This window comes from Monodon monoceros, unplaced genomic scaffold (genome assembly GCF_005190385.1).
Source record: "Monodon monoceros isolate NGI ecotype Baffin Bay Population unplaced genomic scaffold, NGI_Narwhal_1 Super_Scaffold_22, whole genome shotgun sequence".
Lineage (NCBI taxonomy): Eukaryota > Metazoa > Chordata > Mammalia > Artiodactyla > Monodontidae > Monodon > Monodon monoceros.
The window spans coordinates 115359132-115431220 of NW_021703779.1; positions in this window are offsets into that span (position 1 = coordinate 115359132).

Sequence of the window (72089 nt, forward strand, 5' to 3'; positions counted from 1 at the left end):
TTCACCTTGTCTCCTTCTTCTCCTCAGCAGAAAGCATGAGGAGGGTGAGACTGGAGACCTCGGTTCTAGCTCTAGCTCTGGCATTACATCATTGTGATCATGGTAATCTGGCATTACATCATTCACACAAGCCTTCCTCTCTGGACCTCAGTTACCTCATTTGTAAAATAGTGGTTTTGCCGAGATGGCCCTCAAGAACTCTTCCGATTCAACATTCTGGGCCTTCTTCTTTCAGAATAGGGTCCAGGCAGTGCTTGGGCTGCAGCTTTTTAAGAACCTAGATTTCTGGACCCCGCCATCGACATGCTAAATCAGAACTGATGAAGGTGGGGCACTGGGATCTATATTCACCTCCCCCCACAGTGATTCTGAAGTACAGTAAGTTTGAGAACCATGCTGCTGTGGCCCTGAATGGGAGGTGGGAATGATCTCTTTATACTCTGTAAGTGCTAGCCGATCAAGTACAGCTCTGCCATTTAAAACACTAGAAGCCTGGTTCTCAAACTTACCGTGGGCTCCCTGCCAGACTGCTGAGGCCTGTGGGCAGGGGTGGGGGGGAGTCAGCTCAGGGACTGGGGCTGGTGGAGGCAAAAGGTCTCAGAGGGTGCAGTCTGACTTTTTAAGACTGTAGGGCTTACTTCTCTGACACCTGAGAGGAGACAGCCTGCGCCTGTTACAGCTGCCCACCTGGCACCTGCCTTCTCAAGCAGCTACCCTGACGAGGCTGCAAGCTCAGGCTGCATGCTCCGATGGCTGCTAACTGCAGAACTTCTTTATTTGGTCTAAGTAGGGCCTCTGCAGCCTGTCTCCTTCATCCCAGCACCGGGGGTGGAGCCTGCAGTGAGCATGTTGTGTACAACACACCCAGAGTGAATTGATGGCTTCTTCCTGTTGGCTCGTAGAATGCTTTGCCCTTCCATCCACCAGTCCAAACTTGAAGCCCTTCATCAGTGCTCAAAGCCAAAAGGCTAAGACATAGAGTTCACCTTTGGCTAGTTTGGTGGAAAAAAGGTTGGTTCTTTGAGCTTGGAAATAACGTGTCAAACAGACTGCTTTTATTCATCATGCAAAAGATGCGAGAGTTGTGTCCCAAGGAAGCTTTGAAGATTTATTGCCTGGCATTCTCGATGACCTTCAGGCTGACAGGCCATCGGTAATCACCCTACTAAATAATGCAAAACATGTTGGCCACAGTTTCCTCAGGGAGTCTCAGGGATTTCGAGGCCTCTCAAGAGAATGGAGGAAGGGAAGAAGTTAATAGCCAAACATAAGCTAGGATGTACCCTCTCTCCTATAGATAGCAATCTCTCTCAGTTTATTTTGCCTAAAGTCATAAAATATAAGATGGGAGGTTATGAGTGAAAGTTAAAATAGCAAAATTCCAGCATACTTTTCGTATGTATTTCTTAGAAACAAACTGTGTTTTCCCCTCTACTGCCCCCCACCCCCAGAGGGGAAAAAAATCACCATTAAAGTAGTGTTTACAGTTCCTAAGCACCAGTTTCTGCTCAGAGAAAAGGCCAAAGAATGCGTATGTCCATCATTCAATGGTTGGATGTAAAGATTTCATTACAGATAATTAATTTATTGAGAGTAAAAAATAAGTCAAAACAAAGGCCAAAATACGATGCACTGTCAGTGAGGTAGGGCCCACTTTACACCTGTTGGAAAGCTTGCTAGTTATTAATCCGCCCTGACAGGAAGAAAGCATTTTTGTACCTGACAGCGTTGATAAATGTGGCGAACACTGGCCCTACATTTTAAAATCAATATGGAATGTTTTTCAGAGCAAACCTGGCTCAAGCCAGCATACCAAGCATAAATGGCTAACAACCAGCATGGAGACTAATTGTTTAAATGAGTTCCAGGGGACACACAAAAATCACAAGAGGGAAAGACAGAAGACAAGGCTGATAAAAGGAAAATGGGCTCAGCTTGGTTCAAGGAAACTTTTCTCTAATAAAAAGGATCTTTGGAATGTGAAAGGGACTTGTTATGGCAGAAAGCAATAAAATGCAGGCAAGAAATGAGCAGGCATTCGTACAATACTTTACAGCTAGTATGCAATTTGGGGCTGAAGGTCTGAACTATGAATCAGAATCATACAAAGCTATAGTGCAGAAGCCCTAACATAACCTCAGAATCTTCCAGGTTAGAAATATCCAACTGTAGCTTATAATTTGCCTGGATTCATTTATTTCTTCAACAAGCATTTATAAAGAATTCTGGAGAGTCGTTAGTGAACAGAACAGTGCCCCTGCCCTCAAGAGGTTCACAGGAGAGTAAGATAGAGATATAGAAGAAGATTTCCAGCACCATGCAATAGTGCTGTGATTGAAAGAGGCATGGGGGCCTGTGAGAGCACGGAGCAGGGGAACCGAGTCCAATGTGGCAGGAGGAGAATCCAGGCAAACCTTACTAGAGGGAGGCTATGGGGTCAGACAGGCCCGAGTTCTTACCCAGGTTCTACTGCCTTGTAGTTGTGTGTGGCTTTGAGCATTTACAGATGAAGAATAGGAGTCTCAGAGAGTCTGACCAACTTGTCATGATGGTTAATTTTATGTGTCAGCTTGACTGGGCCACGAAGTGGCCAGATATTTGGTCAAACTTTTGTCTGGATGTGTCTGTGAAGGTGTTTCTGGGTGAGATTAACATTTGAATCAGCAGACGGAGTAGAGCAGATTGCCCTCCCTAATGTGGCTGGGCCTCATCCAATCCACTGAAGGCCTGAAGAGGACAAGATGACTGAGGGGCCGCCTCCTACCAGACTGCCTTCTAGTGGAGATATAGGGTTTTTTTCCTGCCTTCAGATTCAAACTGAAACATTGGCTTTTGCTTATTGGCTTTTAAACTGGAGTAACACCATCAGCTTTCCTGGCTCTCAGGCTTTCCTACTCAGACTGGAGCTACACGTGTACCCGGGCTGTCCAGGGTCTCCACCTTGCTGACTGTAGGTCTTGGGGCTTGTCAACTTCCATAATCGCATGAACCAATTCCTTATAATAAAACACACTCATTCCCCCTGTTGATTCTGCTTCTCTGGAGAACCCTGACTAATATACTTGCTCAAGTTTACATTGCTGGAAAATGGCAGAGCTGAAATTTCGGATAGGGTCACTCTTACTGCAAAGCCCATGCTCGTGACCACTGCACTGCTAGGAGAGTGCATGCTACCTGGGAGCTACCATCCCACACCACCACCCCTTGGTAGGGCATTTCTGTATAGAGTGCTCAGGGAAAACTTGCTTTCTAGACCCTTTTCTTCTCTGACAAGGAAAGGAAGCACTTGTGCCTGCTTCTGATTCCCCTTACCCATACCTCATTCTAGGGCTAATGTGTTTTTTACACCCAAGACAAATTTAGGATTCTTTCTGTTCTAGATATTTGAAATCATCTTTTTTGCATGAAGATCTCAATTGCCTACAGATCAAACAAGAAACACAGGAATCATATGTGTATGTATTCAAGTTGATCAAAATGATATTGGGAGATTGAGTTATACATACTTTGCCTAAATTATTTTCTCATTAAATAGATAAGCCTTCTAGTTGCTTTAACCGCTGTGGACTATATCACTACTGTTTAAAGGCAAAGAAAAGTAAAACTGTCATTTGTTGAACATCTATTATATGCCTGGCTCTGTCACTGTAATGGTTAATTTTATGTGTCAATCTGACGGGGCCACAGGGTACCCACATAATTGATCGAACATTATTCTGGGTGTTTTTGTGATGGTGTTTTCAGATGAAATTAACATTGCAATGTGTGGACTCTAAGTAAGGCAGGTTGCCCTCCACTATATGGGTGGGCCTTATCCTTAGCTGAAGGCCTGAACAGAGCAAAAAGATTGACCCTCCCCCGAGTGGAAGGGAATTCTCTAGCTGACAGCTTTGGACTTTGCACCATCAGCGTTCCCGGGTCTCCAGCCGGCCAGCCCACAATGCAGATTTGGACTTGCCAGTCTCCGTAATTACACAAGCCAGTGCCTTATAATAAATCTCTTTAGCTAAATATACGCATCCTATTGGTTCTCTTTCTCTGGAGAATCCTGACTAATATAGTCGCATATTTTATTTTATCCTTTAAAAAGTTCTGTGAGATTTAAACATTATTATGCACAGTTAACAGACAAAACAGTGAGGCACAGAGAGACTAAGTACGTGCCTAAGACTACAGAGTTAACCCATGCTTTTCCCCTTCCCCAGGCTGATTCAAGACCCCTGTTTAAACTTCCCATTTGCACAGAGCAAAATGTTACCAGTGGCTTAGAAACGTTACCAGTGATACCAGTGTCACTAGTGGTTCCAGACTACAGTGCATCCAGCCCAAACCGTAATACCCATTGAAGGACATGGCACAGCACACACAGACACACAAATCTATTTGCTCTATGCCAATAGAGCTATCAAGGTGGGAGTGTACTTCAGTATTCACAAAAGCTACTTCCTTATCCAGTATGCATTTCTCCAATCTGAGAGCCTGCTCTGCACAGCAAAGACAGACCTCCAGCAAATCTAATTTTTCTCCAATGCTGAAAAACTCCAAGTTTGGAAAACTCTTTCTCATTTCTTGTCAAGGTGCTGGATGTCCTGGGTTAAGTCCAGCCCCTTATGAAACTACTAAAGGAAAAGGGCATTACAGGACACTGGACAGCAAAGCAGAGTCAGGAAGAACTGGGGAGAGGATCAGGTGGTAGACAGGGATAGATTTAGTTGAGGAGTGGGCTGGCCTCAGGTTTTCTGGTGAAAGGTTGTTTCATCCAACATTTATTAAGAACCTGTGCTGTGCCAGGCATGGGAAATCCAGACACAAGTAAGACACTGGCTCTGCCTTCGAGTCCATAACCTAGCATATCTCACAAGGTGACAGGGAATTCATTCATCTGTAGAACAAATAGAACAATTGCCAACTACGTGCCAAGCCAATGTGCCAAGTGCTGGGCATAGAGTGGTGAGTAAATCATGTATTATATACAGCAGAAAGTAACACAATATTATAAATCAACTATACTCCAATAAAAAATTTTTAAAAATAAAATAAAAAGGTATAGATGCATACAAAAAATCATGTATTATAGACTCCTAGCCATGATTAGGCTCACAGTCTACTGGGCCATTACACCTGGCTTCAGAATCCCCAGAGTGGGGAGAGGACCCTGTAGCTCCTCTCAGATCTCCTTTAGTTGGTCTCTTTTGAAACAATGTGCTGTGTCTCTCTTTGTAGATTCTGAATTCACTCCCTACCTCAGGAACATTACCCTATGACTGGGGAGAGATTATTGTATTTTCAATCATGCAAAGCCTAATGCTTTGGGGAAAAAATAAGACCGACAGACACAATATTCAGACATTCAATCTCCTCAGCCAGGAAGCAAGGCAGCCAGGGGGAGCAGTGACGGCCATCAGTCTTCCCTAGCCGAACCCAAGAACATACAATCTTCTCTGAATATTAAAGGCCCGGGAACAATTTAGAGAAAAAGTCTGCACTTGCTTTCTCTCCCCTACCATATTCAACGAAATGCAATTCTGATGTTCAGAGAGGCTCCAACTAAGTAGATAATACAGCCACATTTTTCAAAGGGCCTGTCATGGCTTTTTATCCTCCACAGCATCTAATACCTGTCAAACATTTTAGATTAAAATGAGCATGACAAGCACAGCCTCACTCAGCACTTCCTTTGCTCTTTAGACAAGGGACTGGGATGAAAATCAGCCTTGGGGTTTAAAGTCCATACTGGGATGCCCCCCACCCTGTGTATTAGGCATCGACTATGTTCAGAAACAGTATATTAGAGATAGCATTGGCTTTGGAGTTGGGCATGCCGCTGACCTGAGGCTGACTTTGGGAAGTCACTTCAGCTCTGTGAATTTCAATTTCCTCACTTTGAGACCAGGAATAATAATCCTTATTCCCCTGACCATAGGATTATAATGAGAATCAAATGAGATCACATATATCAGAGCTCTGACACATTGTAGGCACTCAACTGATAGCCACCCATCTCCTTCATGTCCCTCATCTTGCCCTAAGATTAGCTGGAGAGCAGTCTCCTTCTCAGGGATTATACCCCTGTTTTTGCCTGGGCTTCCTTTCTACTTCTTTATTCCCTTCAAGTAACCAGGAAATACCAGAATTTCTCCTGACTTTCCTTCAGGTTTTTACTGCTTCATTCTGGTCTCCCTTTTGCTGCTAATTAGGAGGTAAAGTCATCCACTCAGTATTTGTACAACCCAATCAAATGAGAACGTTCTGTCATCACTGAGAATCTCTGTCATTTAGCTGATGCAAATCCTCCGATAATGAGAAAGTTTCATATTCTGTATGAAAACAAATCTCCGGTAATTAGCATCCTCTTGTCATCAGTGTGTTCCGGCAGGTTGGCTGAATGGCCTGGGCCAAGGGATTGGCAGCTCTCCAAAGCCTCAGTCTGTTGGGAGTCCAGGCCTCTCAATAGTCTGAAAGGAAATAACTTAAGAAAGAGGGAGAACGCTCAGCACTTTTCATTTCACACCATAGGAGCGGCCTAACACTCAGCACCCTCTGTGCAGAAAGCCCCCAAACACTCTCCTGTCATTGTCGCTTTCCCATTCAACCTTCTCTGGTCTACTGCGAATTCAGTGTTTGACTTGGGAAAGTCTCCTTCCTTCTCTTTGTCTCAACCTTTTCTGTTAATTGAGTAATCTAGGGGAGGGCCAGGAGGAACTCTGGATCTACTGGATTTGTATTCTTTGACTGTCTTCACCCCCACCCCTACCACCAACACCGAAAAACTCCCCAGGTAACTAAAAGGGGTTCTACACTGAATTCCAGTGTGATGAGGGGAGGTTCCCCACACCAATGAGCATTTCTCAGACACCAGCTGGGCATTCTGCAATTCATCTCAATTCTGAAACTATCTACCCGGAGACAGCATCAGATTCCACAGGTTAAGGGTTCAGTCCTACAAGGCTGCCCCACCCCCTTCAGACGGCAGTCACAAGCCCAGGTTGTCACTTGTGCTTCTGACCGACCAGCTATGTATTAGAGGTTCCAATGGCTTCCTCCTTGGGTTTGATTAATGTGCTAGAGTGGCTCACAGAACTCAGAGAAACATTTTATTCACTAGATCACCAGTTTATTATAAGCGAATATAACTCAGGAACAGCCAGATGGAAGAGAAGCATAGGGCAAGGTATGTGGGAAGGGGGGCCACCCTCCCAGCACCTCCAAGTGCTCACCAACCTGGAAGCTCTCTAAACCCAGTCCTTTTGGATTTTTATGGAGGACTCATTACATGGGTATAATTGGCCACAGATGATTGATTCAACCTCCGGCCCCTCTCTTATCCCCAGAAATCAGGGGGAGTTCCAACTCTCTATTCATGGTTGGTTCCCCTGACAAGTCCCCCATCCCCAGCTGCTTTCCAAAAGTCACCTCATTAACATAAACCTAGTTATGGTGCAAAGGGGCTTGTTATAAATAAGAAGACTCATTTCACCTTCGTGGCTCTGAAGTGATTTCAGGAGCTGAGGACAAGAGACCAAATTCATGACAAAAGATGCTCGCATTGCTCTTATTGTTCATGAAATTCCAAGGGTTTGGGGAGCTATGATCCAGGAACTGTGGACAAATATTGCAGTAACTGAGACAACAGCGAAAAAGGGCTTTATTGGCAGGATATTGGGAAGCTTGCAGATGCAATGGGAGGCTGGAGACAAGGCTAGGAGACAGAAAGGAACCAGGACAGAAACAATTTGAGCTTAGACTGCTGCTTGCATGGATGACTTTCAATCATGTGTATTTTGTGCTTACATCACTCTGCTCAAGATTGAAAGTGCTGGGATTTAGAATCTAGTTGTCTCTATTTAGGTCACCTGCTGGCCTCTTGGATTTGGAACAAGGGTAGGGCAGAAGGAGCCTCCAGGAACCCTTTTGACTTCCATTATGGGAAGGCAAGCTTCCTGATCGCCTCTGCAAATTCAAATAGCATGATCAAACTATTCCGTTTATTGACCCGAACAACAAACAATATCTTAGCTTCCTACTTTTGTAGCCTGAGAAGCTGGAGTCACATCCTTCCCTTTTCATCTCCTCACTACCTTCCTCCAGCTTTTATCTGCTTGTTCCTTTATTTTTCCTATTGCCAAGGTTGATAAGATGTATGCTTTATTTTGCAACCACGCTTAAGTTTTCCATGCTTTTTCTATAGATTAATTTTTTAAATAAAGTTTAACATTTATTATTTTTATTTATTAACTATTTTGTTTACACGTCAGTCCAGTTGATGTCTCTCTAGTTATTTTGGCTGTCTAAAGCTCATTTTCTAGTAGATTCCTCAGGAAGGACTCATGGGAATAATATCCCCTGATTTCTTACATGTTGACAACAATTTGTGGGCCTTTATTCTTGAAAGTCAGTTTTGCTGGATAAAGAGTCCTTGGCGCCCACTTTTCTTTCCTAGATGTCTTAAATTTATTATTCCATTTTCTTCTGGCATAAGGTCTGATGATAATCTAATTTTCTTTCCTTTATAAGTAAAATGCTCTTTTTTTTTCTATATGTCCAAGGGATTTTTCTCTTTCTTTAAAGTCCATTGGTTTTACTAGAATGTGCCTTGGTGTTGTTGGTTTGGGGTCAGTATTCCAACACATGCAGTGTATACTTTCAATATGTAATTTCAAAAAAATTTTTCTAACCAAGAAAGGTTTTTAAATTGTATTTATGGCATTCTGTTCCTTTGGCCTTTTTCAGCAATTTTTATTATGTATATATTCACTATCCTTTGCCTATAATCAATATTTATCATTTTTGTCTCTCAAACTCATTTTATCTCCATTTCTAAGTTATTAAAAATATAGTTTTACCTTTTATTTTAAAAGGCTCTATTGTGTTTTTTCACTCTATTCCTTCTAGTTAGTCTTTGTTTTTCAAATGATTCTTCTTTGTTTATAATTCTTTCCTGAGTTCTGTCACCTACTTTCTGAGCGTTTTAACTTCTGACATATATTGTTCTTTCACATACTGTATCATTTTCATAATATCTTGTGAGCAGATCTTTCTGGCATACTTTCATCATCTGTGGGATGTTATGCTTCTTTCTTTTTTTCTTATAATAACTTTGTGGGAGATTTGGCCTTGATAAACTTCGGTTGTCCATTTTTAAGAGAAATTAATTTTATGTTCTTTGGTGTAGTGTTCACAAACATCACGTCTGGCTTTCTGAGATTCCCTGGCTTTCTCTTCTCCCCTAATTTATTCTGGACCTTCTCTCTGCTTCGTCTCTGTTGTCCCTCTCCTGATCAATTCTGATTCCATTACCATTAATTTCTCCTCACTCTGGGGCTCAAAGGAAGCCATGGGCCAATCAGTTTTTAGTTTTGACAGTTCATCGGGGCTGGAATGCTTCAGTCCCTTTAGCAGTTTTTTCCATTTTCAGTCGTATGATTTCATCTATGGAGGCCTGAGTTTGTTTGTTTGTGTGTTTGTCTGTGGGGCCTCTCGAGAACACGCCATGTACCCACTCTAATTCGAACTTCAAACTGGTCATGTTTCACAGCCTACAGTGATATCTTAAGAATTTCCTTCAATACTCTTCTAGGGTAGATCCAATAACTTCTTTTTTTAATGATTTATTCTTATTTTGCTGGATTACATCTGTAGGGAATGCTTTAAGAAAAGGAGTTAGGAAGATGAACTTTCTGAGCCCTTACATGTCTAAAAATGTCTTTATTCTACTATGAGGTTTCACTAATAGTTTCAGTGAAGTAAAATTGTAGTTTTCCTTATAACTTTGTGTATACTTCCTGATTGTATTCTAGTTTCCAGTGTTGTTTATGGGAAGTCTGATAGCAGTCTGATTCTTATTCCTTTAGAGGTGACCAATTTTGAACCTCTGGAAATCTTTAGGACTTTCTTTCTCTTTGTTGTTCTGAAATTTCTCAGTAATGTATGTGTGTGAGAGAGAGAAAACAAGTCATTCTTCATTATTCTTTTTTGAGGACTAGATGGGCCCTTTTCATCTGAAGACTTATGTCCTTCCACTCTGGAAGAAATCGTCTTCTACTGTTTTCAGGGACAATTTCCTTCCTTCCATTTTGTCTGTTCTTTTATTCCAGAATTCTTATCAGTTAGCTGTTGGACTTCTCTGTGTTAGTTTTTAAAAATCAATCTTATTGAACTATTGTTCAGTTACGACAATAAGCACTTAGTTTGAGTATGCATTTACCCATGTGACCACCACCACAATCAAGATATAGCATAGATTCATCATCACAAACAGTTTTTTCATGCTTTCTTGCATTTTTCCCCCCACCTCCAGCTGCAGTCAACTGCTCTGCTTTCTGTCTCTATAGGTTACTTTGGCCTGTTCTGCAACACCATATAAATAGGATGATATCAATACAATGTGTATCTGGCTTGTTTGTACCTGGCTTCTTTTGCTCAGCCTGATGGTTTTTTTTTTTTTGAAATTTATCCATGTTGTTGTACTTATCATCGTTGTTTCTAAGTAGTATTCCACTGTATGAATATACCAAATTTATTTACCTGGGTTGATATTTTATATCAGAGTTTAGCAGTTCAGAGTACATGCTCTGTAGTTCATGATCTTTGCCCTCTGGTGTCACACTTGTGGTTATGTTCTGTTACTTGGCAAAAGGGACTTTGAAGTATTACTAAACTGATCTTAAGATAAAAAGGCTATTCTGTATTATTTGGTGGGCCCAATGTAATCACATGAGCCCTTAAAATCATCAGAGGGGCTAAGAGTGATGTAGCAGTGGGGAAGTCAGAGAGATGTGAAGCAAGGGAAGGACTACATGTGCCCTTGCTGGCTTTGGAGATGAAGGGGACCATGGGCTAAGGAATGTAGGCAGCCTCTGGAAGGTGAAAATGATCTCAGGCTGACAGTTAACAAGAAAATGGGAACTTCAGTCCTACTACAACCTCAAGAAACTGGATTCTGTCAATAACTGAATGATCTTGGAAATAAATTATTCCTAGAGCGTCCCAGTAATAGCCCAGCTGACCAACAACTTGATTTCAGCCTTCTGAGACCCTAAGCAGTGGACCCAGTTATAAGCATGCCTGGACTTCTGACCTACAGAACTGTGAGATAATGCATGAGCACTGTGTAAAGCCACTGTCTGTGGTAATTCGTTACGGCATCAATAGAAGGGTAGCATAGAGCCAGACTGTCCGGATTCGAATCCTGGCTCCACTGCCTTGTAACTGTGTGACCTCGCTCATGAACTTCAGTTCAACACTTCGGATTACTGAGTATGGATGTCTTGCCAGCCCTCGAATTCAGTCAGCCTCAAAGTACACTTGCCTGTGCTTTTCAAGTCTGTCTTTTCCCTTGACTTTTTCTTTTTGTGAAATATTCATCTTCCAAGTGCCACTGAGAGAAATTCTGGCATTGGTTTTGCCTCATCCTTTTCTCAGTTCCCATATCTAATCATACACCAGACCCTGTTAAGTCTCCCTGCACAGTGATTTTTGAAAATAACCCATTCTTTTATTTTCACCCCTACTGCCTCTGCCTTAGTACAGCCTCTCACATTCTCTCACCTGAATCGTTGCTGCCTCTGCCTCTAATCTCAGCCTCTTTAATTCAACACTCCAGACAGCCATGAGTGCCTTCTTGTCTAAATACCAGTCTCATCATGCTACTGCCTTATTTCAAACCAACAAACCAACTAACCAACTAACCAACCAGACAACCAAACAACCAAGCTAAAAGCACCTTCTTTGGTTCCCAAAAGCTTCAGTACAAGTAAAAGTCAACTACTTATCCTGCCAGTCAAAGTCTTCCACAATCTTGTCCCTGTCTTCTTTTCAAACTTTGTATTGTGTTTCTCCCCAAAGGAACCCTTTCATTCCAGCCATATGGTCCATTTGACATCCCGATACTCATGCTGCTTATATGACCTGCAATGCAATTCTTTCACTTATTCTTACCTAGTATTCTTTCCATCCATTAAAGCCCAACTTGACTCTCACTTGCTCCATCCACCCTTCTTCCACCCAGGAAGGATGCTGGGAATACAATACTAAAATCAATAAGCCTTTTCATTCACCTTTACCGAAAATTATCTATCTCATCTTATAGAACCTTCTAATGCCAACACTGAAAATTCTCACTGTTCAGGAAAGTGAGGTCCAATGAGGAGAAGTGTCCTGCAATGGTGACACAGTGAGTGGATGACTCAGAGGTGAGTCTAGAATCTAGATCTCTGACATCTCAAGTCAAAGCATTGGCCACTGCCCCTGCTCATTGCATTATAATTTATCCTATGGTTCTTATACACTGCTGTCTTAGAATATAGATTTTTCAGTTGGTTCCCACATCCCTCATTAGTACTGAGTTCCAGAAGGGCAGGTGATATTTCTCCTACTTCTCTGAATTCCCCACAGCACGTAATCCATTGTTTTGGGCAGAACAGGCATTAAGCAAATATGTATTGATTGAACAAGATACGATACATCACGACCTGACATAAAGAATCAATTTTCATTGTCTCATTACCATATTCTATCAATTAAAATTAGTAGTGGCCTTGGGTCCCTGAGCAGTTACAATGACAAAGCATGATATTCCAAAATAGTCAGGTAAACTAGAGGCCCTAATGTATATTTCATAAAGTCTTTGAAGGGCAGAGCTGGAATTGCCCAGAAGGTCATTTGACATAGCAGTCTCCTTTATTCCCCCCATTTTATTGATGGGAAAATTGAGATTCACAGAAGAACAAACAGGGCTTGCCCAAATGTGCACAGTAAATGAATGGCATAGTCAGGACCAGAAACTAAATCTCCAAATTCCTGAGCCAAAATTTTCCATAACCCAAGAGAACAGGTTACATACTACAATGGTTGAACTGTTAAGTCCCTAGAGTTTGGAGTCTGACTGACCTGGCTCAGCCACTTGAGCAAGTCATCTCATCCCAGTGAACCTCAGTTTCTTCATTTTCAGTCATAAGCCAGCCGAGGAGACAGTACTCTCTATAGGTTGTGACACTTCCTGCACTGGATGGAAAAGACCCAACCATCAGCTGAGGTCCAAGGCCATGCAGGCCCCTAAAGACACTAAGGGGAAGCCATGGATGGCCCAGTACATGCACAGATGTGCCCCAGATGTTGTCCATAAGCCTGAGATCAAGCAGTGTGGTCCCGTGCCTGCCTGGCGTGGAGACAAACGTGAGGAGCATTGGGGAGATTAACTGATTACATACTGTGAGGAACCAGGGAGTAGGCACTGAAGTAATAGGACAGCACCCTCAGGAGCTGTCATTCCTCCATGAAGGGCCCATCGTGAAACTGTCAGCAATGGCAGTTGAAAGTCAATGAGTGGAGGAGGACATCTTGTCTCCAAGGCACTCAGTTGGAACTGCTTAGTGCTAGGACAGCCAGAGGAACTTTGAGGTCTCACCAAAGGTTACCAACCAAAGAACCAGAAAATGTAGAGAATAGTATTTCAAGGGTAAGTAGCACCAGCCCCTTGAGAAATTGTGACTACAGGGACAAAGATACTAGGGGAATGCTCTGACCTCCAGGTAGAGTTCAGACAGGACAAGGCTGGGTGTACGGACACCAGGGGCACTTAAGAATTAAGTCATGGGAGATGAGGTCTGATCCGAAGCATGGGAGACAAGAGGAAGAAACCCATGACATGGAGTCCAGATTTAATAAGTGTAAAGTGCTCAGATATCAAAATAAGTGGTAGAAGGAAACTGGTTTATTGAACAGTTACTGTACATACTAAATTACCACAGACTTAGTGACTTAAAAACAATATCCATTTATTAGCTCACAGTTCTGTGAACTGAGTATAGAATGGCTTAACTGGAACCTTTGCTCAAGGTCTCACAGACTACTGTCAGAGTGTCACCAGGACTGCGGTCTCATCTGAGGCTTGGAGTCCTCTTCCAAGCGTATAGGTAGTTGTTGGCAGAATTCATTACCTTGCAACTTGCTTCTTCAAGGCCAGCAGGGGAGAGACTTTTATATCTGATCTCCACTGTCTTCTATAAAAGGCTCACCTGAATATCTCAGACCCACCTAGAATAATCTTTCTCTTGATTAAGTCAAACTAAATAGGGATCTCATTACATCCGTTAAGTTCCTTCATCTTTACCATACAACATAATCTAATACAGATGTGACATCAGTCACATTCACAGATTCTGCTCACATTCAAGGGAAAGGATTATACACCAGGAGACAGGAATATTGAAGACTGTTTTAGAATTTTGCCAACCACTGTCTGTCCTCTAGCCTCCAATGACGCGCATCCCTTCTAAGTGCAAAATACATTCACAATGTTCCCAAGAGTCTCATCTCATTATAGCATCAGCTCAAAATCCAAAATCTCATTTAAATCTCATCAGCTAAAAGATCCAAATCTCATCATCTAAATTATCTCTATCAGGTACAGATGAGGCTTTCTCTCCATCTTTTAAGCTCTTTACATGTATTGTACTATTATACTTAATTCTGAGGACAGTCCTGTGCATAAATTTTCATCATCCCCATTTTAAAACTAAGGAAACTGAGGCATTTAGAAGTTAATTAACTTGCCTAGGGTCATTTAGAGATTAAGTTTCACAGTTAAAACTTGAGCCCAGTTATGTGGAAATGTGTTAACTGTACTCAGTGTCTCTAGAGAAGCATGTTCTGAAGCCCTCTTGGCAAGGAGGGGATCTTAAATAGTCATCCACATCACCAGTAGCCACGCTTTGGGGACTGTTAAGACTCTCAGACTGGAGAGTTAAATGTCAGATAGCATCACTAGCATCTTAGTATGGATGAAATTCCCTGCTTATGTTTCCATGGTGGAGGTGAGAATTGGGTTGAGAGAAGAGTATGAATTAATGAGAAGAATAAAACAAATGTTAGTAGCTCCAATTACATGATCTAAGAACCAAAAAAAGGAGGGGGAAATATGTGAGTACTAGCTCCCATCCTGCCATAACTTGATATATGACTTTGGGCAGATAGCTTCTTTCCTCTTTGAGCCTCAGTTTCTTTCTTTGTAAAATGAACATGTTGAATGCCAGATGGTCTCTCTAGGCCATTTTCAAAGGCCTGCAATGTTAACAAGAGGAGCAACCAACAATGCAGACAAATGTCATGATTTGGCATTTGGTAGAGCAAAGAGACCTGGTTATTTAAATTCCATGACATTGTTCTTAAACAGAAAATGCTTAAGCATATGGACATAGCCTTGACCTCAGAACATGTGATGGAGCCTTACACAATATTGCCAGGGAAGAGCCCAGGACCTTTGAGAAACAAAGGTGATATTTATGCCATTGATGACCATTATTTTTATAGTCTATAAAAATATAGACTGCTATATTTTTAAAAAGCAGGGTCCTGAGGAGCGTCAAAGTGAACAAAGCCACATTAGAAGTAGATATATCTTGAATGCCCTGGTTGGGGAGGGCCAGAGGACTTGACTGCCTGGATAGAGGAAACGGAGCTGTGGGCATGGGGGTGCAAAGTTAAACGGGGAGTAAACACCTCCCTCTCAGGACTCCACTGATTGAACCCAAGTAACCATACACATCCTGCGGTTCCCTTCCCTCCATTCATGAAGCCCTACCAGTTGGTTTCACTCATTCCACAAATGCTGATTGTACAACTCCTATGTGCCAGACACTGTGGGGGACTATGTCAATGATAAATGATATATAGTCTAGAACCATCCTACTCACCCTTTTTTATTCATGATGTCTATCCCTTGATCTTCCACAGAGCATCTGAGACAATTATTCATCCTTCAAGTCTCAGGTCCATGTCTGCTTGTTGCATGAAATTTTCTCCGGTGAATATGCTCTTCTCTTTTCTTTTCTCTTCTCTTTTCTCTTCCCTTCCCTCCCATTCTCAGCTCCTTCTGTGACCTCCTCACATAATACTTGCTACTCCCAGTCTTATGCTTCAGATGCACACGCATAGCTGTCATCTCCCCTGGTAGTCTGTGTGAGGAACTTGAGAACAGGGAATGCTTTGTTTACCATGCAGTAGGTATTCAGTGCTGCAAATTCCTCCTGGGGCTGCCCTTAGTGGCGTGTTCCAGAATCATAATCACTATTATCACTGTTCTAGGGGCTGTACTGAGCACTTCATATACACCATCTAATTTAATCCTCATTACTCCACAGAGTCAATTGGCTATTAAAGTAGTACGGTTCCTACAAGAACCCAGGTCTGCCTGATCCTCAAACCTGTTAAAATACTATGCTAATCCACCTCCCAGAGGAGCCAGTAATGCACTGTCATCCTTTTATGGCTCCTATAAAGGTAGTTTTAGTTAAAAGCTAGCTCTTCTCAGCTTTGTTTAGGTCCAGTCAATCCTGAAGTGAATTTGCACTTGCCAAGCCCACCCAACTGCAGGTTTGGGTATGGAAGAAGGGGAGTGGAGGAAAGTGGGATGAAAGCAACCCCAAAGCTCACTGAGCCAGGGGAGATGATCCTCCAGGATCCCCAGTGTTAGCGGATATGATGAAAAAGAATCTTGAGATAAGAGAAAGAGAGAAACCAGCCAGAGACAAAATGATGACAGGTGGCATAGCTAGGTTTGCCAAGTGGTTACTTGGAGGTTGTTTTCAGGGAAGAGCAGAAGAGGGAAAACCCCTACCCGGTATATTCAGTTCCTTTGACCACAGAAGGGAACATCGGAGGTGCTCATCTCCTTGAAGCCACCCCACACATCCTGCTTACTTTTAGTAGGAGCCAGTGAAGGCCAGCATTGGCTGCTTCAGTGTCACCTTCGTGCCCTCGGCAGTGATAGACTCCACTTGACACTAGAGGCTTTTACCAGGTCTGTGACACATAGATGCATTTTTGGCTGAAAATGTAGAAAATACTAGAAAATAAACTGGCCATTGTTTGTTAACAAAAAGCAAAGAGCAGCTTTTTGAGCAAGCATCACAGTGACCCTTCCATCTGAGCACTCCTTTTTACCTTTCTACACCAGAGGATGAATACTTCTTTATATATTTACAGTCAGTTGCAATAAACTCCGGGCTTTACAAAATTCATTTACAAATTGAGTTTTTAATGCTGCATATCAGATACAAATTAGGTCCTCTCCCACTTCACTTAATAGTTTATATTCCAATCACCTTTCTTTGCTCATATTTTTGATTAACAATTTAAAATTTGTCTCTCGGGTGATTTTTAATAAATCATTTGGTGGTGCTCAGCCTGCATATTTCAGCATTCTCTGCACACACACACTCAGCTGCCCAAGACAGTTGTTCACACCTCAGCACTTGGAAGACTCCAAGAGGCTCCTTCTTCAAATATATTTTATCAGCTGCAGATAGATAAGTCGCCATGTAACGCATTGTTAATATTGAAAATGTACTTGCACACACCTGTGCAAGAATATATTTATATCTATGTATTTATATATATTTGTTTCCATTTGTCAGAGATGCTGAAAGATTGCAGGTGCTGATGGAGTTTTGCCTTTACCAAGGGCTTTAGAAGTTCACATTCTCCAGGGTACAAACTAGAGCCCTAATACGAGGATGAGGTACTGTCCCTTCCAAATGGGGCTGCTGGCTCCCCAGAAGTAAGAGCAAATGGCACTCCTGGAAGGGCAGGAGGAGATGGCATGACAGGAATGAGGATGTCCAGCTGCTACACACTCAAACTTCACTGTTCTGGAAGAAGGCAAGCTGCCTGGAGAAGTAGTCAGACTCACCCCCACTCCAAAGGGCGGCCAGGTACCCAGAAACCAGATACAGCCACTTCTTTGAAGCTGGAGCGAAACAGCCAGAGCACATCAAACAGGTTTAGAGTTCAGGGCAGTGCAAGCAGAGGGAAAACGCCCATCGTGGAAGGGCAGGATGAGGCGGAGATCCAGGGAGGCAGTAAGGTGGAGGTGTTTGTCAGCAGGTTCCAGGTCTCGTCTGAAGCTGGCTTCTGGAATGGGAGACGTTAAGTGATTAAAAGCACAAAGTCTTTGGAGTCCTACAGACCTAGGTTTACATCCTGGCCTTGGGACTTAAGAGTGCGACTTTGTGCAAGTTACTTATTACAGCTCTGATTCTCAGTTACATCATCTGTTGAACAGGTGTAATTGCAGCAGTCACCTCCTAGGGTTATGGGGATGACTGGATTTGTTGGTACAAGTTGCTCAGAAAAGTGCATAGCCCAGAGTGAGTGCTCAAAACTAGTACTCGTTATTAAAATTAGACTAAAATAAAATAAGCCATTTAGACTTTAGAGGAAGGGTAGGTGAGGATGGACCCTTACCCTTACCTGGAGAACCTGGGTGACCAGATCCCAGGTGGGCAAGTGTTTGATCATAAAGCTTTAGTTTAATGTGTGTCGGGGGGCAAAGCCACAGGAAAAAATAAGCTCAGTTGCTAGAATTTCATCATTGCGTTAGAGAAGGATTTTATGATGAGGTCCCTGAAATGTTTAACCAAGACTTCCTAAGTCCCCCTTATTGGTTAGGCATGATTCTCTGGTTCTGCAAGGGGTGGGGGGACGGTCGGCCGGTCCAGCTATAGAGAAAGAAAGGCTGAAGGGACAGAGCACTAGATGCTTCCCCATCTTGCGGCCATAGCCAAGATGTTGACAGGGACACTCAAAGCCAACTCGTGCTCCTCTGGTTCTCAAAGCACCTTAATCCAAGGCATCACCAGCTTTGGCCTAGATTATTATAACAGCTTCCTAACTGCTGTTGCTGCTTCCACCCTTGTTCCCTCTGCCCAAAATCTGTTCTCAAAATGCAGACATAGTAATCCTGCTAAACAGTGATTCTCAGCCCATAATGCACATTAGAATCATCTGAGGAACTTTGGAAAATACCCTATTCCAAAAAGTTAAATCAGAACCTCTGATGTAACATTTTATTTCTTGCTCAAACCTTTTAGTGTCTTCTTTTCTCTCTCAGAGAAAAGACAGCTTCCTACCATAGCTTATATGATTAGTTCATATGCCTGTTTTTCTGACTTGATCTCCTACCATTTTCCTCCTTGCTCACTATGTTCCAGACACACTGTTCTCTTTGCTCTTTTTTGAATGTGCCAGGCAAGCTTCTCCCTCACATACTTTTCACTTACTGTTACCTCTGCCCAGAGCACTCTCACCCTGACACATACATGACTCACTCGCTCACTTTCTTTAGGTCTCTGCTTAAATGTCATTTCATCGGAAAGGCCTTCCATGCTGAGTCTATCTGCAGTACCACTCCAGTCACACTCTGTCCCTCTGTCCTGCTTTCTTTTTTTCACACACTATCACTACCTGACTTTATATTTCAGATCAATTTATTTCTGTTTTCCCCACTAGAATGTAACATCTATGAAGACAGGGATTTTTTTCTATCTTGTTCATATCTATATGCCCAGCTCTTAGAGCTGTGTCTGGCACATAACAAATATTTTGTGGTTCGTTGGTTGAATGAATGAACGAGTGAGTGAGTGAGTGAATCTCTGTTCCATCTTGCTAGGCTCTGAGTGTATGGGAAGAGCCAGAGGAAGCTCCCTGGCTGTAACAGTGCATATTCAGCACATGGGTAGGTAGAACTGGTGTGCAAAGTCTTAGCTCAAGACTACATTAATTAATTGACAATCTATTAATAATCAGTATGTCCAGATGGCTTTTGTTTCAACGATCATAGGATGGATTTCTAGCCATCCTAAAAGCTTGTTGGTACATAACTTGATAGGTATCACAAAGCCTTGTTTAGAGTCTTGGAGTGGAAAGATTTCTGAGCTTAGCTCTAAAAATGTAGCAGATGGCTATGCAAATGTGGTAACTGATAGTAATACCACATTTGCATAAATACTGTATTTTCAAAGCAATTTATTGCTTTACAAAAAGCTGGACCAGAAATGGTACATTATTTGTTTCCCATTAGCCCTTGAATGTGATTCCAGTTCATATAATAGGCTGGGTGGCTCTGCAGTGCTCAGATTTACCCTGTAAAACCTTGTGAAGCCACCATGTGGATCCAAGCAGATCTCGAAATAGCATGAACCTTCCCCAAAATGGTTATGCCCTATTTTTCGTCATTGAGGAGTGACAGAATTGGCCCTCATTGCTGCCTTTTTGCTTTATTTCCACTTTACCCAGCCCAGCCCAGCTGAACAGTTCACTGTCACAGGAACAGTCCTGCCTTGAGCATTGCCACTTCTACAGCTGTGCTTCTGGAATCTTCCTTGCCTAGAAAACCCTCTGTCTTTTTAGCCTGTTTGAATTCTAGCCCCCCCTCCAGGGACACATCAAGTACCCTCTGCCCAGTAAAGTCTTCTCTGACCATCCCAGATCAAACTGATGACCCCTCTGAACTCCGGGGGAAACCACTGCTCATGCCATCGACTGGGCCCTTCAGTAGCTTCATCTCTGGACGTCACACTGTAGTAGCAGAACTAAAATAGTCCTAGACTTAAAACTATTCTAGACCCCACTTAACAAAGTTTTTTTAGAAAGCCATAAAATGATCAAGTTGATCCACAAGTAAAAGAACTGCCTGCCAAAACAAGTTCTTCATTAAAGGAAGACAATAAAATGTAGACACTCAATAAAGTAATTTTTACAATACCCATCAACCAATCAAAAATTAATAGGCCTCGGGGCTTCCCTGGTGGCTCAGTGGTTGAGAGTCTGCCCGCCGATGCAGGGAGCACAGGTTCGTGCCCTGGTCGGGGAGGATCCCACATACTGCGGAGCGGCTGGGCCCGTGAGCCATGGCCGCTGAGCCTGCGCGTCCGGAGCCTGTGCTCCACAACGGGAGAGGCTACAACAGTGAGAGGCCCGCGTACCGCGAAAAAAAAAAAAAAAAAAAATTAATAGGCCTACAAAGAATCAGGAAAATGTGATGTATAACCAGGGGAAATGTTAATTTAAAAAATAGACCCAGGGCTTCCCTGGTGGCGCAGTGGTTAAGAATCCACCTGCCAAGGCAGGGGACATGGGTTTGAGCCCTGGTCCGGGAAGATCCCACATGCCACAGAGCAACTAAGCCCATGTGCCACAACTACTGAGCCCGCGTGCCACAACTACCGAAGCCTATGCACCTAGAGCCCGTGCACCGCAACAAAGAGTAGTCCCCTCTCACTGCAACCAGAGAAAGCCCACATGCAGCAACAAAGACCCAGCGCAGCCAAAAATAAATAAAATAAAAATTTATAATAAACAATAAAAAAATAGACCCAGAAATAACATAAATGGAGTTAGCATACAAATATTTTAAAACAGCTATTATAAATATGTTAAATAATGTAAAGAAAAACATACATATAATGAGAAGAGATCAAATCTCTAAAAATGAACTAAATAGAACTTCAAGAGCTGAAAAATACAATACCTGTAATGAAATGTTCACTGGATAGTTGTAGGAGCATATTAAACACTGCAGAAGAAAATATCATTGAACTTGAAGATGTTGTAGAAACTATATAAACCAAAGCACAGAATAGAATGATTGAAAAGAGCAGAACAGCAGTGGTCTGTGGGAAAATATCAACAGATAAAGCAAATGTGTAGTCACATTGCCAGGAGGAGAAGAGAGTGCAGAAAATTATTTTAAGTAATGATGGCCAGGGACTTCCCTGGTGGCGCAGTGGTTAAGAATCTGCCTGCCGATGCAGGGGACACAGGTTCGAGCCCTGGTCCAGGAAGATTCCACATGCCACGGAGCAACTAAGCCCGTGCGCCACAACTACTGAGCCTGTGCTCTAGAGCCCACTAGCCACAGCTACTGACCCCATGTGCCACAACTACTGAAGCCTACGCGCCTAGAGCCTGTTCTCCACAACAAGAGAAGCCACCGCAATGAGAAGCCCACGCACCACGACAAGGAGTAGCCCCCGCTCGCAGCAACCAGAGAAAGCTCGCAGCACAGCGACGAAGACCCAGTGCAGCCAAAAATTAAAAAATAATAATAATAAATAAGTAAATTAGAGTGGATTCAAAAAAAAAGAGTAGAGAATATGTATGCCAGTATTATCACTGATTCTAATTGGAAGAAAAGGCCTTTAGAAATTCATTATTTGGATCATCATTTGTGAAAATTATTAAAAGCTTTCATGAACCATTCTAAAGTAAAACGGGTTTTAAATATTGAGGTATAATTTACACAGAACCCCCAGATATTAAGTGTACAGCTTGATGAGTTTTGACAATTGTATACAACCAAGTAACTACTAGCCAATCAAAATATAGAAAATTTCCTCGTACCCCTTCCAAGTCAATTCCCACCACCCAGAAGTAACCAGTTTCTGATATCTATCACAACAGATTAGTTGTGTTTGTTATATAATTTCACATACATGGAAATCTGCAGTGTTTACTCTTTTGTGTATAACTTCGTCCACTTTTCATACTGGTTTTGAGGGCCGTCCACATTGTTGCATATATTAGTAGTTCATTCCTTTTTATTGCTGAGTAGTGTGTTATTGGATGAACATAACACAAATTGTTTTTCAACCTCCTGCTAATGAATTTTTGAGTTGCTGTTGTTTTTTCATATTATGGACAAGGCTCTTGCCCAAGTCTCTTTGTAGACATGTTTTTCATCTCTTGGATAAACACCTAAGAGTGGAATCTCTGGGTCATAGGGAAAATATAGGTCTAACTTTAAAAGAAATTGCCAGTTTTTCAAAGTAGTTGTCAGTTTTTACACCTCTACCGTTAATGTATGAACATTCCAGTTGCTCCACATCCTTGCCTCTACCACGTGTGAGATGGTATCTCTTTCTGGTTTTGTCTCTTGATTATTGATGTTGAGCACCTTTTCGAGTGCTTATTGGCCATTCATGTATCTTCTTTCATCAAGTGTCTGTTCAAGTCTTTTGCCCATTTTTTATTGTGTTATTTGTTTTCTTATTACTGAGTTATAGGAGTTCTTTACACCTTCTTGGTACAAGTCCTTTATGAGATATATGTATTGCAAATACTTTCTCCATTTTGAGTCTTGTCATTTTCTTAACAGTATCTTTTGATGGGTAAAAATCTTAATTTTAATTAAGTCTACATTGTGAACTTTTTTTCTCTTAAAATGTCCACGTTTTGCATTCAACACTAACATACCATAGCATCCTCCCCCAGCAAAGGCGGTTCCCTCAACCACCTAACAGCCTGGCTGGCTTACTCCTATGAAGGCATATTGACCCTTGTTACTCAGCATAACATGAGAACGTACTAAAAATGTGTAATTTCGGGCTACACCCCAAATTGGCTGGATCAAAATCTACTCTTTAACAAGAACCCAGGTGGCTGGTAAGCACATTAAAGTTTGAGGAGCACTAATCTGTGTAAAAGTCCAACATTCTCACCATTAGCCTAAAACCCCATTGTGAGTTTCCTCCATCAATGCCGTAAAGAGATTCCACTAAATACACAGTGCTCAAATAACTTTTTAACCTCTAACCTTTTTAACATTAGGGTAAAATAATGTATCAGCATGTGGACGGGTGGATTTTCATGTTCATTTGTTTTCAGTCATCAATATTTAGTTCAACTCCAGATACTCTACTGCAGCCAGGGAGTCTAAGTAGAACAGCTGGATTTGTTTATATATTTTAGAAAACCTGTTTCTTGCCTCTCCTGAGAGACCATTGAGTCAAGCAATGCCTTTTTCCCACCATCCGGTTAGCTCCTGTGCTAATTCATTTTGTAGCTGCTCTGAAAAAAGCTTCATTTGAAGCTCATAATCTGGTTGAGCAATTGCTTTCTTTCCCTCTGTGTTCTTGGTTATTCTCAGAGGGACTTACTGAAAAATACACTTTTTTGCCCATGAATTTGCCCAACCATCTTTAAGACACGTCAGTGTAGGTGAACAACTAATTTATGCAACACCACGTTCTGCGTAGAAAAGGACTCTAATTGCGCGGTATTAAACCACACTGACATCTGCACTTGAAGACATTCAAATGGATATAGTGCTATGTGAGGCAGTTATTCTACTAGAGCATTTGTTGATCACTGCATGAAACCCACACTTGCATTCATTTATTCCATTGTGCTTCCCAAATGAAGGTTGATAGAGCTTGAATAACCCTTCAAATCTTGAACAAGGTTGCCATATTTTTTGTGGGCAGTGAAGTCAATAACTATAAAGAATGTGCATAGTTGGTCAGGGAAACCTGGGCTGCAAGCCAAGTTCTTTTGCTCACTAACTGTGTGAACTTGGGCAAATTACTTAGACTCTCTGAGTCTCAATTTCCCTCATACATGAAATGGTGATAAATGAAATGTGAGGCTCAAATTCAATAATGTTAAGAAAACATTTTGACAGTTTTCCTGGCCCATAGTATGCATTCGATAAATGCATGCTCTAATCATTATTTCATAGAGCACAGCTAGCCTGGTCTGATGCTTAGAATCCTTACCTTTTTCCAGCCTGGGAGTGAAGGTTGCCTTTTATGTACTCTGTACGTGTGCATGTATGTATGTAAGCGTGCATGTGTGCACACATACGTGTGTGTACGTGTTTGAATTGGGGCTACCAAAGAGAGACTTGAAAAGCTATGGATGACTGGTGCGGGTTAGAATAGGCAAATCAAAAGTTTTCAAACTTTTGTCAATCGTTTCTAAAATAATCTTCACAAGTTATCTATTGTGTCATGCTTTGTTAGAACCTCATCGCATAGAGCGATAGCGGCCATATACACTAAAAAACACAGAATTAAATAGCTTATATAGGAATTATTATTTTGTAGCCTTACTTACTCATCACACATTCAATTTTTAAGTATTTGAACACAAACTGTGGGCACAAGCGCTCTGGGATAGGACAGTTGCTTCAAATGCCCCTGCTCATTAGGCCAGCTGAGAGACTAAGGACGGATTCAGAATTCGCCATCTCTGCCTACTAAAAGAAAATGTCACATCATTTTTGAATTTGCTGTATCAGAAATCCTGGGAGATTTCTTGACATAGGCTAGAAAGGTGATAATTAAGCATGTGAAGAATTTTCTCCTTGCTAGGAAAAGATTTTTAAAAAATGAGAGTGACTGTTGGGTTAGATAGTATTCCACATGAAGAATTGATTGGTAAAAGCGCAGAAAGAGTTTTCATTTTCTGATACCAGCTCTCTGAGCCGGGCTTATTTGTAAGGTTCCTTAAGTTCGGCTGACTCTTGGTAGGGACTGAAGGGCCTGTTGCAGACTGCTTCGTTTGGAATCGTGGGCAAGCACGTAAACGCAGAAACACAGAAAGGCAATGGACTTTTTACTGCTGTTTATTAGGACAGTGAAAAGTCAGAGACTGAAGCTCTTCATGGTGGGCTTCCTGAGTTAAGAAGGCCGCAGAGCCTCCCTACCTATATCCTCCTCCCTCACCCCTCAGCCGGGTTAGGGTGTGTTGAATGAGGTACCTGCCTATTGGGATTTTATGTGAGCATAAATTAGTGAGCTTCCACTGCCAAGGTAACAGCTTGATAGGCAATCAGCTTAATAGCTAAAGGTTACTCTTAAATATTACATTGCACATTTATTTTTATGTCCACCTTGCAAAAGTGCTTACCAAGGAGGTGTACGCCAGAAAGCACTATTGATTCGAGAGCCCTTTGCTGCACTGTGGTATGTACTCTCATTAGGCCAGCATCTGCGATGTGAAGGACTCTTCCTGCACCAGGAACTGTGTGAAAACGGCCAGGAAACTGGTGTGTTGATGACATCACGCTCTCACTCCTGCTTTTCCACTGTTGAGTGCAAACACTCTTGGCCTTTGCTTGTGTTGTTCTTGGGAACTCTGAGGCCACTGGGCAGTGCAGGGATGCTTATCAGCCTGAATTCTCTCAGCATTCCGCAGCTACCTTGCCTTCCTCATGCCATGCTCTCCTACTGTCCACAATTGCCTCTTGCTCTCTTACTGGTCACTGGGACTCTGGATGGAGGTGCGCATGCTTCAGCGCATTTAAAGCCAGCTGATACAGTGAAAGAAACTGTAGAGGGAGACAGACTTGGGTTCCACTCTGGACTCCGACCCTCACTAGATGTGTGCCCTTGGGCTAGTGACTTCATGTCTCAGCCTCACTCTTCTGATCTACGAAATCAAGATAACAAGAGCTCATTTATAGAGATGACAAGAGAATTAAATGAAAGAATGTGTCTTAACAATTGGCACAATGCCTGGTACATAGTAGCCACTTGGCAAATATTACTCTATACCTTTTTCTTAGCATGAAGCAATCCCCATGGCCCTCCAGGATCCCCCAGAGACCCCAGGTTCTCTCTGCTCCCCTGACCCATTCACAGACTAAAATGTGTACATGCCATCTGTCTTCTTCCCCTGACTCTGCTCAGGGCCTTCCTGCTAAGATCTTCCCTCTCAGTCATGACCCCCTATTCCTCTTCTATCAGTATTCCAAGGGTTTACAGAAATTAAGAGCATCCCCTGTTCTCACAATGGTTGAGGACCCTTGGCCTGGCCTGTAGCATCCAGAGATTAATCTTTTCCTTTACCTGGAGCCCCCTTTAATGGGACCGATGCCTTTGGTATCTTGACGACTGGTTTAAGCCTGGCTTTAACCAGCAGATCCTTGATTCTAGCTGAGCTGGTAATGGAAAGGGGAGAGACACTAACTTACAGCTTCCACCAAACTCTGACCAAATGCCTCAAGGACTGGCCATAGCCAAGACCCAGCTTTAAGGCAGGCAGAGGCACTGGGCTTTATTTTACTCACTCCACAACTCTATGAGCTTGAACTTGGCAAAGGCATGGCTAGTGACAATGTCAGCCTCATGAGACTTCATGGAGGGAAGAGCAGAACTTTTAGTAGCAGTTGTCAGTTTTCTGATGCCTGAGCTCATGGAGCCCTGATGTTTACACTGCAGTCTGGGCTGCTTGTGCCTGAAAAACCTGAATGTCTCCAAGCTTCACAGAGCTTCACAGAGCTAGGAGGCAGCAAAAGCATCCTTTGACTTTGCTGAATTCCTTGGCTGTGTCTACATAAACATAAAGCAAGTGATAGAAAGAAGAACCAGTCTAGTCAAATTAGCTCTTTGGAAGACAATCCAGCTGGTTTAGGTCAGAACTAGAGGGACTTCCTCAGAGGTAGCTTTTTCGAAGCAACAGGCTAAAATATCATATATTCTTACAAAGCAGACTGGTACATTGGAAGACAGATGGGTGTGGAACTACCTACCCGATCATGCAATGTGGTGATGAGTTGCCAAACCCCAAGTCACTTTGTTCTCCTATGTAGTATACTTACAGAATACTTTCCTGTAATAATTATCTGATCTCTTTGGCCTTTCTAACTACAATCTGTGTTACCAATTTCAGGAGATAAGGAAAGAAGCTGCTTTACCCTTCTTATCCTCAGTGACGTATTTTTGATATTCTGATTTCAGCAGAGAATGAGCAAACAAGGCAGGGTACTAGCTCTGTGCCCTCCAGCAAGTCTTTCCACCTCGCAGGCTCGGCTTCCTCATCACAGAACGTATGCAATCATATATGTTGACTAAATGGATGAATAAATGAATATAAATGGGGATAATAATAACACTCAGCTTATAGCAGTTTTGTGGAGAGTAAATGAGAAGCGCCATGCATTTATGTTCCTGGCACATAGCAGCAAGAGGTACAGTAGGTGTCAGCTCCTTCTCTCTCCCCTGCACACACATAGCCCCACCACCTTGCAGGCAGCCCTGTTCAGATTGCTGTAGCAAATATTTCGTTTCAGGCTGTCTTCCTTCAGCACCTCTCGAGACTGCCTTCCATGCAGCTGCTGTGCGCATGCTGACGGCAGGTGACTCAGGGACAGTGTTGTTAACAGGGTGATGGAAACCGCCACAAAAGAAGAGGGTAGTCTGAAGGCAGAAATAACTACTGTGAGCGCAAGTGCCCATTGATCATTGTTCTCAGCAAGCTGAAAAGGTGCACTTTGGGGCTTCCCTGGTGGCGCAGTGGTTGAGAGTCCGCCTGCCGATGCAGGGGACGCGGGTTCGTGCCCCGGTCCGGGAAGATCCCACATGCCGCGGAGCGGCTGGGCCCGTGAGCCATGGCCGCTGAGCCTGCGCGTCCAGAGCCTGTGCTCCCCAACGGGAGAGGCCACAGCAGTGAGAGGCCCGCGTACCGCAAAAAAAAAAAAAGGTGCACTTTGGCTCATTGGAAGTTTTGCTGAAACTAAATTTCTTAGACTATTTCAAGATTCTTAGTCATTTAGATACTTTGCCAAAGCAGAGAAATCCCAGCAGGAAACAAACCTGATAGTTTACACGCAGTACCGGAGGGCATGAACTAGGCTTCAGATTTCTTTGAGAGCTGATGCGTGCTCAGTGGTGTGCGAAGGAAATGGGGGATATGGGGTTAGCTGCTGTCGCCACTGAAGACCCTCGTGGCCCACCCCATGTCAGTGAAATGTTGCTCTCTTTGTGGTCTCATCCTCCTGGCCTTAGCAGCTTTTTCTCGACATGCTTCTTTTTGACCCTTTCTGTGTCATATCTGATATTTTTATCCTCTTCTTCCCTTTCCCTCTTGTGAACTCACTTCTTACAGGTTGTTGATTTTCCCCCTCTATCACATTGTCCATTCTCCTGTGCTGGACGTGGCCTTCAGTTTGATCTGCCAGATTATCCCAGATATCTCATCAAATTTCAAGTTTGCAGCTAGAAAGGATATCATTCAAGAAAATAAAACTGCCCAAGAATTAGAGTTGCATTAAAACAAATGGGCTTCCTAGATAGGTTGTGAGATCCCCTTCACAGGAGGTATGCAAGCAGTGGCTCACTGGCCCACTGATGTAGACGTTAGAGGGAAGGTTTTAATATCTGATGGGTCTCAAGAATTCTGAGATTCTATAAACCTTAGCAAGACCAACCTTCTCATTTTACAAATGAAAAAATTAAAGTTAGAGGTTTAAGGAGACGCATTCAGTACATAAACAGGGATAAGAGCCCAGATTTCCTGACCTGTAGTCCAGGGCTTTTCTCGCTATAACATACTGGTGTCCTAATCCCACATTTGGTCTCACTTTCCCTGAAAAGTTCTCCTGGATTAGATGCATTTTGGCCTAAGTTGCACTCTACCTCAAGTATAACACCTTATCTTCCAAAAACATTTCACCACCACCATGACCCCCACTCACACACCCATAACGTGAGGGAGAGGCATTAAAATTTTTATTAAGAAATGTCTTTGCTCCAAGCTATTGGATGTACCATTGCCAATAAAAATAATCAAATTTGGAAGAGGTATCTAGGAAGTTAGGTTAATACCCTTCCCTTTCAGGTGCTGTCCATGCCTTCCTTCTTGGTTACTTATGGCTACTTAGGCACAAAGACATAACTGAACCTTTAGGTTGACCCTGCTAAGTTCAGCATTACACAGGATGAAGAAAACTAGAGTCTTGCCTTTGGGGAGCTGAGATTCTTGTTGGGAAGATAGCACACATGTGAGAAAAATACTTGAGGACAATTACAAGTAACACGGTAGCAAGTATGCGATCATATGCTTCTAACTGAAACTGTAGGTAAGAGCTTAGGGTACACGAAGGGGAAAGATTAGGGCTATTTTTCCATCGATTTTTTTCACAATAATTGCTCTACCATCATCATCATCAACAAACAACATTGATGTGTGCCTGCTCTGCTGGAAGGGGAAAAGAGGAGGCATTCAGGTCAGGATGGAGGTCCAGGCCACGCACGTATCGGGCAGCAAGTGCTTCAAGGCCAAGAATGTTCAGGTACGTAGGTGGGCAGAGGAGGTGGTGAAAGCAGAGATCCCCAAGGGCCTGAAGAGAAAGGGAGGACTTTCCTGCAGAATGCTGGTCTCAAGCTGCTTCTTAAGGAATAGCTAGGAAACAGAGAAGTACAATGTATGTCAGGTGAGAGAAACTATAGAGAAAGGTTTAGTTTACTATGAGGTTGCAGAAGATAACGTTGAAGAAGGAGGCGCCCAACTGTGAAAAACCACAAAGGGCACATTAAATAAGGAGTTTGTGCTTTATCCTATAGCCACTAGAATACAACTGAGGATTTTGAAAGGAAGAGGAGAGGGGTAAACTTTACAAAAAGTCTTTTAGAAGGATTCATTTGACTTCCAGGTGTGGGCTGTTAGTTGTAGTGATAGTGGGGGAACGATCACTTAGATGTGCATATGGAGTCAAAGCCTAGAGCTATGGATTTCACGAAGAAATGGGTAAAACCAGAGCCCTTCTTTTGGTGTGAATATGTATGGAAAACAATACACTACATTTGAAAAACAAAGATCAAAGGAAGTTGTTTACTTAAAATCAATAGGTAAGTCTTTAGTGATTTGAGGTATTTCACCTCTTCTTCCAGTTTCATGTTTTGAAGGGAATATAAGAACAAGGTGAATATTGATTTCTTCTTTTAATTATGCATGAGTAAAAGTATCTTATATTACTGTGAATATCTTTTCTTTTTTAAACCTAAATATACCTAAAATACTGCTTATTGCTAAATTAACAATTCAACAACATTAAAGTGAATATTTAAAAATAAGCTCTTGTTCCTGATAGTACAACCCTTTCTCTTTCCCATATTCCCTTCCAGACTTAATCCTTATATACAGTTTATTTCACATGATTGTCATTACAGTTATTTATGTAACTGTCATTAAAACCTACATATTAAATGGATGTGTTTTAATTGAAAACTCACAAGAATAAACCAAAATGTTACAGAGTTTAAAATAAAATGCTGTGTTGACACAATTTTGTTATGATTCCCCAACTTCTCTCTAAACTACACCTAAAGTCATGCAAGATGTTAAAAGGCCCACACATGTTTAAAAACCTGAGACTTGGCATCCCAAGAACATACAGTGTTGATATTTTTAGGATCATTATACTTTTCATAAAGATATAAAATGGGCTTTAAGATCTGGAGCTAATAGTGGCAATACTTATTTAATTTTTCCAATAATAACAGCAGTTGCATCTTTTGTATGTCTATCAATTGCCAGGCACAGGTGCTAAGCAATTTACATACTTTAATGATCTCACTAATTCCTTACAGCATCCTAATGGGGTAGGTATTATCCTCATTTTACATGAAAGGGAACTGATGCTAGAAAGATTAGTGACTTAGACAAGATCACAAAGTTCAAAATAGCAAAGGGGGATTTCAGATTTAAGTTGGCCTCATTCCTGTGTCTGAACTCTTAACTGGCTCTCAAGATAATATTTTCAATTTTAACAGGAAAGGAGCAATTTTTGTTCCTCTTATTTAGTGCCTCAGTCCCAGCTCCCATGTAACTTTTTGTTTCAGCGGTAGCAACGCTACGGAATCCTTGATCAGAGCCATAAGCGGAGTGTGACCAACCCTGTGGCTGACGCTAAAGGCATGAATCCCAGGGGAAGTGGGCACATTGAGAAACTGCCCTGACCAAGCCTTTGGAGGATTCTACCTAGTAGGAAATTGCTTCTTACTCCAATGATATGGAGCCCAGGTTCTGAGCCGCTGGGAATCACTTACATAATCCATGTGTTCTCATATTTCCATATTATAATACCTGGATGAGTTAGGAGATGGGGTAGGTATGTGACTAAGCACAAATCCATCCCATTAGTCTTTTGACAAATATTCTTTGAGTACCTACTCTATGTCTGCCATCATATTTGATCAACTCTTGTCACTCTCATTTGTGTTTGCACAAATGTCTTCTGTTTCTTTTATTGGAGCTTCAGTTAATCCTTTCATCTTACTTTTTGCTTATTTTTCTCTACTGTATATTTGAGGAAACAGAAACTTCCGTGGTAGTTTCTTGTAGGCAGTCCGGGCTAGCCATGCCAGGCACCCTGGTCACTTTCCTGATGGAGTACTGCCTGAGGAAAAGTCTTCTGAACACTCACTATTAGTGCTTTGGGCAGGGCAGGGCCCAGATCCAGCCTCCTGGGCATGCAACCCATGTAGTCAGAGGGCTGTGCTTAGAAGGGCCCCAGACTTGGTTGAATGCTCTGCTGTTGCTGTCTTGAAATGCTTAGTGATTTTTGAACAAGGAGCCCTGCATTTTCATTTTGCACTTGGCCTCACAAATTATGCAGCTGGTTCTGGATGGGGCCGTGGCGCACTGAAGCCAAAGGGAGCTGTGCTCACATACACAATCCTTCCCAGCCTCGCATAGATCCCCTTATTGGATTGCAGGTGGATGTGAAGATGCGTGGCCAATTCACCTCACTAAATGGTAGTCTGCTCTCCAGTAACCAGGGTTAAACATCTTTCAGTTATATTTTGAAAACTGCTCTGCAGTCAGACATCCTCTAGGTATAGAATGGTAGAGCCAGAAAAGTGGCTTACACTTAGCTCTACCACTTGCAAGATGATCTTTGTCACTTAATGTCTTGGGGCCTCAATTTTCTATCTGTAAAATGGAAATAACAGGGTCTGCCTTACAGACAGGGTGTTTGTGAGACAAATAAGATAATGTATTTGAATATAATTGAGTGCTATTCAAGCTTTGAGATCAGTATAATCGTTTATTCTTTCCAAGGTATATGTACAATAGCTTAGAAGTTTTTCTACTTAACAGAATAAACAGAAGTGATTATTTTAAGAAATAACTGTAGGAGTTAGGAAATCCACAAAGAAATAGATCAAAGGAAACATAAAACTTTGCAGAGAATACATGACATTTCTGGTGTTAGAAACTACCAAAGTGATTAAATAACCACCATGATATTTTTAAGTTCTTGTTGCAGTTCTCATTATTTTAAATAACAATTAAGATCTCAGGAGCATCATTTCTCAGCTACAAATCTATTGTCTTTCTGCACATTAGCCTAACACTTCAAAAAGTAGAACTGGAAATATTTGGGAAGAATTTGCGACTATGTGTCTAACTTCCAAATCCCCGTACTCATCTTTCTCCTGTCCTTCTATCTGTTGACAGCTGATATTAAATTCTTGTTGTGGTTGTTTTTAAAAAAGAAAGAAAAATGTTTAAAATAGTATTTCTCTTGGTAGTGTATATATGTCCATGCCACTCTCTCACTTTGTTCCTTCCCCCTCCCCGTGTCCTCAAATCCATTCTCTACGTCTGCGTCTTTATTCCTGTCCTGCCCCTAGGTTCTTCAGAACCTTGTTTTTTTTTTCTCTTAGATTCCATATATATGTGTTAGCATACGGTATTTTTTTTTCTCTTCCTGACTTACTTCACTCTGTATGACAGACTCTAGGTCCATCCACCTCACTACAAACAACTCAATTTCATTTCTTTTTATGGCTGAGTAACATTCCGTTGTATATATGTGCCACATCTTCTTTATCCATTCATCTGTCGATGGACACTTAGGTTGCTTCCATGTCCTGGCTATTGTAAATACAGCTGCAATGAACACTGTGGTACATGACACTTTTGAATTATGGTTTTCTCAGGGTATATGCCCAGTAGTGGGATTGCTGGGTCGTGTGGTAGTTCTATTTGTAGTTTTCTAAGGAAGCTCCATACTGTTCTCCATAGTGGCTGTATCAATTTACATTCCCACCAACAGTGCAAGAGGGTGCCCTTTTCTCCACACCTTCTCCAGCATTTATTGTTTGTAGATTTTTTGATGATGGCCATTCTGACCGGTGTGAGGTGATACCTCATTGTAGTTTTGATTTGCATTTCTCTAATGATTAGTGATGTTGAACATCCTTTCATGTGTTTGTTGGCAATCTGTATGTCTTCTTCTGAGAAATGTCTATTTAGGCTTTCATACACTACCAAATGTAAAATAGATAGCTAGTAGGAAGCAGCCACATAGCACAGAGAGATCAGCTTGGTGCTTTGTGACCACCTAGAGGGGTGGGATAGGGAGGGTGGGAGAGAGACGCAAGAGGGAGGAGGTATGGGGATATATGTATATGTATAGCTGATTCACTTTGTTATAAAGCAGAAACTATCACACCATTGTAAAGCAATTATACTCCAATAAAGACGTTAAAAATAAAATAAAATAAAATAGTATTTCTCCTGTGTGTCAGAAGATGCTGTTAATTTATTACCTCCCCTCCATTTCCACCCAGCTATAGGCAGTTACCCTGGTATAACTTTTATTAAAAGTGTTTTTTTAAACCAGGGTAAACTATACCCACCAGAACTGCCAGTCTCCTGTCTTGTTAGCTAGTATGAGGTGAAGAGCCTAGCCATTTTTGAAGGTTGTGCTCTTTTTTTTTAATTTAGTTTTTCTAAAGTTTAGTTGTTTTATTGACACAATGTTGTGTTAGTTTCTGTTGTACAGCAAAGTGATTCAGTTTTTTATATATATATATATGTGTGTGTGTTTATGTACATATACATATATATATATATGTGTATATGTTTTCTTTTTCATATTCTTTTCCATTATGGTTTATCACAGGATATTGAATCTAGTTCCCTGTATTATGCAGTAGGACCTTGTTGTTTATCCATTCCATATATAATAGCTTCCATCTGCTAACCCCAACTTCCCACTCCGTCCCTCCCCCACCTCCCTCCCCCTTGGCAACCACAAGTCTGTTCTCTATGTCTGTGAGTTTCTTTCTGTTTCATAGTTAGGTTCGTTTGTGTCAATATTTTAGATTCCACATGTAAGTGATATCATATGGCATTTGTCTTTCTGTTTCTGACTTAGTGTGATAATCTCTAGGTCCATCCATGTTGCTGCAAACGGCATTTCATTCTTTTTATGTCTGAGTAGTATTCCATTGTGTGTGTGTGTGTGTGTGTGTGTGTGTGTATACCACGTTTGAAGGACGTGCTCGTAAATAAGCTTTCTCGTATCCTCCATGGCTGTTCTGACAGTTTTCTGGAAAGTTGGCTCATCCACTGATTTATCTAGTGAGTTCATTTGCTACATTTCCAGAGTAAAATGCATAATGTGCATTTCTGATTTACAAGCTGTGCTTTGTATCTATTTCTTCCAATCTAGAATTTGCTTCTTGGTTAAAAACATCATATTTCCAAGTTAGCAGAGAAATAGATGGAGCGTATGCTGCTCCAAAAATTTAGGGAGGGGCTATCTCACAACCACTGCTAGGGCTGTTTCATCCCCAGTCAGCTCATTCTAGAGGTGGTCAGCCTTGCCTAATTTGTGCATAAATGATCCCAACACCCAAGCAGTACATACCATTTGACCAGTAAGATGGTCAAAAGCATCGATCAACCATTTGTGGTTCTGTTTTGCTTATCATATACACATGGCTTCACAGCGTAAAATGTAAAGTTAAAAAGTAATTTTACAGTTCCTTATATTTCATTTCATTTTGTCATATCACCAAGAGCCATTCATAAAAGAATCTTCATATTCCTATGGCTTAGCCCCTGGTCTTACACAGATCCTGCCTTAGCACTTCGGCTATTTAAAAAAAAAATAGGCAATAACCCTCCTGGATTAGTGTCCTCTGAGGTGTTTCACTAGATTTGTCAAACTCACCTTCCCCGTAATACTGCGAGACTGATAGGTTGGAGGACTTTGGAAGGTGCATATGTGCACAGCCTTAAGCAAAATATACCCTCACTCACAATATTAATGACAAAAGGGAAACAAAATGGAATGATTCCATTTGCCTTCAAGCCAGCAAAGGGACTTTGTTTCTGACCGGCTGTGCTCAAGCCCTTGAAATCAAGGCTGCTAATGACAGCGGGACCAGAATTGTGTAAGGTGCTCACAGAGAAGATGCCGCCCACCCAGCCCAGGAGGCTGGCTGCCCAACGTCAGGGACAGAGCAGGTTATGGCTGAAGTACGGGCTCTACCAGTGGCCACTTGGGCCCAAAGGCAAGCTGCTTCTCCTCTCCAGGCTCCTTTTTCTGCAGCTGTAAAAGGAGAGTGTTGGGGTCCTCAGAATAAGTGGGTTTTGATAGGGAGATGACAGATAAGAGACTGTAGAGCATGCTGACAAAGAGCATGGGCTATGTAGCCAGGCTGCCTGGCTCTGCCGTTTAGGAGTTGAGTGGCCTGAGGGAAGTTGCTTAAACACTCTGTACCTTCAGTTTCTTCCTCCAGAGTAAACAGGAAGTTATAGTGCCTACTGCACGGCACTGTTAGAAGAGTGAAATGAACTCATACAGGGAAAGACCTTAGCACACAGGACCTGGCACACGGCAAATGCTCAGTAAATTGTAGCTATTATTACTGGTGGTGGTCTGCAAGCTAAGAAAGATCCAGAATTTCTGATTAAGATAATGTCTGGTTCCAGAGTCCCAGAAAGCCCAAAATATCAGGCACCGCCCCTCCCAGTGCCCCCCAGCCACCCCGCTACTGAATACTAAGTCGCTCTCCTCTTCACCTAGCTGAGCCATTGGTGACCGGAAGGTCCCCCCTCCCTGCCCCCATCAGCACACACACCACGCACACCCTAATGCCGCCATCCCTTCACAGTGCTTCACCCAAACCGAAAGGACATCCACAGGCACCCGGCACACGCAGGTCCGCCATATCACACTTCCACACGCACACATCATTCAGAGCATGCTCTCACATACACACACATACACAAAGGCTCTCCCTCTTGCTTGTTCCAGGACCGTTAAATGCAATCATGACATTTACAACATGTAGGCTTAGGACAGTGGCCCAAGCCTACGGTGTGTCCCAGGAGGCTGCCTCCCTCACAGCACTCTGCACCTCGCCTCTGTTAACAGAAGCGGTGCGCTCCGGCTGGGCTTGCGCTGCCCCTGTGCAGCTAGCTGCCGAGCACACGACCGCGCCTCGCATTCACTGACCGACTGAGACCGTCGTTACCTGAAGTTCAAAGCCCTTCTCTTTCCAACTCTGTATGGGCCCCAAATAACAGAAGGAGTCCCTTCCTGCATCACAATCACTGCCATAATTGCCGATTCAGAGGTCAGAGCAAAATTACAGCAAGAAACACCAGTGATCTATTCTCTTTCCTGAGCCTCTCCGCTGCTTCTGTGACCTGTGTAAACTGTAAGTTGTTCTAACAAACAAATCATGTTCTTCCATAGTTTAAGGTCCAGGTACTAAATATTGGGCCTGAAGAACATAGCACGTTTGGAGCTCTAACTTATTTGGTTAGCTTGAATTCTCCGCAACACTGGTTCAGGGGTCAAGTCAGTCACTGAGAACAGTGGGAAGCAGGGAAAGCTGCTAGTGATGGAAATTATTTTAAGCAAATGAGTTCCCCCTATTCCAGCTGCCACCTTACACAGTGACCATCCCTTCAAGGTTATCGAACCTCTATGGAGCACCCTCTAGCCTCAAATTTTCTTTCACTCTGTTAAAACGCTTTCTCTCCACTGCCCTGTCAGTTGATGCACTAGAGCAGCAATGCGGGTGTCAACGTGCTACAGGAAGAGCACCAGGCTCCAGTACACCACAGTCCTGCTGGGAGACCTTGTGCCAGACATGTCTCCACTTCTCCCTGGGTAGCAGTTCCTCCATTGGCTACGTAAAGGTTATAGGCCATGTTCTTGAACTTCCTCTTTGGTGAACTGTCTGAGATTATCATTTGAGCTGTGCTCACTTCTTTCTAAGACCATACAAGGTCATGTCCTAGATTTGAAAAGTACCCCGGACCTAGGAGCTGCCCCTGTACCTGTAGTCATTCCCTGAACTCCACAGGGTTCACTGATCAGGGCACTGAGTGAGGGAGTGTGGCTTAAAAGCCTTTACCACTTATAATTGTAAAGCCACTCTGAAGAAATCAGATCTCAACTTCCACAACTAAAGACACCTGAAGGCAGAAGCCAGGACTAAAAAGCCCAAGAGCCAGCACGGTGGGGAGGAAGGGGGTTGTTCTTGCGGTCGGAGGACCCAGCTTCTGGTCCTGCTTTGCCACCCATCTGCTGGGTGACCCATTTATGTCTCCTCTCAGGACCCTTATTTTTCCTTTTTAAAGAGAGTTGGACTAAATGGTCTCTAAGGTCTCTTCCAATTTTGAGATCTGTTTTTTTCTCCTAACGCTTTTACATAGAATGTAACCCATTCTAGAGTTACACACTCTGTCCCCAGTCCTGGGCCAGTGTTTGGTTGCTAGGGGAAACAGGCAAGGAGACGTGTATGACAATCCTTCCTGCCCTCACCAGTCACCAAGGGCACATCCGTCCTCCTGACAGTGTCAGCAGGGTCACCTTTGTGTCTGGACAACAGCATATTCACATTATTTCTTGATTGAATAAGAGCGCCATTGACTACCTGACAGACAAAAAGGCAGTGGGTCCTGCATGACTGCAGTATGCGCTCCCACTGTCAAGGAAACCATTTGATCATGTGAGCTGATAGATGTGGAGGGGCTGTGTAAAATACAAAGTATGGTGGAAACGGGAGCTGTTATGAAAGTAGTAAAACACTTATCCAGTGTTCCACTGTGGCTAGTTCTTGCCATTTTTGTTGAAATAGGTAATTGATCTCAGCATCTACGTAACCACAGGAAGATTACCCAGCATGTTGTTTTTATAAGCTCCTTCTTACCTAAGTGAAAGAAAAAAAAAATTATCTAGCCTTTTTATTCCTGGGGCACTGAATTCAATCTTAGTCAAGGTTTTAGACCTTCCTTAATAAGAAAATGCCAGCTTTTCTAGCCTGTAATCTGGTTATCTAATATCTTGCTAAAGTGATTAAAACTGATTAAAATGAGGAGGGAACGCTCTTTTAAAAAAAGAAAGGAAAAAGAAAATGATTGGATTTCTATGCCTTAGGTTACACTTAAGGAAAGATTGAATTAACTTGATCTTGATTGAATAAAGGACACTCTAAACAATTCTAAATTTATTCCAGGCCTGAACATTGTTTTCTGGAATGCTTCAGCACAAAATGTCACTGTCACTTTTCTTTCATAAGCACAGATATCTTTTAATACATAGATAATGTACTTTATAGAGGCTCTTTAAGAGCATTCACACATGCATAGATATTTATTTACAACTGTTTTTGCCAGACCAAAATAGAAAAGGCTTAGTTGACTTTCAAGCACTTGCATTTTCCAATTTGAAGACGAGAATTATGACTGCAGAGTACCTCATTTACATAACCAAGAGGTGGCAGTGTTACATCCATTATGTATTCACTGCACCAAGTATCATTTAACAGTAAAAAAGTGCAACGTGTAAATAAAAATATGTAACAAATATTTCTGTCCTTTTTAAATGGCTGCTTCAGTGGTAGCCACTAAAAACATTCATTAAAGTGTGATGTTTCCTTGTAAACAGCAATCCCCCCTCTCCCCCCAAAGAATCAAAGCTAGGAACCACAATTTATTACCACCAGTGAGTTTATTGCAGCTCTGGGAATCCATACACATCCCCTTCAGTAATCACTTGTTTTCTGGTAAAACATTCACCTCCTTCCCAGATATAGATAAAAATCAACGTAAAAAAGCAATCACAAGATTCCCCAAAGTAAGAACTTCTATGTAAAAAGCAGTTTAGAAAAAAAAAGTCAAAGAGTTGAATACAAACAGCATCCTACACACTGATTATTATCACAGAAAAATAACCATTTGAAATCAAACCCTTTTGGTGACCTCCCAAGGTTGTTTTGAGCATCTGCTAAATTATGCCTTGTGACTTGGGTTACAGTCCAATTAAATTTTACCTAAGCTACCTGAATCTGTTCTGTTTTATTTTGGGTTTTCTATTTCCAACCAGTCTAGGAGATTGAAAAACAATAACAGCCAAAGCAAGGAACATTTAAAAACTGGAACTGTTGGGCCCCCAGTTTCCTATAAAACTACTCTTGGTGAAAATCAATACCGTAAATGTATCTGAGCAGTCAGGAATGGATATTTGGAATAGAAGTTCTTAGAAAAGTAGTTTAAATAGAAACTGAGTACTTTACATCTGGCCTTATAGAAAGTTAGGCAGCTCAAACTTTCTGTCACTCATAGGAAACTACATTATTTATTGGCCGCACCTAGCGGCATGTGGGATCTTAGTTTCCTGACCGGGAATCGAGCCCGTGCCCTGTGCATTGGAAGCGTGGAGTCTCAATCACTGGACCGCCAGGGAAGTCCCCGAAAATATGTTATTTTAAACCATGAACTACATAATGCAACATCTCTAAATGAACCCCATCCCCTAGAACTAAACCATTTGAATATTTGGAAATATTTTTATGTTATTTAGATACTTCCGCTACCTATTAGCCCACATCCAGAGTGTTTGTTGTACAGGTTCTAAAAGTTACCTAAAAACAAGTAAAGGGCATTTAGAACATTAGTATCTGACACATACCGAAATATTACGAGCTTTCAATTTCTAAAAGAAATATTCTATGGAAGAGTCATGAGATTGGCAGTTCTGACTGATTGTGGGCATTTTTTATTTCTTCTTCTGTATTTCATTTTAAGTCAGAAATTGTGGTTGCGATGGAGAGTACTGAGTATTTTTTTTACATATGGCACAAACAGCAAACATTCAATGTATAGACTGAGAACCTAGTCTGGGAAAATTCGATCTATGGACAGGATTCAAAGAGCACATTACGTAGTGAGGATTATGTAGTAGGATGGTAGAGAGGAGTAGTATTGTGCCAATGGCCACATGAGTGGATCACATACTCCCTTCCAATAACTTCAAAGTGGGCAAGGGTTTCAATTTCTGAAAAGGGCTGGGGGAGTTAATTTAATTCTTGCAGTCGCCCCTAAGAAATCTTCCAGTTTCATCACCTTGTGGAATAATTTCTAGTCTCAATTTCATTCTTAATCAAATTGATGCATTATGTTATTTCCTCCAACATGAAAATAACAATGTATTTTAGTGTTTTAATTGAATTTATATTCTCATCCTGTGTATGAATTCTGTGGTTGTGTCATGATATCTGATGTCTCATCAATCAGGGACTGGTGAGACTATCACCTTCCTCTGTATACAGATACTCCTGTCATGCACTGAGATTCTCCCCACCTACCCACCATGCCTCTATTTTTCCTCCTCACTAAGAGATTTCTTATTCTGAGGAAAGATATAGGTTGGTCAAGAAAAGGAGGAATAAACAAGAATAATATCAACATTTATTCGTTTGTTTACAGCATGTCAGGTACTCTGCTAAGAGCTTTACGTTGATTATTCTACATGATCCTCACAAGGCCGTTTCAGGTAGATACTATTATTATCCCTATTTGAAAAATGAGAACACTGAGACTCAGAGATGTGAACTGACTTGCCTAAAGTCACACAGCTGGTGAATGCCAAAGATACAACACAGTGCCACTTAAAGGAGGCACCACCACCACCAATAACTTCCATTTACTGAATTGCATTATGTGTTGGGCACCATGCTAAGCATTTTACAAGCATCAGTTCGTTTAATCCTCACAAACTTTATGAAGCAGGGGCTAACATCATCTCTACTTTATAGATAAGCAAATGGAGACACAAAAGTTACGTAACCTGCATAAGGGCAGATATCCTGTAACCTGGGATTCAAGCCCAGCTCTCGCTTGACTCCAAAACTCTTTAATGTCCTGCTCTAAAATAGACAGAACTGAAGGTGAAGGTGGGCTCCAAGGATGACTCACCTTATGAAAGCACATTCAGATAATCCTGGAGCTGTCCAAAGATGTGAAATTCGACTTTATGCTTCTGATTGGTAGCTCCCCTTCAAAAGTAGAGCCAGGGGCTCTTTCTGCACACAAACTCACATTTCCCTTTCACTCAATACAGTGTTTGGGTCTGTCCCGTAAGTAGGAGTCAATCCAGAAAGAAACATGCTGATATCAACCTTCTGACTGAGAAAAAAATCTTTTTTTTTTAAATTAAAAAAAACATTTGGGGGGGCTGCATTGTGTCTTCCTTGCTGTGTGCAGGCTTTCTCTAGTTGCAGAGAGCAGGGGCTACTCTTCGTTGCAGTACGCAGGCTTCTCATTGCGGTGGTTTCTCTTGTTGCGGACCACAGGCTCTAGGCGCTCAGGCTTCAGTAGTTGCAGCATGCAGGCTCAGTAGTTGTGGCTCACAGGCTCTAGAATGCAGGCTCAGTAGTTGTGGCGCACAGGCTCAGTAGTTGTGGCTCACGGGCTCTAGAGCACAGCCTTAGTAGTTGTGGCCCGTGGGCTTAGTTGCTCCGAGGCATGTGGGATCTTCCCAGACCAGGGCTTGAACCTGTGTTCCGTGCATTGGCAGACAGATTCTTAACCACTGCACCACCACAGAAGTCCCCAGAAAAAAATCTTAATTGACCAGTTTCATCAAAACAGTTGAAGATCTTGCCCATATAGATACCACTTACAGATGCAAGTGATTCCTTGCCAACACTTACACCACCAAAGCATCATGGATGGAACAGATCCCTTTGGATTTCACAGATCCTTTAAAGAGTGGTGCTGGTTGAAGAGGGAGGGGACTCCGGCCCTGAATATTTGCATTTGAAGGGACAAATCATTGAACAGTAAGGTATAAGAGATCCAAAGAAATGAATTAGAAATGGTAGAATTTCATACACATTTTATGGACTACAGTGCACACCTAGGACTACAGAGCATTCTTATTCTCAGAAAAAAAGCTTCTTGGCACTAAGGCACCAGGAAGCAGAGCTATCTACAAAAGACCACAATTTTTAAAAAAACTTTCTTTTACTTTGTACCAAAGAAATGATTTCTATCTTAGTCTCCAAAGATTAAAAAAGCTCATGTGCAAAGACAGAGACATCTATGTCTTGAATTATTAAAGTTGTCAGTCCCTATTTTTAAAAAGTTAAATTAATGTGCAGTCCTGGATGTCTGAGCCTCACTTCCATTTGCAGGAGGCAGCAGGAAGGATGCTGGATCCCTCTCTCCATTTCTTTGTTAAGTAATGAACAATCTGAAAAGATGAGTTATTTGTAATCAACCCATCCACTTAAAAGAAAAGGGCACGTCTAAGAGAAATCCAGTCATCATCAGTTGAAGTTTGGCTTCAGTGGCAGGCTTGTCTTTGGAAAGCTAAGTATTAAATCTTATCTGTTGGTTTGTGCATCAGAAATTTATTGCAGGCTAGTCCAGTGGGCTTTGCCTTGTGCGATGCAGTATGTTGCTGGTATATATAATGAAAGAGCTTGGTGGTACTCTCTTACATCAGAGGTTTTCTGTTTAAGCATTGTGCATATATATGGGTAATTTCAACCAGAGTAAATACCATGAAGATATAACTTCAAGTCAAAACTCTGTCTCTCTGACCTTGGACAAATTACTTAACCTTTCATGCTTTAGTTTTCTCTTGTGTAAAATACGATGTTTGATGCATTCATCCCACAGGTGTTTTGGGTATCTATTGTATGCTCAACACTAAGGTTGTCATGGTAAACAAGACAAACCCCTTGCCTTCACATTGGTTGTAGTCTAAGTGGAGAGACATCCAATAAATGTATAAACAAATAATATAATGTATAATTTCACAGAGTAGTATGTTCTGTGAGAAATAAAGCAGAATAAAGGAATGGAGGATGATGGGTAGGATGGATGGACTGTCTTTTTGGTAGAATATTTCACAAAAGCTTCTTTGAAGCAGAGACTTCTGAGCAGAGACCTGAATGAAAGAAAGAATCCAGCCATGCAAAAATTTAGGGGAAGAGCTTTCCAGGCAGAAAGAGACAGCACAAAAACTCTAAGGCAAGTTGCTTAATATGTTGGAGGTACCGGCTGGAACACAGGAAAGAAAATTGAGAGCAGTAGGAGATACGGCAAGATCATAGAGAGCTTTCTAGGCCATCGTGACTTTGGGTTTTATTCGAAGTCTGACGGGCAGTTACTGGGAGTTTAAGCAAGGAAGTGACTTGATCTGACTTACATTTTTAAAAAGAGAATTCTGTCTGCTCTGCAGAGAATAGACTATAAGGGGGCAAGGGTGGAAACAGAGAGCACTTGGAAACTATTAGAATAATCCAGGCCAGAAATGATAGTAGCTTAGATCCTGATTGTCTTGAGCAGAGATGGTGAGAAATGGTCAGATGTGGGACATTATCTTGGAGGCAGAGCCAACAGAATTTCTTCATAGATTAGGTTTGATCTGTGAGGGCAAGAGAGGTGCCAAGGATGATCCTGAAGTTTTAGGCCTGATCAACTGAAAAGTTCAAATTGATATCAGCTGGGATAGGGAAGACTGAGGGGACGGTTTGGGGCCTTCATAAGTTCTTATGGACGTATGAATCTGACATTCCTGTGAGATACTTAAGTGGAGATGTCGAGTCAGCTATTGAATATATGTGTCTGGAACTTAGAGAGTGCTTAGATATGGAGAGGAAGACTTGGGAATTTTGATGGTGTTTGAAGCCATGAAAATGGAAAATCACCCGCTAAAGAAGAAAGTGTACATGAAAAAGAGAAGAGGTCCAACGGCTGAACCTGGGTCACCCGTACATTAACAGATCAAGTAGGTCAAGTGGAATCAACAAAGGAAACCGAGAAGGAACAGCTAGTGAGGTAGGAGGAGAAATAAGAGAGTGGTACTTCAGAAGGAAATGTTTCAAGGCAGGAGGAAAGTGATAAATCGTATCAAATTTTGCTGAGAGATAAGTAAAATGATAACTGAGAACTGACCACCAAATCTAGCCACATGGAGGTTACTGAGAAATATAATAGTGGTGGTTGCTGAAGAATGTTTTGTGGAAGCCTGTTGGAGTTGGTTGAGGAGACAATGGAAGGCGAAGGAGAGACAATGAGTATAGACAACTATGTATTTTTAGGAATTTTACTATGAATAGGAGCAGAGAAATGATGTACCGACAATGCTGATCTTACCTGATTATAATGAAGTTGCTTTGCAAACTTAAAATTTATATACGAATAATTAGGCTATGCTAAAAGGGAATTACTTCCTAATATCCATAACTAGCAAATTCACTTTATGTGTTTCTATGTATTCATGCTTTGTAAAGGTTTATTAATTATTTTTTTTGTTTTGTCAGATGCTTTTTTTTAATTTTTTTAAATAAATTTATTTATTTATTTTTGGCTGGGTTGGGTCTTCATTACTGCGTGCTGGCTTTCTCTGGTTGCAGTGAGCGGGGGCTACTCTTCGTTGCGGTGCGCAGGCTTCTCATTGCAGTGGCTTCTTTCGTTGCAGAGCACGGGCTCTAGGCGCGCGGGCTTCAGTAGTTTCAGCATGCAAGCTCAGTAGTTGTGGCACACGGGCTTAGATGCTCCGCGGCATGTGGGATCTTCCCAGACCAGGGCTCGAACCCGTGTCCCCTGCACTGGCAGGCAGATTCTTAACCACTGCACCACCAGGGAAGTCCAAAGGCTTATAAATATTTTTAATTGGCCACCTCCATGTTTATTTTAAGCACATGACAGTTTTGACTGAGTCAGGCACCCCTTGATATGAAACACAAACCTTTTGCCACATGCTCATTGGCACTGTGGATGCCTTTGTTCACTGAGAGACAGAATCTAAGAGAATGTCTATAATTTCCCCATCAGCCTATATCCCCTGACACATATACTCCCCAGAGGGATTACACTTTCTCTTCAGTCTTCAATAGAAGCATGAGATCTGTGAGGAAAATAAAACCGGATGAGTCGAAGTCCTAGAGAGTGGCTTGAGGTCAGTGTCACAGTTATGGAAAGAGATGCATCAGATTAAAGAATGAAACATATCTTGATTTCTTTTTTTTTTCAATAAGACAATCATGGAAAGGAAAGGGAAATAAAACTTGTATTGGAATGAAACTTTCAAAAAGACCTTGAGGGATAGACATGTGATTGTCATTTTTTTTTTCATTCCAAGTTATTTAAGGAGTTCTTTAGAACCTGATCCCATTCAGTTAAAAAACGGAGATGGAGGAGGAGATTACGCCAATAAGTGGTTGACAGTATTCATTAGTTCTGGAAGTTCTGGCTCTCGCCAAGATTCTCTGTATTCTCAAATGATATTTAGAGTAAAAGAGAAACAGAATTTGACCTCAGGCAAAGTAAATATTGACTGCCATCTCAAGGGTTTATCTGGCAGACATGGTAAAAGCAAACGATGGCCAGTGTGTCAAAGAGAGAAAGGGCTCCAGTCACCAGGTACAGAGTCTGTAATCATCACCCACAGACATTTAGGTCAGGAAAGGGAGCTCTCAGCTTGGAAAACAACCTACAGTGTGGATTTTAGCCTACATACACTCACATGCGTGCACACACACACACATGCACACAACCTTTATGCAGCCTAATACCTAAAGACCAACTCCAGATAATGTTCTTCATGGAGAGAGCAGTCAGCAGATGCATAAACTCTGTTTGTTGACATATTTATTCCCAGGGCTGATTGTGTTAATTTCCAAACACTCTTGCCTTGATGAGAGCTAGTGGGGAGGAAAAGGAAACAAACTCTGTGGCATTGTATAATTATATCCACAGTTAAAATTTTCTTTTTGTTTCTCATCAAGATGCAAGGCTTACCCTATATCACTGTGCACTGACAGCTCTAATAGAAGAAAAAATAAAGCAAACAATTAGCCTTGGGGAAAAGATGAACTAATGCACAATTCATGAATTTGCTACTCATTCAACCTGCTGTGATTCTAACAGCGTTGAGGAAATATGACAGTGAGTGATTTTGAACAATTTTGACTTACTCTTCTGAAAAAACACTTGGTGTTGGGATTATTTAAAATGTGACTTCTTCTTATGGATTATATGCAGAATACTCTTTCTCTGAGAGAGATTGTTTCATAATATAATTTGGTACAACCTTCCTAAGTAAGCCTGGGATGAGAATCAGGGCAGCTTTATTACTGACCGCAAAGCACCCTTTGATGGCATACGGTTTCACAGACACGGGTTCCATCTGCAGTAGTCAGAACTCTAGGTAGATTCCAACCCGAGCCAGCTTATGCAAAATGAGAAGTTACTGGTTTAGGTTACCAAGTATAGAAGAAGGAGGTGTATAGCTGGTTGTCAACAATAACTGGAGCCAGGAACTTCCCTACCCCCTAACAGAGCTCTTTTTCTCCATTGTCAGTTTCTATATCAGTTTTATTCTTTCAGGTTAGCTTTTAAAATACTAGGGAAGAGAGACCTTCAAGACGGCAGAGGAGTAGGACGTGGAGATCACCTTCCTCCCCACAGATACACCAGAAATACATCTACACGTGGAACAACTCCTACAGAACAGCTACTGAACACTGGCAGAGACCTCAGACCTCCCAAAAAGCAAGAAACTCCCCACGTACCTAGGTAGGGCAAAAGAAAAAAGAATAAACAGAGACAGAAGAATAGGGAGGGGACCTGCACCAGTGGGAGGGAGCTGTGAAGGAGGAAAGGTTTCCACACACTAGAAGCCCCTTCACGGGCAGAGACTGCGGGTGGCGGAGGGGGAAGCTTCGGAGCCGCGGAGGAGAGCACAGCAATAGGGGTGTGGGGGGCAAAGCGGGGAGATTCCCGCACAGAGGATCGGTGCCGACCGGCACTCACCAGCCCGAGAGGCTTGTCTGCTCCCCCGCCGGGGCGGGCGGGGCTGAGAGCGGACGCTCGGGCTTCGCTAGGATCCAGGGAGAGGACTGGGGTTGGCGGCGTGAACACAGCCTGAAGGGGTTAGTGCACCACACCTAGCCGGGAGGGACTCCAGGGAAAAGTCTGGACCTGCCTAAGAGGCAAGAGAACATTGTGTTGGAATGCGCGAGGACAGGGGATACAGAGCACTGCCTAAAGGAGCTCCAGAGATGGGCGTGAGCCGCGGCTATCAGCGCGGACCCCAGAGACGGGCATGAGACGCTAAGGCTGCTGCTGCCGCCACCAAGAAGCCTGTGTGAGAGCACAGGTCACTCTCCACACCTCCCTTCCGGGGAGCCTGTGCAGCCCGCCACTGCCAGGGTCCCGGGATCCAGGGACAACTCCCCCAGGAGAACGCACGGGGCGCCTCAGGCTGGTGCAACGTCACGCCAGCCTCTGCCGCCGCAGGCCCGCCCCGCACTCCGTGGGTAGGGACCCCTGGCCTGAGTGAGTCAGAGCCCCCGCATCAGCGTCTCCTTTAACCCCGTCTCCTTTAACCCCGTCCTGTCTGAGCGAAGAACAGACGCCCTCAGGCGACCTACACGCAGAGGCGGGGCCAAATCCAAAGCTGAACCCTGGGAGCTGTGAGAACAAAGAAGAGAAAGGGAAATCTCTCCCAGCAGCCTCAGAAGCCGCAGATTAAATCTCCACAATCAACTTGATGAACCTGCATCTGTGGAATACCTGAATGGACAAGGAATCATCCCAAATTGAGGTGGTGGACTTTGGGAGCAACTGTAGACTTGGGGTTTGCTTTCTGCATCTAATTTGTTTCTGGTTTTATGTTTATCTTAGTTTAGTATTTAGAGCTTATTATCATTGATAGATTAGTTTATTGATTTGGTTGCTCACTTCCTTTTTTAAAAAAATATAGATATATATTTTGCTTTTTCTCTCTTTTTGAGTGTGTGTATGCTTCTCATGTGATTGTGATTTTTGTCTGTATAGCTTTGCTTTTACCATTTGTCCAAGGGTTCTGTCCATCCTTTTTTTTTTCTTTTTTTCTTTTTAGTGTAATTTTTAGCGCTTGTTATCATTTGGTGGATTTGTGTTTTGGTTTGGTTGCTCTCTTCTTTCTTTCTTTTTCTTTTTGTATTACTTTTCAATTTTTTTATTTTTTAATAACTTTCTTTTCTTTTATTTTCTTTTTCTTTCTTTTTTTCTCCCTTTCTTCTGGGCTCCCTTTCTTATTCATGTGACTGACAGTGTCTTGGAGCTCTGGGCGAGTGTCAGGGCTGAGCCTCTGTGGTGGGACAGCTGAGTTCAGGACATTGGTTCACCACAGACCTCCCAGCTCCACGTAATATCAAACAGCAAAAATCTCCCAGAGATCTCCATCTCAACGCTAAGACCCAGCTCCACTCAATGACCAGCAAGCTACAGTGCTGGACACCCTATGCCAAACAACTAGCAAGACAGGAACACAAACCCACCCATTAGCAGAGAGGCTGCGTAAAATCATAATAAGGTCACAGAAACCCCAAAACACACCACCAGACGTGGACCTGCCCACCAGAAAGACAAGATCCAGCCTCATCCACCAGAACACATGCACCAGTCCCCTCCACCAGGAAACCTACACAACCCACTGAACCAACCTTAGCTACTGGGAGCAGACACCAAAAACAATGGGAACTATGAACCTGCAGCCTGCAAAAAAAAAGACTCCAAACACAGTAAGCTAAAGAAAATGAGAAAACAGAGAAACACACAGCAGATGAAAGAGCAAGGCAAAAACCCACCAGGCCTAACAAATGAACAGGAAATCGGCAGTCTACCTGAGAAAGAATTCAGAGTAATGATAGTAAACATGATCCAAAATCTTGGAAACAGAATGGAGAAAATACAAGAAACGTTTAACAAGGACCTAGCAGAACTAAAGAGCAAACAAACAATAATGAACAACACAATAAATGAAGTTAAAAATTCTCTAGAAGGAATCAATAGCAGAATAACTGACACAGTAGAATGGATAAGTGACCTGAGAGATAAAACAGTGGAAATAACTACCGCAGAGCAGAATAAAGAAAAAAGAATGAAAAGAATTGAGGACACTCTCAGAGACCTCTGGGACAACATTAAATGCACCAACATTCGAATTATAGTGGTCCCAGAAGAGGAAGAGAAAAAGAAAGTGACTGAGAAAATATTTGAAGAGATTATAGTTGAAAACTTCCCTAATATTGGAAAGGAAATAGTCAATCAAGTCCAGGGAGTGCAGAGAGTCCCATACAGGATAAATCCAAAGGGAAACATGCAAAGACACATATTAAGCAAACTATCAAAAATTAAATACAAAGAATAAATATTAAAAGCAGCAAGGGAAAAACAACAAATAATATACACGGGAATCCCCATAAGGTTAACAGCTGATCTTTCAGCAGAAAGTCTGCAAGCCAGAAAGGAGTGGCAGGACATATTTAAAGTGATGAAAGGGAAAAATCTACAACCAAGATTTCTCTACCTAGCAAGCATCTCATTCAGATTTGATGGAGAAATTAAAACCTTTACAGACAAGCAAAAGCTAAGACAATTCAGCACCACCAAACCAGCTTTACAACAAATGTTAAAGGAACTTCTCTAGGCAGGAAACACAAGATAGGGAAAAGACCTAAATAACAAACCGAAAACAATTAAGAAAATGGTAATATGGACACACATATTGATAATTACCTTAAAGGTAAATGGATTAAATGCTCCAAACAAAAGACATCGATTGGCTGAATAGGAACAAAAACAAGACCTGTATATATGCTGTCTACAAGAGACCCACTTCAGACCTAAGGACACATAAAGACTGAAAGTGAGGGGATGGAAAAAGATATTCCATGCAACTGGAAATCAAAGGAAAGCTGGAGTAGCAATTCTCATATCAGACAAAATAGACTTTAAAATTAAGACTATTACAAGAGACAAAGAAAGACACTACATAATGATCAAGGGATCAATCCAAGAAGACATAACAACTGTAAATATTTATGCACCCAACATAGAAGCACCTCAATACATAAGGCAAATGCTAACAGCCATAAAAGGGGAAATCGACAGTAAGACAATAATAGGGGACTTTACCACCCCACTTTCACCAATGGACAGATCAACCAAAATGAAAATAAATAAGGAAACACAAGCTTTAAATGATACATTAAACAAGATGGACTTAATTGATACTTATAGGACATTCACTCCAAAAACAACAGAATACACTTTCTTTTCAAGTGCTCATGGAACATTCTCCAGGGTAGACCATAGCTTGGGTCACAAATGAAGCCTTGGTAAATTTAGCAATATTGAAATCGTTATCAAGTATCGTTTCCGACTACAACACTATGAGACTAGATATCAATTACAGGAAGAATACTGTAAAAAATACAAACACATGGAGGCTAAACACTACTAAATAACGAAGAGATCACTGAAGAAATCCAAGAGGAAATCAAAAAATACCTAGAAACAACTGACAATGAAAACACGATGACCCAAAAGCTATGGGATGCAGCAAAAGCAGTTCTAAGAGGGAAGTTTATAGCAATACAATCCTACCTCAAGAATCAAGAAAAATCTCAAATTAACAACCTAGCCTTACTCCTAAAGCAATTAGAGAGAGAAGAAAAAAAGACCCCAAAGTTAGCAGAAGGAAAGAAATCATAAAGATCGGATCAGAAATAAATGTAAAAGAAATGAAAGAAACAATAGCAAAGACCAATAAAACTAAAAGCTGGCTCTTTGAGAAGCTAAACAAAATTGATAAACCACTGCCAAACTCATCAAGAAAAAAATGGGAGAAGACTCAAATCAACAGAATTAGAAATGAAAAAGGAGAAATAACAGCTGACACTGCAGAAATACAAAGGATCATCAGAGATTACTACAAGCAACTATATGCCAATAAAATGGACAACCTGGAAGAAATGGACACATTCTTAGTAAAGCACAACCTTCTGAGACTGAACCAGGAAGAAATAGAAAATATAAACCGACCAATCACAAGCACTGAAATTGAAACTGAGATTAAAAATCTTCCAACAAACAATAGCCCAGGACCTGCTGGCTTCACTGGCGAATTCTATCAAACATTTAGAGAAGAGCTAACACCTATCTTTCTCAAACTCTTCCAAAATATAGCAGAGGGAGGAACACTCCCAAACTCATTCTATGAGGCCACCATCACCCTGATACCAAAACCAGACAAAGCTGTCACAAAAAACAGAAAACTGCAGGCCAATATCACTGATGAACATAGATGCAAAAATCCTCAACAAAATACTGGACAACTACATGTAGCAGAATGCAATTAGAACCCTTCCTAACACCATACACAAAAATAAACTCAGAATGGATTAAAGACCTAAATGTAAGGCCAAACGCTATCAAACTCTTAGAGGAAAACATAGGCAGAACACTCCATGACATAAATCACAGCAAGATCCTTTTTGACCCACCTCCTAGAGAAATGGAAATAAAAATAAACAAATGGGACCTAATGAAACTTAAAAGTTTTTGCACAGCAAAGGAAACCATAAACACGCAAAAAGACAACCCTCAGAATGGGAGAAAATATTTGCAAATGAAGCCACTGACAAAGGATTAATCTCCAAAATTTAAAAGCAGCTCATGCAGCTCACTATCAAAAAAACAAACAACCCAATCCAAAAGTGGGCAGAAGACCTAAAAAGACATTTCTCTGAAGAAGATATACAGATGGGCAAGAAGCACATGAAAGGATGCTCAACATCACTAATCATTAGAGAAATGCAAATCAAAACTACAATGAGGTATCACCTCACACCGGTCAGAATGGCTATCATCCAAAAATCTACAAACAGTAAATGCTGGAGAGGGTGTGGAGAAAAGGGAACCCTCTTGCACTGTTGGTGGGAATGTAAATTGATACAGCCACTATGGAGAACTGTATGGAGTTTCCTTAAAAAACTAAGAATAGAACTAAGTATCATACGACCCAGCAATCCCACTACTGGGCATGTACTCTGAGAAAACCATAAATCAAAAAGAATCATGTAACACAGTGTTCATTGCAGCACTATTTACAATAGCCAGGACATGGAAGCAACCTAAGCGTCCATCGACAGGTGAATGGATAAAGAAGATGAGGCACATGTATACAATGGAATATTACAAAGCTGTAAAAAGAAACGAATTTGAGTTATTTGTAGTGAGGTGGATGGACCTAGAGACTGTCATACACAGTGAAGTAAGTCAGAAAGAGAAAAACAAATACCGTATGCTAACACATATATATGGAATCTAAAAAAAAAAAAAAAACGTTCTGAAGAACCTAGGGGCAGGACAGGAATAAAGACGCAGACGTAGAGAATGGACTTGAGGACACTGGGAGGGGGAAGGGTAAGCTTGGATGAAGTGAGAGAGTGGCAAGTACTTATATATACTACCAATTGTAAAATAGATAGCTAGTGGGAAGCAGCCACATAGCACAGGGAGATCAGCTCGGTGCCTTGTGACCACCTAGAGGGGTGGGATAGGGAGGGTGGGAGGGAGATGCAAGAGGGAGGGGATATGGGGATATATGTATACGTATAGCTGATGCACTTTGTTATACAGCAGAAACTAACACAGCATTGTAAAGCAATTATAGTTCAATAAAGATGTTAAAAACATAAGGATAAAAACAAATAATACTAGGGAAGAGATCTTATTGATCCAGTTTGTGTTAAGTTCCCATTCTTATACCAGTGAATAGTCCCTTGAGAGCTACCTCTGGGAAATACAAAACTATCCATGCCCCCGCAAAGCTTTCCAAAGCCCTTTTCTGAAGTGGTTTCTGGGTGTATGCCAGCCACATAGCATTACCTGGACTAAGACCAGAAGTAGTTACTACCTGCCTAGAGTTTGGACCTATTCATATCTCAGACAAGATCAATGGAAAATCAAATGAAAGAAAGGGAAAGAATTCACAACCGTATTTTATCTCCCCAATAAATCAAATGGATTTAATTTTGCCGGACTCCCTTCTAGGGCATGACCACCCAAGTTGGGGTTGAGGGGAGTTCATTTGTCAGCCTTTTTTCTTCTTTCTGAAAGCAGTCGAGAACTAGACACAGGAACCAGGTGGAACTCATATCTTGGTAGTTGCTAGAGGTGGATTGGAAGAAGCGTTTTGGACTGGTTGCCAAAGTGCATGTTCCATATTACTCCCTCTCCAGTCTATATCATGGGATTTACATATGGGGAGAGTTGGGCATTTCCCCAGTTACCCACACGGAAGGTCATGCCCTGGATGAGCAGGGGGCAGAGGGACAATGAGGAGGGAGACTTGCAGTCTTACCTGTGGAAGCTAGGTCCTGAGCCCCGATCCAGCTCTCTTTACCATATATGGGAGCAGGGTTAGGGAGTAGAGCAAGTGCCCCCAAAGAGAGCAAGCAATAAACATATGTTTGCATGTATCCAGTGACACCTTCCCTATCTTGTTAATCAGATAAATCATTTTTCCTCCCTAGGAGAGGAAAATGTGACACATAAAGAGAAGGCCTTAAAATGTCACTTTGATACTACTTCCTCCTGGGGAGTGGAGCAAAACTTCTCTCATGGGAATATTAGGACAGGGGAATTGGGTTCTGGCCAACATAATATTATAACCATGATTATACTGTAGTTATACTCTTTATACTTTTTTCAGTTTTTATGTCTTAAGCTTTTTCTGTGTTATCTACATTATCTTCCAAATCATAATTATAATGACCGCATAATGTCTCATCATTTAGATCGGGGTCCCCAGACCCCGGGGTGGGACCAGTACTGTTAGGAAGCGGGCCGCACAGCAGGAGCGGAGCGGCGGGCGAGCCAGCGAAGCTTCATCTGCCACTCCCCATCGCTCCCCATCGCTCCCCATCGCTCGCATTATCGCCTGAACCATCCCCCACCGTCCCCCACCTCAGTCCGTGGAAAAGTTATCTTCCACGAAACTGGTCCCTGGTGCCATAAAGATTGGGGACCGCTGATTTAGATGATTACTGCTTCACCAGATAATTTACCTTTATTAAATATTTAGGTGGTTTCCTATTTTTCTACCCTAGGTACTACTTAAATGGACATTTTTATGACTATAACTTATTCTCTCCTTTTGGATTCTTTCCTGAGGTTGAATTCTCAGAAGTAAGATTCCTATGCCAAAGGCTATGCATATCCAAATACAAAATGTTCATCCTAACCTACACTGCCACCAGTGATATAGGCATGTGCCAATTTTACCACAACATCATGGATAGCCAATAGCATTTTGGTTTTGACTAGTTTACTGGCTATAAAAAGCACTTCATTAGTGTTCTCTTTTGTATTTCTTTGCTTGCTAGAGGGTTTAAATATTTTCCCATATGCTTGTTTACTAACAGCACTTCCTTTTATAAATTGTTCACCTCCATCGCCCACTTATCTATTGAGCTTCTTAATGTTTTCCTTAACAATTTGTATGAGCTTCTTAGATTATATACATCCTAGCCTTTTGTCATGTTTACTGGTAATTTTTTTCTCATCTGTTGTTTGCCTTATTATTTTAACCATTTTTATGTGATGTAGAGGTTTAGAAATTATGGAGTCTACATCATCCATTTCTCCCTTGTAAATTCTTCAGTGGCTTCGAAGCTAATAATGTTATCAATCTCTTGTTCTGATATCTCTTGGGGGATAGAATTATAAAAAAAAAAAGACATGTCACACTTCGAAAAAAGTTTCATAAGGATCAAAGCAACCTTGAACTCAACCACAGTTTGTAAAGGAATTAGTTAAGCTGCGAGTTGATTTTTCCTTATTCATGCTGAAAAAGACTTTTTCTCTTTAAGCAACCAAATATGGATCACAGCGGGAAGTATTAACTTCTAACACTTTCCGGAGAGCACAAACCTTCTGTTATTCCATTCACATAAAATACCAGTTGACAGATGGTATTTGCCAGAAAATAGGGGAGAAAAGCATTCAAACACAGATTTATAAATTGAAAATTCTCTCAAGAAAAGTACCTGTCTGTTTGGTTGGATATTAAAGAGATAATAAGTCTGGGGTCAGTGTAGGAAAATGAAAAGATAGGATGAAAGGAATTTCGATCCTAAGCCTGGTTCAATTCTTAACTAGCTATGTGACTTTCATCAGCTATTTACCCTCTCTGGGCCTAAGTTTTCTCATAGATTTAATAAGGAAATTGGACTGGAAAATTTATTAAATTCCTTTTGGTGCTGGCATTCTATTCTTCTTCATTCATTCTTTCATTCATTCAACAAATATATCTTGAGCCCATAATATGTAGCAGGCACTCTGCTGGTTGCTAGGAATGCAACGTTAAATAAGAAAGAGTCCCTATATTCATTGACCTCTAGTAGGGAAGAGAGAAAACATTGACGTGTCATGTGGTCAGTTCTAGAATGGTGGTGGAAAGCTAAGGGAGCAGAGCAGAGGAGCACCCCATCCTCATGCCTTTCTCAGCACAAGCTGGGCTGTCAAGGGGAAGATTTCTGGGGGAGGTGACACAAAACTGAACCTTAAAGATGAATCTGATTTCATTAAGGAGAGAAGGGATGTGGGCCTATGAGTTAGTCTATGCAGAGGAATCAGTAGGAGCAAAGACTGAAAAGCATAAAATGGCAGGAAGCGGGCAGAGAACTACAAGTTCTGATGTTACAGGAGCTTGGAGTTTGAGGCACAGAGACAAAGCCAGAAGACAGGGCTCAGCTCATGGAGGACCCCTTGTATTAGGCTAAGAAATCTGGAATTTATTCTCGAAGAAATGGAGAGCCATCATAGGACTTCAGGCATGAGAATACCATGGTCAGATTTGTATTCTGGCAGAAGCAGGCAGGGTGTGCGAGAGGGGGCAGGATCAGGTAATCTACTGAAAAGCTATTGTCATAATCTAGGTATGACCCCATGGCTTAAATGAGAAGAGTAAGGGTGGCTGCACATGGTTTTTCAGGTTTTTCACTGCACAAGGGTGCTTGGCTGAGGGGGCAAATGGGAGCTGAAATCTAGTCTGTGTTCCAATTGGCAAGTACCTCAGTGAGAGGTTTCGCCCTCCTGGAGAAAGAGACACTGTGTTCTAATTCACACAAAGAAGTCATAAGAGCTAGCATTGACCCTGAGGGTAGTAGTCATAGATATGGAATAGATTTGAGAAATATTTAGGATGGATGTAGGCAGGACTTTAAAGAATTACTATTAATATTAAAGAATCTAATTATTTGGTATTTTTAAAAATATCCTATTAGGTGGCATTGATCTTTCCCCTCATTAAATTTGCAAACATAAGTTCTGAACTATATCAAAATTAAGTTTATTTAAGAAAAACTACTAGCGTTAACAGAAATTATCAGTCCAGATATTTCCCCCACCTGTGTGGCATACAAGTGCTGTTCCATGGGGTGGGCTATGAAAGATGGAGAATAAGAACTCTTATGACTATAGTGCTTCATGGTCTCTTGGTATATTTATTTATTATATTGCTTTTGATTTTCACACAAATCTTCTAAGGAAGGCAGAGCAAATGGCCTTATTCCATTTTTGTAAATGAATAAACTTAAGATCAGAAAAGCTAAGGGGCTTGGCTATGGTCACACACATAGACTCAGATACAAGATTAGAACCCAGCTTCCCAGGCTGTGAGGCCAGTGCTGGTCATTTCTTCACACCAACTGGCATCCATGACTACCCTGCCTATTATAATCTCACTGCTAGACTAGTCTGAGAGACGCCATGGCTGAAAATTCCTATGTTAATTTTCAGTAATCATCATGCAGAAATTATACTGATACTTAGAGTTCATTAGTTAAGACTGTTTATTCAACTAGAAGAAAATACTCAATGTCATTCCCATTAGAGTAATGAAGCTGACAGAATTGGAGGAGCCACCCTTTCTCTGGCGTTCTTTCCAGCATCTGGGCCTTTGGTTCCCATATTAATTATTGGGTGCTGCATAACAAATTACCCCAAGCCTTAGTGACTTAAAACAACAAAGAATTATTTATTATCTCTCATGGTTCCTGTGGATCAAGAATTTAGACAGACCACTGTGCAAATAACTTACCTCTGCTCCACAGTACCTGGGGCCTCAGCTGGAAGAAAGGCAGACTGCTCACTCACCCACATGTGCAGTGGTTGGTGCTGGCTGTAAGTTGATGGCTAAGCTGGGATGCTCAGCCAGAACATACCATGTAGCCTGGGCTTACAAAGTGGTGGCTGAGTTCCAGAGAGCTAGAGAGAAAGGGGTGGTGGGGGGGAAGCTGAAGGAGAGGGATTGAGAGAGATTGATTTATTGTAAGAAATTGGCTTACACAGTTATAGAGGCTGACAAGTCCCATGATATTCAGTCAGCAAGCTGGAAACCCAGGAGAGCCAGCGATGCAATTCTAGTCCAAGTCTGAAAGCCTAAGAAGCAGGGCAGACGATGTAAGTTTCAGTCCAAAAACCAGTGGCTTAAGACCCAAGAAGAATTAATGTTTCAGTTCAAGTCTGAAGGCAGGAAAATACTGATGTCCCAGCTCAGCGGTCAGGCAAGAGGAATCCCCTTTTACTCATAGAAGAGTCAGCTTTTTTGTTTTATTCAGGCTTTTCAACTAATAAAATGAGGCTCACCCACATCATGGAGGGCAATCTACTTCACTCAGTTTACTGATTCAAACGTCAATCTCACCTATAAATACCCTTGCAGACGTGCCTAGAATAATGTTTGACCAAATATCTGGGCACCTCGTGGCCCACTCAAGTTGACACGTAAAATTAGCCATCACAGTAGATATGTCATAAATATTTATGAAATGGATAAATGGATTCAACAAACAGTCCTCAGTATCTACTCTGTGCCAACCTCTGTAGTAGGTGTTGGGGATACTGTAAGACACAGTCCCTGCCCTCACAGGTCTCACAATTTAGTGGGAAGGGCAAACATGCCAGAGAAAGGGACTGTGGTGAGGGCTTTGGTCGCGGTAAGCCGCAGGTGCTCTGGAAGTGCAAAGAATGTAGGCTCCTCTCTCAAATTCTGTGATGAGGGGAGAATAAAGAAGGTTGTCACAGAGGAGTTAGCCTATGGTCATAATCCTGAAGTAGAAGTAAGTAAGCCAATGGGAACAGGAGCAAGGGGGAGGAAATAGCATTCCTGGAAGCCAGAAAAGAAGGTGCAACGGTCTAATGAAGTAATTTTGGGTGACTGTATTAGTGAGGTTTCTCCAGAGAAACAGAATCAGTAGGGTGTTTGTGTATTTCTCCCTCCCCCACCCCCTCTCTAATAGAGAGACAGAGACAGAGAAAGAGAGACAGAAAGACAGGGAGAGAGAGAGATTAAGGAATTGGCCCACACAATTGTGGAGGCTGGCAAGTCCACATCTGCAGGGTAGGCCAGCAGGCTGGAGACCCAGGGGAGAGTTGGTGCTGCGGTTCGAGTCTGAAGGGTGTCTGCTGGCAGAATTCCTTCTTGCTCAGGGGAGGTCAGTCTTTTCTATTCAGGCCTTCAAGTGATTGGATGAGCACCCCTATGCTATGGAGGGTAATCTGCTTTTCTCAAAATCTACTCATTTAAATGTTAATCTCGTCTTTAACAATTTTCAAAGAAACATCTGGAAAAATGTTTTACCAAATATCTGTGTACCACAGCCTAGCCAAGTTGACATACAAAATTAACCTTTACAGCTGTTAAACATGGTCGAGTATGCCGAGAGCAGAACTCATGTGGAAAGAGATGAAACTAAAGAGGCAAATAAGGTCCAAATCCTTAAGGATCTGATAAGTCAAGCAAGGAACTGAAGATTTTACCCTGAGGGCAATGAATAGCTATGGAAGGGACAGATTTTCATTTTAGACGAATTTTTCTGATGGTAGAATTTTAATTGGAGAGTGTAGAGCATGGAGAACTTACAACAGGAAGACCAAAGAGGAGAAAATTACCACAGTTCCAACAAGAGACAATGGTAGCCAGGACTAGGGAGGTGATGGAGATGGAGATAAATGATTGTAATCTGGAGATAATTTGGAGGTAAAAGTCCTAGGAATTGGTCAGGGATCTGATGGATTAGGGAGGGAGAAAGAGCCTAGGATGGCACTCAGTTTGCTGGTTGGGGCCCTGGGTAGATAGAGATTTCAATTCCTAACATGAAGAAGAGAACAGGAGGAAGAGGTGTGAGAGAAATGAGGAAGGGTTCATTTTGGTACACGTTGAGTTTGAGATACTGTGAGATCCTGGGTAGGGTCATGATGGAATGGAGATAGGCAGGTATATCCCCTATCCTTTCTAAAGCGGTGAAAGGTGTCTTGAATCTACCATGATTCATCTGCCCTTTTCTCTTCAATAGGCAAATACATTCATCATAAATTCCTTATAATGTTTCTCTGATCTAATGATTATCACCCTCCTCTCCGGACTCACTGTGGATGCCATCTAGAATGACACAATGGAGCTGCACACACCAGCAACAGCAACAAAAATTCCTGAATCTCCTTGAGGTTTTTAGATTAAAACAATAGAGTGTGTGTGTGTGTGTGTGTGTGTGTGTGTGTGCGCGCGCGCGCGCGCACATGCGTGTGTGTTTTGGCACTAGATTCCAAGCCATTCCTATTGTCTCCAGAGTTCTGGCAACTTATTTGACTTAGATGATGTCAAGTAAACTCCTGCAGTACCTCCTAAGTTGTCCTTCTACATTTTTATCCATACAGAAGCCAGTGGATCCTTTTTAAATGTAAGGTCATGTTACTCCTCTGCTCAGAGCCCTCCCATGGCTCCCCATTTCATTCTGAGTAAAAACCAAAACCCTAATAATGACCCAGAAAGTCCTACAGGATCTGTCCCCTGGCGATTTCTCTGACCTTCTTCCATCCTTATTCTCAGCACCTCTGCTCTAGCCACAGTGATTTCCCCGCTGCTTCACAAATGCACCAGTACACTTCTATCTTCGGCCTGAAATATGTCTGCCAAATACCGACATAAACCCTTTCAGTCTGTACTCCAACATCACCTCCTCTATGAGGCCCTCCTTGGTCATCCTAAATAAATCTTGTGTAAGTATGCCAAATGCAACACCTGCCCCTCTCCCCCACCCCACACGCATGCAGATTCAGACATTTCTCTATGTAAGGAGAGTTGCCTGGCAAAAATGAATGTCATTTTACAAAAGGTCTCCTGGGATAAGGCAGTGTGGTGTGCTGGGAATGGGGTAATCCATGGAAGGAGGATGAAGTCAGCTTCCTTTGGGGGCACAGGTGGCCTGGTCCTGCCTAGACCGTACGCCCACTTCTAACGGCTTTCTCCTCTTTTCCTAACACTCCACTGTACTTCCCTAACATTGCCTTCTCCCATTAAAATGGCATGTCTTCAGTTTTGTCCCCAACTCCAGGTTCTCTGTGTTGACCTTCAGAAGAAAGGAGCCCTGACCCAGCTATGTGAGTCAACGGCACTGTCCTAGAAGTAGTCAGGCCCACGGGACCACCAGTGCCTCTTCTCTCTCCCTGAGCCTTAGTGTCTTACATCTCTCCTCTGTACTGCAATAATCACATTTTGGTACATTTACAGTTCTTCTTCAAACAGAAGGACATAAGCTATCCTTCAAGAGAGGGGCTTAAAATCTCCCTGACATGATGAATGGTTGTCTTGGCTCAGAAGCCATGTGAGGGCTGTACCGGCAGAGGGCGCCATCTCGGATCTAGATCTCACCATCTCAGGAGTCTATGTCTTATTTCCCATTTGAGCCTCTGGAAGTAAATGTTCTATTCTCAAGTCGTAGAGAATATGATTATGCTCTTTACTGGACATTTATGTTCCCAGCCAACAACTTATTAGATATGCTAGGGAAAAAAATGGGGGTTGGGGGGCTGCTGTGAGGAGTAGGCCAAAGGGACAGAATGTCCTGAAACACTGCATTTGCTTTAGGCTCTATTCCTGTCATGCCTCCCCCATCACTGTATCCGCAACCCCATTACGGTCCTCACACCAGTCTAACAAACACACCGTTATAACTGAGGAGCATTTTACTATTGTCTGAAGGCATTAGGAGTTGGCTTAACAACTTGGCTATTATATTCAACAGAGACTATTCAAATTATAAATAATGATTCATCGCTAGCTCTTTTCATTTTAATTTTTCGCCCATGTACGGTATCTCTGCTTGCCAGAATGACAGCTCACTATCAGTGAGCCAACACGAGTAGAGAAAGAAAATACCCAAAAGAGAAAATGAAACTAGCTGAGAAGTTCAACATACATCCTTCTATGCTGAGTCTGATCTTGGAAGAGAGGAGAACACTTTCAGTTAGAGTTGGAAATCTAGGACAATGTGTCTCTAAGAAATGGAAATTGCAAATCCTGTAGCTAGTTTGTTTCTCCAAACTGGGAAGCTATTTTATGCCTCTGCAGCTTTCCCAGGGGACTCACTGTACCTAGAGTGTCCTCTCTGGAGTGGCCTCCCTTTCCTTGTCTACCTAGCAAGCATCTACTTTTCTTTCAAGACTCAACTCAAGCCCCACTTCCTCTGGAAAACCCTCCAGTAATATTCAAAGATTGGCTTTATTTTCATGTACCTGTAACGGTTTTACACGTTTCAGTTTGAAATACGTTTATATTTACAAAAGAGTTGCAAAGATAGTACAGTTTCCATAAACCATTTGCTTAGCTTCCTCTAATGTTAACATTTAACATCTCACAGAATCATTACACATTAATCAAAACTAAGAAATTAACATTGCTACAATACTACTAACTCAACTATAGAGCTTATGTGAATTTTACCAGTTTTTCCACCGATATCCTTTTTCTCTTCCAGTATCCCACATTGCATTTAGCTGTCAATGTCTCCTTAGTTCTCTACAATCTCTGACAGTTTCTCACTCTTTCCTTACTTTTAACCTTGACACTTCTGAAGAGTACTGGTCAGATATTTTTCAAAATGTCGTGTTTCTCCACTGTAAAGTTATTATCTTTCCTATTCATTAGAAGTGAGTCACTAAGTCCAACCCACACAGAAGAAGAGAGAAATGAAGTTACACCTCCTGGAAGAAAAAACATCAAATAATTTGTGGAGGGCTTCCCTGGTGGCGCAGTGGTTGAGAGTCCGCCTGCTGATGCAGGGGACGTGGGTTCGTGCCCCGGTCCGGGAAGATCCCACATGCCGCGGAGCGGCTGGGCCCGTGAGCCATGGCTGCTGGGCCTGCACGTCCAGAGCCTGTGCTCTGCAATGGGAGAGGCCACAACAGTGAGAGGCCCGCGTACCACAAAAAAAAAAAAAATAATAATAATAATAATTTGTGGATGTTTGTTAAAACCACCACAGTAACTAATAAATATTTGGAGGAATACTTTGAGGCTGTACAATTATGCCATTTTGCCTTAAAGTTTCACCTACTGACTTTAGCATTCATCATATCTTGCCTGCAGTACTTATCACTATAGTGTTCTAAGAGTGATTTTATATTCCTCTCATTCCTTCCACATTTTAATTGGAATTCTTCTATAAGGAAGATTCGTCCCTTCTTCCCACTAATTTATTCATTTATTTATATCCATGTGGACTTATGGGAGTTGCTTTACACTTCGGGTTATAATTCAATACTATAACAATTTATTTTGTTGCTCAAATTTTCAAGTGTTAGATATAGGAGTAATTTTAGTTGGGTTCTTGTGTCATTTTAACATCACCTGTAATATTGTAGTATGACTTGCCTGGGTATGTGTCCATCTCACCCAATTAGACTGTAAATCCTTGAAGACAGAAATGTTGTCTTATTTATGTTTGTGTTCCTAGTGTTGAACACAGTGCCAGACACATAGTAGGTCCTTGATGAAAACCTGTTGAATGCATTAGCAGTCAAGAAATGGGAGTGGGAGAATTTTCTCACTTTATAAAAGAATCTGTCACTTCAGTCCCACACAAGCCCATATGAGGCCAAAGGAAACTTGGATCCGAGTTGTTTGCGAAGAGTTCATCATTCTTATTTGGATATCATCTAACACAGTTGTAGACCAATTTGTGGACAGAACTGCTGCAGCCAAAGAAGAAGGGGTGTTGTTGAATGCGTGAGCAGAGAGAAAGTGTCTGAAATAGTGAGAGTGCTCCCAGAATCCTGGCCTCCCAGGTTGGCAATGTGCTTTGTAAAAGCACTTGGAAGCGGTCTGTTCCCTGACACCCCAGGCAGGAGCCGGAGAGCAGCATAGGTTTGAAAGTAAGGCTATTCAGGCAATCAGAATGTTTGGCCGAGCAATGTAATGCTTTAAGATAACATCTTCTATATCTCAGCGTTTTTGACATTTATTTTAATTTTTGGTTTATGTTATTCTGGGAGAAAAAGCCAGCAAGTGGCAGAATTTTAGAAAATCTCTGACTTTCACCCATTTTTGTCTTTGGGGAGGACCATCAATCCAAGATTCTTGACGGAAAGCCCAAAGCTCCTGCAGGCAAAGCTGTATGAAACTGTGCCTGGATGTTCGCCCAGGTATCAGAGAGCTAGAAAAGGCTGCCCTCAGGCAACCATAGCACCTCTGGCCTTTCAACGTCCAGAAGGGGAAGATAACCAATGATCTTTGGGGCAGGGTGAAAACCTTTCTAGTAGCAGAGTTGGCTAAGGCGTCCATCAGACTTGAGTTGGAATCTTTTCAACCTCTTTCTTGCTATATTAACTTGAACAAATTACTTAGCTCTCCAAACCTCAGTTTCTTCACCTGTAAAACGGTGATGATAATAGTGCCAACCGGATAGGTGGGTATAATGATATCGTGGATGTGAAGCCCCTAATGGAGTGATTGACTCATAGAAGGTGCCCAAGAATGACACCTGTCATGAATGTATTCCCAAGGCTCCAAACACTAACATTCCCCGAGCACTTCCTCTTGCGCTTTCAGAGTTCTTACCTAGCCTGCGGTAAGTAAATACCTGATGCTGCTCTGTGCTGTCGCAAATGGGAAAACAATTAGCAAGACTTCCTCATGCAGCCCCCAGGCCCCCAGCCTGTAACCTTACCTTCTAAGCCTTTGATCATGTTTCTAGCTCTCCTCAAAATGGCTCCAAAAAAAGTTTTAAATGGTTACCAGCTTCCAAAGCCTCCAAAGTCAACCCCCTGCTTGTATTTATTGCCCTCTCTTCAGACCATCCTGTGGCTCTCTTGACAATACACCATGTTGCCATGGTTTGTTCCAGTAAAAGGAGATGAAGTCTCTTGTGTTTGTCCCTAGGTAGCCATGTTGCTTCCTGATCAAGTGTTACAAGCTTTTTTTGTTTTTCAGTAAGACTAGAGATGGGGAAAAATTCACTCCTTGTCAGCCAGAATCCCAGAAAAATCCTCCTGCGTGAGAACTGATCATTGCCTGGAAGCCCTGATGAGAATGCAGTGATTAGTTTGGAATGTTGCCTGACTTCTGAGTAGCACGCACTAAAAACACAGAGCTCTAGCATGCATCTCAGCTTCGCCTGCAGCCAGGCTTCCCATCAGGCTGATGGAGATGAGTCTTTGAGAACAAGCCTTTAGGGCAGACTCTGGCCAGCACAGCACTGAACATTCTATAAGCCGACAATAAATAGTAGAAACACGTCATAAGCACCTATAAAAACTATATGGCCTGACCTCATGCAGTGCAAGATATAACTCCTGTAATCAGGAGCTAAGTGGCCAATTTTAGGACACTGGTTCCCTGCCATCAATCTCCTGCCTCCAGGACTGTGATTTGATCTGTGCAGTTGAGAAGAAAGTTGGTAACTGGGCAGGATATTTGTCTCTAAATATCTGAGGAGAAACCATAAAAGGAAGAGCTGAAAATTATTCACTGTGGTCAGTGGGGCAAGAAAGAGATTACGAAGCTTAAATTGTGTTTTTCCAAGCATCAGCCTAGCTGCATCATTAATGAAAACAGCATGTAACCAAAGGTGAAACAGAGGGCATTCTTGAGACTCATCATTAAAATACTTTTACTGCCTTATATTTGTAGGCAAGTTAGTCAGGGATAGAAGGCTACGAGCCTCCTTATGAGCCTCCAGAACTGGGGGACAAGGTCAGACAGTGTCATTCTGATTGGGATAATAAGAATTGAAAACGAAATAGATGGGGTTAGCCATCTGTGGAAATCTTTTCAGAAGCAACCAACCCTAAGAGATAACTTGAAAATGTGTTGCTAATGAAATGAAGGCAAGTCCCTAAAATTTCCTCAGGAAGCTGCCAATCAAAATGTCACGCATTTAGGATCTGCTGTGATCTCAGAATTGTTAATTAGATTGGGAGTCAATAACAGCTGGCATCTTACACTTACTTGCTGAGTGACCTTGGGAGAGTTCTTTGACCTCTCTGAAACTCGGTTTCTTCATCTGCCGCATGGTAAAGGCTAATACCTACCCGACAGAATTGCTGTATTATATGAAAACATTCATTAGAAAGTGTTTTGTAAATGGTACGAACCCTAAGATATTAGTTTGATGATGATGATGAAAGTGACAGAAATGCACATGGGGGTGGGATATAGACAAAGGACCACTGCCTTGTATATTTCTTTTAAGTGATTGTGACTAGGACTTTCTGTCTGCTTTAGTAATATCTTAGGACGGAAGTGTCCCCAGCCTATCTCCTTTAACCCTCAAATCGCTACAATTACCAGGATTTGTCCTCCAAAGCCCCCACTCATCTGAGAGTCATTCTTCCCACCTGGTGGCATGTATCTGCCCTTACTTTGCTGAGCATCCCCCTTTCCTTCTTTCCTTTTTCCTACCACTTTTCTTTTGCTTATTACTCTCTCAAATATATATATATATATATATATATATATATATATATAATAAGTTAAGTCAAAAGTATGTGCCTTTGATTAGGTCAATAACCTTAGCCTTTGATCTAAAGTCCGCTCATCCCCCAGTGGGGTAGGGACCATATTGGTTGATTTATTTTGTTTGGAATCTAGCTCAGAACTCCCCAAGTATTCCAAAATATTTTGGGGTTAATGGTGCTACAGTCCCAAGAGATCACCAAGTCTCTATACAATATGATATTTTATCATGTCATTCTGCTGTTGGTTTCAACTATATACATATCTTCTACCCACGCCTCCATCTCCACCAGTTTTTTGTAATTTCTGCTCTACTGTTGACATGTCAACATTGTGTTCTACATTGGCTATTCACTGTCAATACACATAATACCATTTGATTGTTTAGGAAAGCATTGGAGATAGACTTCTGCAGTGGAAGGAACACTATAGCAAAGAATCAGGAAAACTGGGTTCAAGTACTCAGGCTACCATTAACTGGCTATGTGACCTTGGACAAGTCACTTTATTTGTTGAACCTCAGTTTCCTCATCGATAAAACTGAGATGATCGCTGCTTGGTGTGCTTGTTTTACAAGCCATTGTAAGGATTTCACACTTATGCTTCTCATAACATCTATTACATTGTGCTTTAACTGTTTGTTTACTTTTTTATGTCCTCCATCAGAGTAACAGTTTCCTGAGAGCAGGACCATCTGTATCCCCAGAATTTGGCAGAAAGCCAGGCACATAGTAGGTTCTCAATGATATTTGTGGAAAGAATGAGCACATGAATAAATAAGGTCATGATTGTGAAAGTGCTCTGCAAATATGAAAACATGTGCAAAATTATTTCAAAATGTTCTAGTGAGGCAAGTATTTTAGTATTTGCATACCCATTTTACAGATAGAGAATACTCATAGGGATAAAGTGCACCATCCAAGGTGATACAATGAGTTGGTCAAGGGGAAAAGAAAAGCTCCCTGTCTCTTGACACCTTAACCAGCTCATTTCCCACCATAGTACACTGTCTCTAATTTTGCTATGAGTACTGTTATTCTTTTTTTTTTTTTTGCGGTACACAGGCCTCTCACTGTTGTGGCCTCTCCCATTGCGGAGCACAGGCTCCGGACGCTCAGGCTCAGCGGCCATGGCTCACGGGCCCAGCCGCTCCACGGCATGTGGGATCTTCCCGGACTGGGGCACGAACCCATGTCCCCTGCATCGGCAGGTGGACTCTCAACCACTGCGCCACCAGGGAAGCCCCAGTAGCTTTGTTTTTTATCAGTTTGGTTGAAAGGTAATCTCTTAGGCCAGTAAAGTCAGTGCAAAAATACACAACTTTTGAGCAGTCCAGCTCAGTAAGAAACTAGTACCGAAGAAATGGAGTTAAAAATATTCCCAGGAGTGATTATTTGCAGATTATCAGACAATTGACAGGAAGCCAGGCTCTCCTAAAGCTCTTTAAACCACTTTTTTTTTCCTCAGGAAACCAAGTAACTCGCCTTTACTTTATTAAGAAATTGTTACCCTAGGATTTTTCCAGCTAGAACGGATGCTAAAGGAGTAGCAATCACCTTTGTGAAACGAGTGTAGGACAGCTTTCAGGAGCCCCGCAATTGCAATGTGGTGTCTCAATCAATTACACTGAAATAGCAGCAGCTGCAGAGGCATTGTTACCATAGAAATACAATGAGCATAGCTTATAGAAGTGGACAACTGGACCTAAGCACCCCACACACTTCTATGTGAAGACGGTTCAGACCGTAATTATGCCAACTCATGCCACACACAAATACCCATTTTAATATGTAGGGCACAGTCCCTGGGATCTTCCCTAAATTTCCCTTTTGGGATTGTATTACAGCAGATATACTGAGTAACCAAACCTAGACGCACTCCAAGAAAACCCTGTGCTTTGATTCAGTTCCACGCTACAATAGTCATCCTTTCTGCTGCACTGTCATCCTCCTGCCCCAAGCAGGCCCTTAACTTTTCCCATCTGGGCTCTTGCAATCACCCCTTAGACGGTCCCCCTGCCCTATTTTTGGATCACCTACAACTCTTCCTTTACATTGTTCCTGGAGTGGTCTCTCTAAATTTCAAATATATGATTGTGTTACTATCCTATGAAAATCCTTTCCAGGGGTTTCCCATAACCTCAGCTGTGTTTCCAAAAATGTATTCTGGGGTTCCATTGTCAAATAAGTTTGAGAAGTGTTTCTGAAAATATCCCTGCTTCTGGGCATTCACTGTGCATTCTGGTGTATTGGGAGCTCTGAGAAGAGTATTACAGGAAAACTGATTTGTTTAATCCCACTGCTTCCATACTTATTTGCCCACAGAATCCTTTTTTGTACCACCTTTATCAATGTGTCCAGAGCACTGATTTACCAATTTGACACTGAAGACAGCGTCAAAGCAATGTACCACTTTCCAAAAAATGGTTTGATAAGATGTGTTCTCTTTTAGTTACAAGTTACCCAGAAAACCTTGAGTTCTTTTTTTTTAAAGCTCATTGACTTGTATATTTTATTAATTCATAAACTTTAGTTTATAGAGAAGTTTTAGATTCACAGCAAAATTGACTGGCCATCATCATAAAATCTACAAACAATAAATGCTGGAGAGGGTGTGGAGAAAAGGGAACCCTCTTGCACTGTTGGTGGGAATGTACATTGATATAGCCACTATGGAGAACAGTATGGAGGTTCCTTAAAAAACTAAAAATAGAACTAATATATGACCCAGAAATCCCACTACTGGGCATATACCCAGAGAAAACCATAATTCAAAAAGACACATGCACCCCAATGTTCATTGCAGCACTATTTACAATAGCCAGGTCATGGAAGCAACCTAAATGCTCATCGACAGGCGAATGGTTATAGAAGATGTGGCATATATATACAGTGGAATATTACTCAGCCATAAAAAGGAACGAACTTGGGTCTTTTGTTGAGACGTGGATGCATCTAGAGACTGTCATACGGAGTGAAGCAAGTCAGAAAGAGAAAAATATCGTACATTAACGCGTATATGTGGAACTTAGAAAATGGTACAGATGAACCGGTTTGCAGAGCAGAAATTGCAACACAGAAGTAGAGAAAAAACGTGTGGACACCAAGGGGCAAAGCGGCGGAGGGGGGGTGGATGAATTGGGAGATTGGGATTGACATGTATACACTGATGTGTATAAAATGGATGACTAATAAGGAAATAAATATTAAAAAAAGGCTAATCCTTTCCTATCATCAAGGGTATGATACCAAGAACAGTATTCAAACAGAAGAGATGTGTGCTGAATTTTGAAGGGGGGATAGAAGTTTGCCAGTTGAGAAGTGAAGTACTGGCATTTGCTATGGACTGAATTGTGTCCTCCCCAAATTCATATGTTGAAGCCCTAACTCCCCCCCACAATGTGACTATGTTGAAGAGAGGGTCTTTAAGGAGGTGATTAAGGTTAAATAAGGTCAAAAGTATGAAGCCCTAACCCAACAGAACTGGTACCTTAATAAGAAGAGGAAGAGTCACCAGCACTCTCTCCCGCAGAGAGAAGGTGGCTGTCTGCAAGACAGGAAGAGATTCCTCACCAGAACCCAACCATGCTAGTACTTTGATCTCAAACTTCCAGCTTCCAGAACTGTGAGAAATAAATTTCTGTTGTTTAAGCTGCCCTGTCTATGATATTATATAGTCTGTGGCAGCTCCACCAGACTAAGGCAGCATCCAAGCAGGGAGAATAGCGACATAAGAAAAGAGTTTGCATAGAGTAGTAGGGAATGAAGCCAGATTGTGAAAGCCCTTTATATCATGCTAAGAGTTTTCAGAAGCACTAGGCTATAGGATTAAGCCCAATGTGTATTCTCTTCAGCAGTAGTTATGGTGTTTTGGGAAAAATGTACAAGAAAAGGGAAACCAGTCTGGAAATAGGGCTGGAAACACTGAAAGTTCTGGGAACTGATTTTTTTAAAAAAGCAAGATTGATAAAGGATGATCTGATTTTCAGGAGTGGAATCTTCAGCACCCACATCATTTCTGAACTGAATTATCATAATAGCTTCTTAACCATTCTCCCCACATCCAGTCTTGTCCCCTCCCACCTCCGACAACCCAGTTTTTCTATTGCAGCTAGAGTCATAGATCAGTGGTTCTCAAAATTGAGTGTGCGTCAGAATGGCCAGGAGGGCTTGTTAAAACAGATTGCTGGGCCCACTCCCAGAGGCTCCGTATCAGCAGGTCTAAGTTAGGGCCCGAGAATTTGCACTTCTGAACACTCCCAGGTGATAACTTTTGCTGCAAAATCTTGGACCGTACTTGGAAGGGCAATGATAGACAAATCTGATCAGTCTCTTGCTAAAACTCCTCAATATCTCCTTAGTGCCTCAGGATAAGGTCCTTAATCTGGCTAATAAAGTTCTAGATTGTCTGGCCTTCGTTGTTGCCTTCTGCCTCATATCTCATCCCTTCCCTTGTTGAACTGTGTGATGCTCCCTATTCTTGCTTTCTGTTTAATCTTCTATGACTGAGCATGTATTTCTCCATCTGTCTGGAACTCACAATAGAACCCTTCCTCCATCCAACTACTTCATATTTATCTTTAAAAACTTAATATACCTATAGCCTACAGGAATCCTCCATTCAACAACTAATCTGAAGGAGATGCCTTTTATCTGTGCTGCTAAAGCATCCTGTACCGACACCCACTGTTGTACTTACCACATGGTATTTTAAGAATCTATTTGCGTGTTTGTTTTTCTCCTTTAGAACATAGCATGTTGAAGGACAGGATCTTGTATTTCGTTCATTTATCTGTTTTCCACGTGCCTAGCACAGTGCCTCCACATACAGTAAGTTCAATTAGTGCAGGATAATTAAGAAAATAAATGAGTGCATGGGATCTGGCTTCGGTAAAGACCACAAGTCACTGCTGCAATTTATCTCTTTAACAACCTCGGAGGTAGGTACTAATAGAACAGCCATTGTACAGATGAGGAAACTGAGTCTCAGAAGTCAAGTAGTCGGCCCACAGTCACACAACTAGTGAGTGATGAATCATGATAGGAACCCACATATGTCTGACTCCAAAGTTTGCTCTTTTAACCACTCTCCTATTCCATCCAAATGACTGGCTATATAGAAATCAAACATCCTGTAAGCTGCATCTACTTGCAAACATGTAGGAAGTAGAATGTGCCATTCTGGAAACCATATATGAGAAGTCATGTTACTGCTAATAGGCCCTTGCATCAGGTCTGAGAGATGCTTCTTTCCACCATCCTTTAATATAGTGTTTGAGGAATATGTGTCCATCCATGAGACTCCACAGCAAATCAAGGGGAAGAGACTCAGCTTACCCTTGTAGGACATCAAAATCTAATGTATACACACACACACACACACACACACACACACACACACACACACACAGTGGAAATGTTCCACATAGTTTCTGTTGGTCAGAATTGGAGGCTTGTAGAGAATTGTAGGTAGTTTTTTCCCAGAGCTCTGATTATTGCATTCAGAGAAACCCAGTTTGTGGGTACATTGCTGTTTATATTTGTAAACACCAAATATGTAAAGATGGGCATGAATTTAATCAATCAATCAGTTAGTTTTGGGCAGGAAATAAGTCAGATCTCTGGCTCATTAATTCAATTAAAATATTTCAACTGTAGCATATTATAGCCCCTGGGTATATGTAGGCATTTTCTATAATGCTTAAACACAGCTATTTTAGAAAATAAATTTTATAAATAGTGTTAAGAATTGGCAATGCAAACCTAAGACCACATACTTGAGGAATCTACCACTTCTTTTTGGTATCATGAGCCATTCCATGAGGACTAAAAGAGCATCATGTCAATTTGCCTCTTGCCACCCTCCCACTGCCACCCAACCAACTTATGCAGCCAAGTCAAAGATGGAGGTGAGGGTCAGGAGAACAGGGAGGCCAAATATGTGGTCAGCCCACATTCTGTTTTTCAATATTGTCCCTAACCAGTAAATAGCAACAGCAATTCTGGAACATGTCAAGTAGGAAGCAGGTAGCACTAAAACCCTATTTCTAGCGAGCACTTTATCA